The sequence below is a fragment of the Macrosteles quadrilineatus genome, unplaced genomic scaffold, assembly GCF_028750875.1.
Source record: "Macrosteles quadrilineatus isolate MER2022 unplaced genomic scaffold, UCM_ALF_1.0 Scaffold_8__2_contigs__length_117827958, whole genome shotgun sequence".
Lineage (NCBI taxonomy): Eukaryota > Metazoa > Arthropoda > Insecta > Hemiptera > Cicadellidae > Macrosteles > Macrosteles quadrilineatus.
In genome coordinates this window covers 96,721,848-96,774,553 of record NW_026542601.1, presented here as the reverse complement: position 1 = coordinate 96,774,553, position 52,706 = coordinate 96,721,848, and the positions used below count along the sequence as shown (strand labels likewise).

The 52,706-nt window shown below is 34.7% G+C and overlaps 2 protein-coding genes across 4 annotated transcripts in view; both read right to left on the bottom strand.

The window, feature by feature from the left end:
* Positions 1-2,403: 2,403 nt before the first annotated feature.
* On the bottom strand, positions 2,404-38,439 carry LOC129001462 (uncharacterized). Of its 3 annotated transcripts, none has more exons than XM_054428756.1 (25): positions 38,304-38,439; positions 33,325-33,463; positions 31,299-31,376; positions 28,971-29,497; positions 28,157-28,243; positions 27,066-27,260; positions 26,345-26,453; positions 25,960-26,142; positions 24,967-25,139; positions 23,261-23,455; positions 19,978-20,055; positions 19,630-19,761; positions 18,251-18,456; positions 16,954-17,079; positions 15,475-15,609; positions 14,469-14,607; positions 13,395-13,692; positions 12,784-12,893; positions 11,816-11,884; positions 9,339-9,493; positions 8,486-8,644; positions 7,715-7,877; positions 4,998-5,108; positions 4,692-4,882; positions 2,404-3,384 (listed from the first exon to the last, which is right to left on the bottom strand). In XM_054428756.1, exons 2-25 carry the CDS (start codon positions 33,432-33,434, stop codon positions 3,244-3,246), a joined length of 3,870 nt encoding a protein of 1,289 aa, XP_054284731.1. In that variant the 5' UTR covers positions 33,435-33,463; positions 38,304-38,439; the 3' UTR covers positions 2,404-3,243. The 3 variants fall into 3 exon arrangements, with proteins under 3 accessions (XP_054284731.1, XP_054284732.1, XP_054284734.1); XM_054428757.1 differs by having other exon boundaries at positions 23,261-23,437; XM_054428759.1 differs by having other exon boundaries at positions 24,967-25,097.
* A 10,569-nt stretch (positions 38,440-49,008) lies between these two features.
* Positions 49,009-52,706, bottom strand: part of LOC129000941 (Golgi apparatus protein 1-like) — a 24,731-nt gene continuing 21,033 nt past the window's right edge. The window contains exon 17 of the mRNA XM_054428035.1: positions 49,009-50,847. Within this exon, the coding sequence (XP_054284010.1) occupies positions 50,683-50,847 (165 nt within the window). The 3' untranslated portion in view covers positions 49,009-50,682. The remainder of the gene's footprint in view (positions 50,848-52,706) is intronic.

Genomic DNA, 52,706 nt, shown 5'->3' with positions numbered 1-52,706 from the left:
ATGAAAATATGCTAAGGTGGGGTGTTCGGGATTACAGGTTGGAAGCTTTGCAAAGAATGATTTTTAATAACTTTGAAGATGATTGAGAGAGCATTTTGAAACTTTTCTTAAGTATTTGTACAAACTGGTCTGCGAAGTTTCTGCTAGTTCAATCATTGACTTTTGTACTGTTGGTTCTTAAAGAAGACATTCCATTTATGAGGATATATTTGATAATTTTTCTAAATTGCAGCTATTTATCAATTGGAAATAAATAATACTTATAATTTGTCCTTATCCATATATTAAACTAATAAACAATACAAAACAAGAATAGTGAAAAATAAGTTTTTATTTATTGAATACCTATGAACTTGGGGGTTTGTTAAACCAAACAGAATTAGAACAGTGTTCCATTATGTTTGGCGAGGTACGGCCCTTGAGGGAACCATTCCGGCATTTGCCTAAGTGAGGAAAGAAACCGTACAAACTTTCCTCGGAATGGTCGGTCTGATAGTCAGATCTCCCGAATGTGAGATTGCATGATGCCACCTCACTCGGTATGAATACAAAGAGTTCTAACCCTAAATACAATAATACTAGTTACCTAAAATACTTATCTTAGATACATTTCTTAATCTCGTTTTGCTACTTCTTTCTTCATAATCTGCAGCCCTGCATATCTTCATGTTTGTTCTCTTCTGTCACAAATCATTTCTGTTCATCTTGAAGGTTGGTTTAGCGTCTTACTCCAATCAAAAATACTCCGATGCCCCTCCATTTATCAATGTCCCTAGAGTGTTTGTATACTCTCTGCCTCTGCTATTGGTAATCCCTTTGGTTGCTTGACGGCAAACTGATCTTGATTTTATGAAGCCTAGGCTATCTCATCATTTTCATTTGTGATTCACATTTCTGAGGTGTTTCTTACTTAAAGCTGTTTCTATTGCTAATTCTTCCATTCTTCATTGTCAATTGCTATAACATCTTGTGACTTGTAACTCATTTCCTGTTTGAATCATTAAATTTATCAAACAAATCTATTGTTTTAAAATACTGTCTCTCACTTATGTTTCAACAATTCTAATGTAAAAATTAATTTGTTCCTATGGAAACAATTTCCATGTAACCATTGATAAGTGTTTGCTTTTAGAATGTTACCCCAGATCTTATTTTGAAGATTATAATTACTACTAATAGACTCTTTATAGCCAATTTTAGAATGATTATGACAAATGATCTTATTTAAATTGTCTGACAACCAATTAAATGTTTTTTTATCTAAATTAATTATAATATTTGATTTTTAATAAGTATTTTGTGGATTTTATTTCGATTTAATCTTGAACCACAAAAACATTGTTTGTTTTGTTTTCATTTGACCGTTTGTTTCCAGGAATAAGACCTTGAATCAGTGTTGTATATGGCTGGGAAACTTACATTTTTTACTTAAGCATTATCAATAGCTTACATAAAACGTTTCAACTCATTGACGGCACTTCAATGGTGGTTGTGTAAAGTGTTAAGTGACAACTGCAGTGGGGGATTGTAACAGAACAGAGGTTTACGGATTATGCTCAAATCACTTTTCCAATGTGTCTTCTCAGTTCTCAATGCTACGTGCTGCTTGCTGGACCATACAGCCTAGACCAATTGCCCATCTCGTGGGTTCATAGGCCTTAACAATTATTCATAAGTTGGTAGCGCATAATACTCAGTGTTCCGTACGGACAGGACAAGAGCACCTTTGATAGTGAAATTTTCAACCTGAATGTTTAATGGCGAAGTTGAGCTATAGCATTTTAACTATATATCGTTTGGTTAGTTAGGTCAGGTTAACCTAACCTAACTAACCAAACAATATATCGAATTAAACAAACAAATAATCAATATTACTCATTTGGTTGTTTGTGCCATCAGATATGAAAGTATACCCCTCATAGATCTATTACACATGTTTTTTACTTGAAACTGTCAGATACTGTATTTGTTTATATATATAATAGTTTGGCCAGCACGTCTGAAAATATGCAAACCAACTGCTGTTCTTTATATAGGAAGGTTTCAACTGACCACTATAAGATCCCCGTGTGTAGAACGGGCACACAGCTAGTATCTGAATAAAAACATTAGAAACAGTAGTCAACTATTAAGCTATTAATATTACACATTTTTTAGATGGCGAAGCAGTATATGATTATTAGAAGAATCACTGAGGATCCATTTTTATTCAAACTATATTTTTATTTGTAAAATTATAAACTGAAAAATAAAAAATAAGTTTATTTATTATGTATAAAAATATGTGATGATAATATAACCACCTAATATTAAATAGGCCGCGTTATTTTGAGATTTATAAGCGAAGAGGGTAAGTTATCATATAAAAAAAAACAAATAATGTTGAACTATTTATTGGTCAACAACTTTTAAAACTTACTTAGGGAAAAGGTATTATGAAATAGAATTAAATAACATTTTATATACATTTTAAAAAACTAACAGTAACACTAACGTGCAAAATATTCAGTCATTTCTTAAACTTGTAAAAAAAAAACTATTAGGTGTGAACATTTTGGCCGATACGCTAACAATAGAGATGTAAGTTTCAACATTGCCAACTATTCAATTAATTGACTGGAGATCTTTAAATATTTAGGAGTTACCGTCAATAGTTCAAATTCGGAAGATCTGGAGATACAAAGTAAACTAGCAAATGCCAATAAGAGCCTTGGGGCCTGTACAAAACTTTTGTCATCCAAACTTTTACCAAGATGCTCAAAATTAAGAATATACAAGACCCGTTATACAGCCAATGTTACTGTATGGAAGTGAAACATGGGTCCTCTCCAAAAGAAATAAAGGACGTTTGACGGTGTTTGAAAATAAGGTACTTAGTAAAATATTCGGCCCAATTTATGAAGAAGGAGTTTGGCGCATAAGGAAAAATAGAGAGCTGCGTGCCATATATAAAGAGCGTGACGTAATATCGATTATAGAAGCCAAAAGAATTAGGCTAGGTCATGTACTTCGGAGACAGGATGGCACAAGACTGAAGGAGGTTTGTGAGGCCGTACCTACACGAAGACGTCTGTTGGGTAGGCATTAACTAAGATGGTATGAAGACAAAAATGATGTGATTTAATGCAGAAGAGAAATCCGGATGGCGGAGGATAGAGAAGAGTGGAGGCGGCTAATCTAAGAGGCAAAAAATCAACTGAGATTTGTGACGCCCCATCAGTAAGTAAGTAGGTGTGAACAACTTCAGTGCTTGGACATGGTTGTGGACAAATCCACAAAGTCCACTGACGTGTCCAGACGCAATGCTTCTAATGCCTTCCTGTTTATTAGGACCCCAACTGCCCATTCATTGGTGTCCTCTTCCCACAAATCCTCAGCACCAGTCTGGAACAAGGTAGAAAGATTAAGAACTAGGTCTAGGATAGAACACAATAGCAAAGATACAAATACAGGTCAATGCACTTTTACTGTAATAATCCAAAAAGTTTTTTTTGAATGTTTATACATACATTTTTTAAAGATATTTATATAATATTTTGTATAATAGGGGCTGAAATAGAATTAGCAAAGTAAGTTAAAAATTATTAGGTATGCAACTTTACCCTCACAAAAGTCAAAATGTCCCTTCACAAACGTAATAAATACCATCTGTGCCTTGCGGTCAAAACTACCCTAAGCCAAGGTATTACCAACTGAACCTCCCAAAGGGTATCCTGTGTCCCATCAAAATAAATTCAAGGTCAATTAATTCAGGTTTTCCTGGTTGAGAGTTCAAAATTTGCAAAACCTGCCACTTATAACTTATCCCTTTAATTGAATACTGGCACCAAAAATCTAAAAAAAACGTACGGTAATTTAAATGGTAACATAAAGTTAGCATAAGAATTAAACTGACCGATAACTATACAATAACAAAAAATATACACATTTTAACTTGTACAATGCTAGTGTTATTTAATGTTTGCTTTCATATAGAAATAGTAATTCCGACTTTATCTTGGTCTTTGGTTTCGGTTATGGTAATCACAGATATTAGGAAAAGTCAGGGATTTAAAATCTGATATCCTAATCCTTAAAATTTAAACCGACCAAAATCATTACTTGCGATTGCGGAAACATTAGAATTGCAGAAACGTCGTGAGTGTCTCTCAAAATCCTGGCATATCTGTGATAATTTCTTGCGATCATGACAACACTTGTTGTGGTTTCTTACGATCGTGGCACACCGTGATCATATCATTCAATCACAGCGAAATTCATGATGATTTCATTGTGACAACATTCAGTAATATTCCCAGGGTTCATCGTGATAGTTCCTGCTGTGCAATCGCTATTTTCGATGATGCAAAACAAGAAAAATCGCCGATTTCAGGCCTTTTTTTCAGAATATTATCAAAAATTCAAATCACGTACAGCTCACAGATTTTTCCCGGTCCCAATCAAATCAAACCCTTCCTAGGGTATTACCAAATTTGCCTAACATTCCAAACACACACACCTGAATTTCCCTGCTACCTCAGATGTGTTTTGTGTATGTCATGTTTTAAAACTTTATTTATGTATGCAAATAAATAGTAAATGTTAAAAAATACACTATGCGTAAAATTCCTAAGGTGTGCTGTTTACAAATCAAGGCATACATGTAGTTATCAAAGCTTTCTATATAGTAGCCTAGTGATGAATGAACTCACCGCAGACACATCAAGTTTGTCCAGGTCTGGGATGGGCTTAGAGGGGATACAAGACAGTTGGGAGACTCTAGTAGACAACACGCCATAGAGACCTCTGGTACGCAGCAGTCTCTGTCTGGTACTCTCATCTCCCAGGTGGATACTCAGCTGTGCCACACTCACTGATCTTGTGGTCTGTCTCAGTAGGTACTCTAGAAAAACAAGTAGGTTACACTGGGCAAAGCAAGGACGACAGCAAAACTTATGAACCTATAAATATTGATTACAGCAGAAGTTGAGTACTGTATTAATAATATAATAGTTTACCTAGCCGCTGAGCAGTGACTAGAAGGCCAACACGGATGGTAGCCGTCTGGCCAGCTTGTAACACACCCTCCTGGGGACAGATGGACAGACCAGCTGAGGATTTAAAGGTGGCTGCAACATATGATGAGCAAATTAAAATTAGACCTAGATAAAAAAATCAAACACTGTTCAGTGTTCAAAACTATGGATCATTCCATGCCAAAACAACCAATTTCACCATATGAATTGGACATTGACCTTTCAGATTTGGCTGAAATTTTTGTCAGGTATTATTTTACCCAGCATCTTTAGCATAAATATAAAATTTTATTTTGATCTCTTTTGGTTTTTGAGTTTCAAGGGATAAAAAATAAAAAATGCCATTTTTGACAGGATTACAACTTTTATAAAAATTACGCAACTCAAACATCACACGACTTAGAGATCTAAAACTTGTACCATTTTTAAACGTTTTTATTAGCTCGCTTTCTTGTCCAGTACAAATTTTGCAATCAATTTTATACTAACTTCCCGATGAGCTAGAGACTTGAAACTTGAAACATAGCTCACAAATGGAAGACAATGTAATATTATATCATTTAATTTTCATATTTCCCTTGGGCTATGCACCATGGGCTTCCAAATTTTTCATGTTTACATTTTGAAAGAATGTAAATATATCAATTAATTTAAGTCAACTGTAAATACTTAAATTTGACAGTTTGAAGAGCAGAGGTTAAGAGGAACAGGTTATGCTCCCAAGAGATTCTTTATACAAACAAACAGTTCAAAATAAAGATAAAAAATCTGATTGCAGATTTAAAGTTGTTTGTTAATAATGTTAATTGTTATTTATTTAGTATTCTATAAAGTAAACAATAAATTAAATAGATTGATATATTTATAGTTAGTAGGTAGGCCATACATTAAATCTAATACATAATTAGGCCTATATGAAAAGAAACTCAAATAAACCTTAGATTTCCCACATGCCTCTGACTTAATCTGATATAGATGCTTGAAATAGATCCACACACATTAAAAACTAAAAAGTAAAAAATAGTGTATAAATAAAAAACTTTTTTTAAACAAAACGTTTTTAAACGCACTAAAAAGTAGAAAATAATTTAGAAATATGTGGAGAGTATAAATACTTATAAGATTTAAAACAAAAAAGGTGGGGTGCATGCAATTGATAATAATATATTAGTTCAATAGGTGAAGGTATTAGTAAATTATTGATTGCATACATTATTGCTTATTTATGCCCTTGAAGTTGAACCAAAACTTTGTTACAAAATTCTTAAAATTTTAAAAAATTTGCAAAATATTTGTATAAATAACTTCTTGATCAGCATTGTACGTTTTATTAAATTTATGGAAAGTAAATAAAGATACGTCTTATAACACCTAAAACATATATTTACGCTTATACTGTTACTCACAAGACGGTAAATGTACAAAAGATGGTAAGTGGTGATCGATTTCGATTGGACACTCCAATCATCATCAGACCCAATAGGCGAATGACAAGAATCTTGAATGGCGTCCCTACTTATACCCTATTGGCTACCGGAAACACCGGCCAATACATTTTTTTAAGTACAACTGGAATCAAAATTTACTTGTTCATTAATCAACTTATTTCTATTTTTACATTTTTCCTTATAAATATACAATTCTTCACAAACATTCATCACATATCCCTTCTTACAATTCTTCAAAATACATAGATTATCCTCCATTTTTCCTATTAAGTGTTCATTTTGTAACAGGTGTTGTGCGACATTTGATCTTTCCGGTACGGGGACTACAACACAAAGGACTGCTAACAGATTCAATAAATACAGAGTTTCGATAGCCTACAGGACTCAGAACACCATGAGTAAAACACTGCATCCAAAAATAGAAGATTGTAACAGATTCGACGCATCGGGCATCTATAAAATCAATTGTAACGATTGTGATAGCTTCTACATTGGACAGACTGTGAACTTCGTCAACCGCTTCAAAAACCACATATCTGCATGGAGAAATAACAAACCGGAAAGATCAAATGTCACACAACACCTGTTACAAAATGGACACTTAATAGGAAAAATGGAGGATAGTCCATGTATTTTGAAGAATTGTAAGAAGGGATGTGTGATGAATGCTTGGGAAGAATTGTACATTTATAAGGAAAAATGTAAAAATAGAAATAAGTTGATTAATGAACAAGTAAATTTTGATTCCAGTAGTACTTATAAAAATGTATTGGCCAGTGTTTCCGGTAGCCAATAGGGTATAAGTAGGGACGCCATTCAAGATTCTTGTCATTCGCCTATTGGGTCTGATAATGATTGGAGTATCCAATTGAAATTTGAAATCGATCACCACTTACCATCTTTTGTATATTTACCGTCTTGTGAGTAACAGTATAAGCGTAAATATATGTTTTAAGTGTTATAAGACGTATCTTTATTTACTTTCCGTAATATTTTTTATGTAAATTCCCATAGCTTGCCTAATCTTGATTTGTTTACAAAAATTATGAGGTTATAAGTAGTCTAACTGACAACATGCATGCAAAGTCTCACCCTCTACATAAACTGGGCGGAACTAACATATAAACTGTCTTCAGCTGAAGGATGATAAAGGCAGTATTTCAATCTGTGATTACAAATTCATTGATTGCTTAAAACAAAATTGTATTAAGTAATCATTCTTTTGTAATGAGAGTAGCAGAGTACACAAACCTTCAGTGATTCTGAAGAAAGCAGAGCTATCGCCACTGTTTGACAAGGCAATTGAGCTTTCTAGTGACTTTTCATCAAGAAAGAGATACTGACGAGAATCAACCTCAAACACCCCTTGAGATATGTTCACTGTCGGCTTTCCCCCAAAAGCATACAGGGGGAGCTGCAACAAGTACAAAGGACATTTACAGTCAGTTTCCTGGTTTTATATTTGATTTAATCTAACAAATTATGCTAAATTTGACCGAAACATTGGCTCCTTGTTCGTTGAAAATGTTGAGAACCAGTGTACAAACCTATCATCGGTTGGGAGGTTATATCCACAGTGTGTTGTCATGAACCTTAAAGAATAATGGAGTATTGCACTGATCTCTCATCATCTCACAGATGATCTTTATGTCACTGTGGGAGATGACCACAATGTCAACCTACTCATGTATGAGATTATTATGATGTTACCACGACAAGGCTGCAATCAAGAGAGAATCTGGAATTCAAAGTTATGAAGTATCCAGAATCAAAGGTTTTTCAATACCACGTAACAAGTAGAATCAACAGTTGAAAAGATCAAGAGTTGCAAGGACTAACTGTAAAATTACAATTCAATCCAATTACTTTCCCTGACAAAATTCACAACTCGTTCATGGTCCTCACAGACGAGTGGGATCCCCGTTCGAGTTGGTTTAGATTTAGAACTTAAAGGAACATGTGCCCAAAAAGAGTCTAACACCATTTCTCAGTCAGGTCACATAACAAGAGATGAGAACGCACCACATTCTTGTCCACAGCTCTGCAGATTCTACTGATAGTGAGATGTCCCCACAGTGGACCTTGTACTGTAGCCAACACTGCCAACTTGATCTCCCTGTTGTCCATTGGCTGCAGACTTAATTTGATCTCCGACTGCAGGGTTTCTTCATCACTTACAATCTGTAGCATGTTACATTGTTAACACTCACATGATAAACTACACAAGGATCATGAATACACGGAGATCAAAATAAATCAAACTGTCAAAGATGTTGAACAAGGTCAAAGAGCAACAAAGCTATTATTTCTTTATACTAGACAAAAAATAAATTATTGTTCGTAACCACTTCAATGTTGGTTGGCCGTTAATACTTATAGTCACAATCAATCCTACAACTTTTTTTAAGGTTTCAAATAAAGGTTTTACAATCTGAATATACTAAGGGCACAAATCCACATAATTCTATGAAACCCAACTTATGGCGGGTAACAGTTATTGAAGCATTGAAGTAAATGGTACAAAAAAAAAAACAATTTATAATCTCTTACTTTAAAATCAGTTTAAAGTGCAGTCAGAAACCACCATGAACGTGAAAAGTCACCAAAAATGTTGACCAAACATATTTTTTATCTTTCTGCATTAAAAATATAGGCAAACAAATTGTGGTGACTGGTGAGTCAAAAAAATAGTGATCGTAGTTAAAATTATTATTAACTGATATTCAAAAAATGGTCCATTTCGGGACGGTATTTTCTACTCTTAGCCTTGCTTCAAACTCATGCCACTGTATTGCCCTAATGAGTCAATTTTATGATTTGTTGTTACATATTCTATTAAAATATCAGAAGGTAATACAACAACTACTGTCCCCACCTTAAAACACTTGGCATTGTCCATGACAGTCAGTCGCAGCTTCTCACGGTGACGGCCCATGTTCTTGATGCAAAATGTTTTGAACACTTTTTGATGTAAATGACAACCTCCCCACACCAGCTGTTTGTGGCTACAAGCTACCTTCAGCTCACCAACTGTCAAGCAAAACAGACATTTTGTTCAACAGCTTTTTATTGGAAAAACATTTTAAAAAATTAAGAAAAAAACAACGCATGAACCTTAATAAACAAAATGTGCAAGTTATTACATTTTTATTGTTTAACTTACCCTTTTAAATAAACACAACAAAAAGTGTTGTTTATTTCTCTATTGTGACCCCGGAGTTTGCAACCTTAAGGATTAGTAAAGCTAGGCGCACACGAGCGATTATTTTGAGGCGACTATTTCATCGGCCGATCTGTGCATCATGTATTTGAATGGAAGCGCGCACACAGGCGATCGAGAATTGCGCCGATTTTAAAATCTGGGTTTTGCCACAGATTCGTAGGCAAGGCGATTGTCGCCCGAAAATCTGTAACGTACAGATTGTTATCAGTCCACGCACACGGTCGACTAAAAAATCGGCCAGTCGCTTGTTGTTCTCCACAGGAGTAAGTGAACTTCAGTGTGAGTTGTGTTGTTTTCTTTGCTAAAAAAGGCCACAGCTGTTATAATAAAAACTGAAACTTTCAACAGACATTCTATAGTAATTAAAGAACTTTTTACTGTCATCACGTAAAGTGTATAGTTTATAAAACTGTCGATTTTCTTATTTTTTTCTTTGATCTAATTAGAAGAGCACAAACACAGGTTAATTCAATAAAGTCCATTTTAGGATAGTTTAAACTAAAAAAATCCATTTCTCAACTTAAAAATCGCCACGTGTGCGCCTAGACATAAATCAAGGGCGATTTATTTTTGACAGATTTTTTAATCGGCCGATCGAAAAATCGACCGTGTGCGCCAGGCCTAATGAAATGTATAACTAAATGTTCAACAAGGCCAATATACAGGGTGTCCCACGAAGGTGTTTAAACGTTTGATTTTATATTACGTGCCCATTAATGCACCGAACTTTTTTAAACTTTACACAGTTTACAAAGTAGGTTTTAAAAATATTCTGGAAAAATTTCAACTCTAGGGCCGCCATAGAGGCCATTTTGCCTCCATTTTGCCTTTTTTTGCCGCCATTTTGTTTCTACTAAGGTTAGGACCTTAGTAGAAACAAAATGGTGGCATATTGACAAATTTACCAATGTGCTTTCTATAAAAACTACTTTCATGATTTACTATTAGTTATTTATTTATTATTATTATTTATTTGATTTATTTTTAGTTTTCTATTAGGCTATGTTGTAGTTTTTTTTATTTAACACGTTCGCTGCGGGCCATCAAATGGCAGGCGTAGCCCAAGTGTGGCGCAGCCCGCAGCGTCGAACAAACCCGATTGCCGGGTGATTGGCTCTCATATTTCGGTATGACGAATAGCAAATAGCAAGCGGTGATGTCCTGTTTTATAACAAGAGTCGACGTATTTCGCTAAACACTCACAGATAGCAGCACTGCTTGGAACGTAGTCGGTCCCATCGTATTGCCAATTGGAGGGAGAAAGACGGGACAACTAGTTGATTTTTAAATTTTAAGTTTGCCAGACGGGGATTTTATGGGGAAATTTTACTACCAACCTACAACACAACAAAAAGCAAGTCACCCACTACACGCTAACATGGAATAGGTCTGCCTTCGATCGACGCTAGAGCAAAAACGATGATATACGAAAGGTATTGCCGAGCGTATCCGATCGGTTACGGCAGCACCTGAACAGCGCTCGGCCCGTATCCGATCGGATACGCCCGCAGTGAACGTGTTAAAAGTCATATTGCCCTGTAAAGTAACAATAAAAAATTTTATAAACCAAAAATACCTTTTTTAATGTTTTTAAAGTAACGTTTTTCAATATGCCACCATTTTGTTTCTACTAAGGTTAGGGAGTTGAAATTTTTCTAGAATATTTTTAGAACCTACTTTGTAAACTGTGTAAAGTTTCAAAAAGTTCGGTGCATGAATGGGCGCGTAATATAAAATCAAACGTTTAAACCCCTTCGTGGGACACCCTATATAATAACATGTTTTATTCACAAGCGCTTTCGTAAACTAGGTTTCGTGTTTACACTAGACAAAAAGTAAATATTTACTTAATAATTAATTAATTTTAAATAAAGTTAAACTAAGGATTAGAATAGTTACGAGCTTTGACAAACATTGATCAACAAGTGGCTTTTGGAAGGAGTCCTAAACTAAGATGAAATACCAGTGTTGTCATATTTTTAATGGAAGCCAAGTAATTGATTAGGCGTTCATTTATGGATACAGTTAATTTAGCTTACCTGAGGTACACTGCCGCTGGATTTTACTAAACTGAGCTTTATCCCTTGGAAAAAACTTATATACTAATTAATAATACTACTGATACTAACCTGGCGTAGCAAGGCTGCTGCTGCTGCCAGGGGATGTTGGAGAAGCGGCTCTCGAGCTGTGGGGAGTGGCTGAAACATCACACTAGGTTAAACTCTATTTTGAGTCCATGTGAAAGTTGTAGGCCTACATATCATGTACCAAACAATCAAATTCACATTGTAAAATTAACTTAACCACATAATTTTACATTTTTGAATGTTTAACATAAAGGTATTAACATTGATTTTACACACTATTAATGGATGTAAGGCATTAGCCTTGAATTAGTTTTTGAATGAGACAGGTAGCAATTTAAAAGGCAGAAGTTAATGAGTACTAGCTAGTGCTGCCTCTTTCATTCATTCGCCTCTCTGTTCACACTTCACCAAAATTAGTAAGCTGATTTAAGCTTTAGAGGTATTAAAATAATGTCATAACATTTAACTGAACACATACATTAAACATTTACTGTGTAGGCCTAAATATATGACTAGAATTTCAAAATATTTACCAAGTAAAGCGTTAAGCAATTCTAAAAGTTTTGAGGAATAGAGATTCCATTCTATCCACATTACTTACAGCTGGCTGTATAAATATATATATATATAATGTATTGTGATTGGGTTTTGCAAAATTTAAGTATCAGTTGAACATTTGTATCAGGGTACAAAAACCATCCACCTTTCCATCAAAATAAAATTCAGGACAGTTCCAGGTTTTCCACGTTCTAAATTCCAAATTTCCCCGACAAAACTTGCCGATCAAAATAAGTAAAAGTTATTTAGTAATACCTACTAGTACATTAAAAACCCTTTGGAGAATCCCGTTATGTTTTTTTTTCTTTGCGATCGGTGATCATATCTTTCCATCGTAGGGATTTGTAATCTTTCACGATCGCGGCAACATCCATAAAATAAGCATGTTAATCTGCCCTATTCTGTAAATGCCAAAATTTATTTAATATAATATTAAAAATGGTCATACTTACCCAGACTGTTATTTGATGAGTGAGAGGTGCGTCGGTCTTCTTGTAGCTTGATGGTAAAGTGAGACTGCATGTCCGGAGGAAAGACAGTGTGTAGAGTTAGTTCTCCACATCTGATAAAACAAACTAATGTAAAATATAACAAAACTATAGATCAAGGGTTTTAGAAACTAAATACACTTGGTTTTATATGAGTTTATTTACTCAAATACTTGCTTGTAAACGTCAAACATCCAAAACAGAATAATTTTTGTCAGTTTCATTTGATCCCGTTGGAGACGTATTAGAGAAAAAATTTGATTTGATTTGAAGTAATACTCAAAACCTTCAACCAGTAAATAAACAAGTAAAATCACCTAATTCTCGCACTGTTCCAAAGGAAAGATGAAATTTTATCAGTCAAACTATAGTACTGTATGGTCAAGTTTCCATATAAATTAAGGTTTTCAAATTAAAACATACGTTTTTCAATCGTATTTTGAAGGAGGTCGGATCTTTAAGTCTGACTAAAGGTCCTGAGGTGTCTGAGCGAGATAAGAGTCCCTTGTACACTATGAACATAAAATATTGTAAATCAAAATAAACTGTAAAAATATTTAACCAAATTGATTTACCTGAGTGGGTTTCTCGTTTCTGCCGTGTCAACATGCACAACAAAAGTCTGGTTGGACGGGACGGTAAAAGAGGAAGGTTGCACAGTGTAACCAAACGCAGAAGAAGTTCTGAGCACCACTGGCTGATCACTGTTGTTGTACAGAGGCAAGTCCGAGGGTACGGCCAGGGTGGCTGGAGCACCGAAGAAGTAGGGCCTGAGAGTCGCAACCAAAGTCACAGGTGCCACAGGGTTCAGCTGGTACAAGTCAGTAGTGGCCAGAAGAAACTCTACTGTACCCTCTACAGGAATGATGGTATCTGGAAAACACATCAAGATTATTGTAAATGTGTCACAGGAACCATTTCATTTGTTAAAAGAAAAGTTAAAGAAGAACATAACTTTATAACTACGGATTCAGACCACTTTCTAAGGGCAATTAAACTGATGAACCGAGAAATAGTGTTAGCTATGTTGAATCCCATATTCTGAGCTCAGTATCTATTCAACACTTAAAGTACAAAAGAATTCTAAATATCTGCATACCTTTGATAGAAAATAATACTAGGAACATCTTAACTCGCTTGAGATCGAAAGACACATTTGACCACATGAAGCTTTTTACTGTGATTTGAAAACTTAAAAAATATATATTCTGGACATGATCATGTCCATTCACATATCTCGTTTAACATAGCCAGTATAGGGGAAAAAATAAATAGCATTTTAATGGAGCAAACACACAAACTTTCACATTTATAATATTAGTATGATAATATTAAAAAAGAAATGTATCCAAACAAATTTAAAAAAAATTAGAAAGAGTTTTTAATAAATTTAGTAATTAATACTTTGAAGAATTTTTTAGCTCCCTCAGTCGTTGGGATAGTTGACATTATCTTACTAGATTTATAATACAGTATGTATTTATTGTTTTTATAATAGTTCCTTATGTTGTGCTGTTTTAATCCGTGTGATTATTTATTGTACAATGTACATAAAAATTAATAAAGCTATTCGAATTGAAATAATAAATGGAAAATATAGAAAAACAAAACATGACTTAAGATTATGATATTATTCAGTCTCCATTTACCTGCAGGTTCAAGATGGGCAAAGATGGGAGGGATCTCACACAGCACAGGTTGTCTGACTATCTGACCTGGATCCACCATCACTGTCACTGTCTGCTTCTCTCTCCCTCCAAAATGGAACAGAACTTCCTCGTGGGTCACCTACAAAGTCATATATAGGTGACAAATACTAGACCAGGACTTGTTGCTACTAATTCCTCGCCTTAGTTGTTTGCAGAGACAAGCGGCTCTCAACATCAAAAAGCATTTGCTTGAAAGTCAACTCATAGTTTCCAACTCAGGTCTCCTTTAAACTCTTCTTGATAATGTACCTCAATATGACAAATTCCTCGATATACAATTTTTTTTAACACCCTGGAAATCTCCATAAGACACAATGCATATTTTACCTCTACATAACAAACAACCCATATTTACAATTTGGTCTTTACCTAGATAACGAACCCTCCACATTACTGTTTTTTAACACATCACAATTCCTTTGATGAAAATAAAATGGACAGATAGCATCAACATTTGCACTGAAAATTGTCTGCTCTGTTTTAAACTTCTGTCCATGTATGTCGTACTAGATTTCATTAGCTGGGAACTGATGACAACATAATGTATAGTAAACTGTGATTGGTTAATAACCTGATGAGTAACCATGGCGATTTGTTGAATGTATGGATGAAGATAAATCTAAGAAATAATAGAACAAAGAGAAAGAGTAAAAAAATTATTGATTGTTTTCATTATATCTTCTTATGAGTATTTTTCTAAAAATAGATTACCCTAACGTTTGATGTATGAATACAATTTTGAATTCCTAATAATTTCACCCTGAAAACGCCACAAGGCAGTTACTACGAGATCTTCATCACCAAGTCCTAAATTGTTTTGTTCACATTGTCCCACATAGCTAACTGTCAAGAAAGGACTAGCTCTCTAGTTTAGTTAATGGTAGAACTTTACATAGCATTCAAGATTCAACGTGTTAAGATTTTATTTTTAAAATACTACACATACCTTAGTTACCGTAAGCTTCAAGGGTACTGTAGAACGGCCCTCATTCTTCATCACGATTGTATGTTGATATTTGCCGTTATGTTGACATTCAGGGTTTGGTATCATTTCACCTTTGTGTTTGGTCAACAGAGACACCTAGACATAGTTAAGTTATAGTTGTACAGTGGAGTCCCGAAAATCCGAACTTCGGTAATCCGAAAGTCCGCTTAATCCAAAACCAAAAAATATATTTTTTAATTTAAAAAAATTTTGAAAATTTTTTGAATTTTTTTTTTAATTTTTTTCAAAATTTTTTGAATTTTTTTCGAAATTTTTTGAAGTTTTTTGGAAAGTTTTTGATTTTTTTTATTAAACTTTTGACACAGTTAGCTGTACCTCGTCAAAGTATTCTGTAGCGGCTGGGCGAGATAGACTTTTTTGTAGAGTATTTTAGTAAATTAATATTTCACCATTTTTGTTATTACTGTAACATTTTACATTTTCGTCCGCCAAATCACAAATGGATTTTACTAAGTGATAATGCTGCAGCCAATAGGTCTAGCCTTAAGTAATGTGAAAAACAATCCCGGGCTCGTGCCTGCGTCCGAAAAAAAGTAGTAAGAATTAGACAAAAAAATTTCAAAAAATAAAAAAAATTCAAAAAAAAATTCAAAAAAATTTTTAAAAAATTAAAAAAAATATAAAAAAAAACGTTTAATCCGAAATATTCGGTAATCCGAAATGGGCCCGGTCCCAACCATTTCGGACTAACGGGACTCTACTGTAGTTTGCTGAGATAAGATAGAAAATTACACAATCAAGAATTTCATATTAACAGATTCAGCTCGTACTAACATATAAAAGAATGTTAGTACTATACAACATAACACAATCTAGATTATTCCAGGCTTTACTCAGGTTTTGTTTTGACCCTTGCCCTGTCAAAAGATGTCTGGTGATCTTTCCCATTCCCCATGTACTCTTCAACCCTGCAATATGATCTCGCCATTTGCACTTTGTATTTGTTAATGTATAATATTTCCCCTTCTCTTTTTTTGTGACACACCTAAAGGTGAACTGAGAAGTTGAAAAATGTATACACACTGTTCTTGGTGCAACTACCGGTCACGTACGCAACAGCTGGCCAGCCACCAAGATTCTCGTTCGTCTATGGTCTAGACATAGCTTAAGTATAAAAGAAGGTACCAATTCTTACTTCTTTCCAATTTAAAAGTGTATTTTGGGCTCAGTGTGTCATATATCAGCTGATCATATAACATAATATCTGGCCCCCCCCCCCCCCCCGCTATGTTCATCCCCCAAGATGAAATAATATAAAGATGGTATGATAAGCACAAGGTACCAGTACTTATTTTATACATCTGTAGCCAAGTGGCCTGAGCCACTGCTTTTAAAACTAATAACAAGAATTTATTGAAACACAATCTGCAGAAGCATTAATTAATCTGGTTTTTACAAAGCAATAATATAAGTCCTTACCTTTGGAATCTCCGCTATAATTTTCCCAAATACGTTACTGCATTCTCTTGCTTGAGTCAGTGGATTTTTTCTTGTGACTTCAATCTTTATTTTTATAACTCCTCCGATCAAAGCTGCTATATTAATCTGCAACATGTAAGGTTTGATGTAACAAATTAGCTGATATAAATTTCAACTCTGTGCATATCTTACAAAATAATAAATTGCAATAAGCAGCAAACCTAGGTACTTGTTAAACCTAATTTTATTTATATATATTTAATAAAACATCCAATCAGTCAAAGGGAAATTTTCTGAGTCTGCAGGTTAGCTGTGGCGGAGTTGTTTGACTCATTAAATGAAGTTAAAGTTTAAGATTTTATAGTATCACACTATTTAACTAAATGAGATGAATTGTTGTAAACCTAGAAAGTAACCGTCGATTTCCATGGGTTTCGCCTGTTTTTGATAATAAAATAATTAAATATACTTAATCGCAAATAACTCAAAAACCTTTGGGTTTAGAAAAGAATGATAAATACCAAAAATGTGTATTTTTAGATAGACTACATTTTGTATATTTAGCTTTTTCCTGTATCTCTAATAATAAAGTCACTATAGCCAAAAATACAGAAAAATGCCGCCATTTTCCAATATGGCGGCCATAGCACAGCTTCAGTTTTAAGGGACTTTTAGTATGTTCAAAAGGAACGTACATCAAACATCTGTACCAAATTCCTTGCTTGTGCTATTTGTTTATGTTTATGGAATTTTTAGCTTATTTTTACTTTACTATGTAAGGACATTTATCTGGTGTTGGCTAATATTATAATGTTGAAACAATTTTGGTTGATGTGAGGAATACGTCATCAAACCTGCTGAAAGATTGGTGTTTGGTAAAAAGGTAAAATTGTGTTGTCAACATTAGTTCAGCAATTAAGTCAAGATGAATCATCTGTACGAAGGTAAAAATAACAATTAGGTAACGTTGAAAGATGTATTATAAGCTTCACTTGCAAGTTTGTGGTATGTAGATCAATTTATGATGACGACAAATAAGACTTATAAAACATTTATTAGAAATTCGACAAAATTACAAAATTTTTCAATAGGCATCGTCATGTCGATGTTTCGATGTTTCATGTCCCTGAGATAGGCCTGCACATTTAGGACTTTGTTTTATTGTTTACAAGAAAATGTCAACCGTAGGAAAAGCTACACACAAATACTTCTGTGACAAATGACCTCTCACACTGAAAACTCTACAATATATAAGCGCAATTAATAAACTCCAAGGAAAATAGTTTGATATACTTACAGTTAGAGTCTTTCTCTGGCCAGGGTATAGGATCATTTTAGGAACGGGAAAATGAACATAAGCTGCTGAGTCCTTCCTCTGGCCATCCACGTAACATGCCTTGCTGAAACTATACTCCGCCGGGTGAGAGAGTTCGTTGAACACATCAAAGTCCATTGACTGCGGAGTCATCACACATACACAGGCATCTTCATCCCCCTCGAAATCTTTAATAAAAACACTATGTTATGAAATTGACCTGTTAAACATGGTTAGGAAATCATACATATAATACAGCCTAACCTTAAATGCTGGGAGATTATTTCAAGGCAAAATCTTAAATTCTTCTAACAAGCCAGAGCTGGAAAAATCTCACTAAAACATCAATAAAGAGTAGAAAAAGTAATAATTATTACTGTTTATCAGCTACCATTGAAGGTAGCTCAGTGATAGCCTTGGGCGATTAGGGCAGGTGTCCACAGATGACAATCGCAGAAGGGCGTAGTGACCACAATTCTTTTAATTGTAGGTGCGGAAACGCAGCTCCCAGCAAGCACATATGAATCAATGGCAGTTGCGTCTATTGGTGTCCACGGACCCGACGTTTTGTCGGCGGTTGTTGAGAGGTGCGCTAGTGGTACCGACTCGCCGTGCATACCACTGTTCCCTAGCTTTTATGGTAGTTGCAGCCTGTTTCCCTCAGCATCTGAACAGTTTTCCTGTGTTCTGTCCCAGTTTTTGTGTGTGTATATTATAGTTGCTGTTATAATGGTTGAATTTGACACTCTATTACTTACAATGGGATGTGACCAGAACCGCCTGTGAACCTTTTCCAACTACAGATAATCCGACGTGTTAATATAATACTAAAGACAACTAATACATCTTGTTCGTCCATTGTAACTACAGGAGGCACACAGTACACAAAGGCGACTACAGTAGTACATTGCCTGTCTACGAAAGACTGAGGAATCGGTGTGTTGGTGGCAGCGGCAGTAGCAGAGCAGTAGCCACCACATACCACCACCGTAGACACCAGTGAGCGTGATTTGTGGTACGCACTTTTCACATTCCCGGTTGATAGCACCCACACACTACATGCGATAGTAGTCTGTCGACACCCGCCCTAAGCTAGACATTGCTATTTTGAGACTTTTCACGCTTGCCTATGACACTGATTACTGTGAGAGAATTTCACAATCTTAAGATCACCACACAAACCAGAAGGTCATGATGACGGGCCGTTATTGATACGATGAGTTTTTCTACATAAAAAAAACCAATACCGTTTTAAGATTTTAAATAAATGGATTTATGCATTACAAGGTAAGGTTTAAAATTATTCAAATGTGCTGACAATTTTCTATGAAACTCGAATTGTTGTAGCCTAAATAATTTACCAGTAACGTTGCAGACAGACATTGCCCCCGATTCATTCATTGGAGTGTCAAAGTTGGAGTATTGTAGAGCAGAATTGTCTCTTGTGGAAAAGCTAAGGTTCCCTTCAACTCCTTGGCAGAAGCTATTATCCCCTGTTGAAAATCATAACAGCATTTAAAAAATTGCAGAAAATTTTAAAACATATATACCTGCATTGAATCTAAAATACTTTATTAATACCATCCAAATATAAAACTGAATAAATGTTTTGGTGTCATTTATTTGCACTCTCAAGATAAGTATTGTGAGGAAACACTGTACAAATTCTTTATACAAAACAATGTATATGTGATAACAAAAGTACTTACCCTCAACTATAGATGAAATCCTGTTAGGTTTTGGTTTTATAGACTCATTAGGTTTGGTCTGGGCCTTAGTCTGTGAACCTAAAAAATATTGCAATTAATTGACTAACTTTCTTCACTGAAAAATTTTTATGGTACCAACGGCAGGTAATTCAAAAGAGCACTTATTACTATATTTTACCTGTTAAAAACCATATATGTTATTACCTGATCTTTATGTTTTGTTCTGAACATGTCACTTCAGATGGTTACTTCTTTAGACATATTCAGAATATTTCAGAATATTTAGACAGTCTTTAAAATATTTCTTTTATTCTAAACTTAGTACATTCAAACTTGGTAAGCACCAACTCACAAATTGTGAAATAACAGCTATTACAAATAATATCAATTTTAAATAGAAACAATCCAAACAACTTCTATTTAAAATTTCTTGCTTTACAAGTAGAAATCATGTTCACAAATGTTACATCTTAACAAAGACCAAAATTATACATACATGTGTTCAGTTCTTTTATCTAATAATTTTCTTTAGCCTTTACTTAGAACAGCTGATGATTTAAAAAAATGATTGATCCTACTGTACTTAAATAAACAAGATTGATTTCTGTTCTTCTTGAAAACATGACTTTTATTTTCTCTTTCTTAATTTTTTCATTAATTTACTCAAACACTCAACATTATTTAATGGTCCTTCGAGCCGGATATTACTTAAGCGATTTGGAATTACTTTCTTCTACTAAAACTCTTCATACATCAATATTTCCTCATTTTACTCATTGTTTTCTGTGCCTTTGAACTCTGTGAACTGAACTCTTATTTCCATATTGAAACTGTTAACCCACTCATTTACACTTTGTGAATTTTTTACATTTATCTCATCATCTTTGTACAATGGCATCTACAAATAGTGATTTTAAAATTGAAACTTATACACGACTCACATCTTTTATTAAAACTCGTCTCAACGAAATAAGAAACATCGTAGATCAACATGTTGAACAAGAAGAAACATTAACAGTTGTGCAACTCGAAGCCTTAAAGACTCTCATGCAAGAAACCCAGAAGAAGAAAGAAGACTTTGATTCTTATTTTTATCGAATTGTAAGTACATCAAGTGAAGATGATTTGAACATTGAAACTTTAGTTGAAGATGAAGACCAAATCAGTGAACTATTCATCCACATCACCAGCTACATTAAAGTGCTGCTTTCAAAAATTGGTTCTAACCCTTATTTGGCCAAGGTTAATTGCAGTTCAGCTCAACCTCATAAAACTACTGCAGTGCATGTAATCAACCCGAACTCATCAAGTCCAGCTCAACCTCAGAGAACAACTGCAATGAGTGTAACCAAACCGAACTCATCAAGTCCAGCTCAACCTCAGAGAACCACTACAATGAATGTAACCAACCCGAACTCATCAAGTCCAGCTCAATCTCCGAGAACAACTGCAATGAATGTAACCAACTCAAACTCATCAAGTCCAGCTCAACCTCCGAGAACAACTGCAATGAATGTAACCAACCCGAACTCATCAAGTCCAGCTCAACCTCCGAGAACCACTGCAACGAATGTAACCAAACCAAACCCATCAAGTGAGTTTCAAACAAAAGGCATCCAGCTTATACAACCTGAAACAAAACTCATCACGAGGTTGGTGGCAAACACTATGCCTAAGTTCGCAAACTCGAAAATTAGAAATACCACAGTGACAGTGACAAAACCTCAACCCATGAATACAGACACAACAGTGAGCTCAACTACATTGACAAGTGACAGTGCTACTATCCATCCTACCAACTTTGCTGTCATACCAAGTGACCGTGCTGTTATAAACCCTACTGATAAAACTGTCACCCATCCTACTGGCCGGGCTGCTATCCAAACGATAGACAGTGCTGCCGTTAACCCAACCCACAGTGCAACCACTACAGTAAAGACAGTCAAGCAATCCAGTCAAGTGGTTGTATCTTCCGATGGAGCTCTGACCAATAGCTACTCTTCATCACAAACTACAGAGGAAGCGCTCATCCTCCAATCTCAATTTGTTGAATTATTGAAACAAGAGTGCTTTGAATTGAAGAAATGTGTTATGAACTGTCAAGACTTGCTCACTTCTGTTACTCAATCTCATCATAAAACACCAAAGTTCCTTCAAAACTCTGATGCTCAACATTTCAAAGAGCTAGGACTTCGGTGGTCTCCAGCAACTGTTTTTAAGGTGTTTCCCAGCAAAGATGGTATAGGTTGAAAAGAGAAGTAGAAAAATGCAAACAGGTGCTATAGCCGGCCTACAACAAACTTTTGTGTTAAGTAATGTGTTTTGTTCTAAACTAACTGTTGAAGTGAGGACACTTCAAGGCCGGGAGTATGTTCAGTTCTTTTATCTAATAATTTTCTTTAGCCTTTACTTAGAACAGCTGATGATTTAAAAAAATGATTGATCCTACTGTACAAATAAACAAGATTGATTTCTGTTCTTCTTGAAAACATGACTTTTATTTTCTCTTTCTTAATTTTTTCATTAATTTACTCAAACACTCCACAACATATATTATAACCATATGAAGATGATTACAGTAGAGAGTCGAAAATCCGAACGTCAAAAATATGAACAGCTCCTGATGATTTTAAAATATTGAATTAGCGTAGAGACAACAGATGTTTTACAATTTCACGGGCCAAACAGTCGGCAACTGGCAGGGAAGTGTGTGAACGCGCCGAGCCAGTCTGTTTTGTTCATTTCCAATGTATAAGCTCTACATATTTTATTTCAAGAAACGAATTACAGTTATAACAAAAATACCTAAGTACAAAAATCATTATTTTATTTCATTGACTGTATCTTAGAACTGTATTTTTAATACTGTATGCCTAATTATGTGTCTATTAGGCATTTCTAGGCTATGTTTGAAAATCAAACAAATTGGTAATCTGAACTACCTACGGTCCCAATTGGTTCGGATTTTTTACTCTCTACTGTATAACAAATGTATGCACTAGTATAGCCAGAGCAATGGAGCAAGCTGGTCTAGTAGTAGAACGCGGGGCTTCAGAGCTCGAGGTACCGGGTTGAAATCCCGCCAATCACCAATGAATTTTTTCTATGATATAAAATACCGCAATCCTCTAGAATTAGCCTGAAGTAATGTGTAAAACAGTTCCAGGCTAGAATCTAGTGTCCTAAGATGTGAAGGTTGGATATAAAATTACAAGTTTTTGGGTGGGTTGAAAATAAAGTAAAATACACTGTTCTTATGATTATCTGTCCAGTCTTTCCTTACCCATAAGTTGATCAAGCACCTCCTTGTGATTGGCTCCATGTTGTAGCTTCTCCAGCAACTCTCCGATGTATGAAAGGCTCGGTACTGAAGTGTCCGCTTCATCTCCGTGTATGTTGGAGTACTGCTCTACTAGGGAGTGTGGCAGCCAGGGCGTATCTCTCACAGGCTCCTCGTCAACTATGAACGTAGACTTGTCTGTCATTAATACATTATGTTATTCATGTTACATTATGTTGTTCATTTTACATTATGTTGTTCAAATAATTTATAAATAAAAACCTTTTTTTTAAACAAAACGTTTCTAAACGCACTAAAAGTGGAAAATAATTTATAAATATGTGGAGAGTATAAGCACTTGTAAGATTTAAAACGAAAAACGTGGGGTGCATGCAATAGATAATTTACAATTACCTTCACCTATTGAACAAATGTATTATTATTAATTGCATGCACCCCACGTTTTTCGTTTTAAATCTTACAAGTATTTATACTCTCCACATATTTATAAATTATTTTCCACTTTTTAGTGAGTTTAAAAACGTTTTGTTTGAAAAAAAGGTTTTTATTTATAAATTATGTCCTACTTTTTAGTTATAGTGTATAAAGAATCTCTTGGGAGCATAACCTGTACTTCTTAATCTTAACCTCTGCTCGGGTCTGTCTTAGGGGAGGTACGATTGAGGCATTAGTTCAAAAATCCTCCGTGAACAGCGCTGTAGTAGAGAGCATTTTGGGCAATGAAGGTTTACTAATCGCAAAAATAGTTCTGTTCATAAAATAAAATTATAAATGCCTCAAATTCAATTTTATAATTTTTTTTTATAAAATTACTATCATAACCTAACCGAACTAACCAAACTTGCTGATAATGAAAATAATATAAAAAAAGTTTATTAATAGAAAAAATAATTCTGTCCATTAAATAAAACTAGAAATTGCTCAATTAAATTTGTATAATGACTTAATAATAAAATCAAACTGTCATAACCGAACCAAACCAACCAAACTTGCTGATAATTAAAAAACTTAGTCAAAAAGTTAGTGCCACCAGCGGGATTCGAACCCGGGACTCTTAGCATATCATCAAAGCACGCTAACCGTTAGACCACCGAGGCCGATGGCTGCAATCCGTATTGTTATGGTAATGGTGTTCCCTCAGCTAATGATAAGCCCACAGCTATCATCATAAGCTCATCTATACCTCCCCTGAGTAAATACCTGCTCTTCGAACTGTCAAATTTAAGCATAAACAGCTGACTTAAATTAATTGATATATTTACATTCTTTTAAAAAATGCCTGTTTCAGAGGCTTCTTCAGAAGTAGGCCTAGATGGTAGTTCATCTAGGCCTACTTCTGAAGAAGCCTCTGAAAGAGGCGAAATATCAAGTATTATTATGTGTGTGTTTTATGTGTTCTTTGACTCGTCTGCAACCTTTCATCAGGTGAGTTAGCTGTGTCCTCTCCATCCTATATATTTATTTAATTCTTTAAATAATGATTTACACGATTTTCTTGATTGTTATCACTGACAGCATTTTCAACCAAGGGAAGATTAAAAAACAAATGATGAAAATTTTAATGTATATGTACCTCTGTAAATAATTGCAACAATGAAAACGATAATTAAAGGTATACAGGTTGTAAATGTAAATGTGTGCATGTCATAAAGTATTGAACGTATGAATTTGCTGCATTTATTATTTACCGTCAGGGGGAGGCATGATGGGCCTCGGTTTTCCTGTTTTCTCCGGGCTCGTAGAGATCATTCCAAACTGGGGCCTTTGTGAGTCTCCGACACCATCCCCAGTCCCCAGACTTCCCAGTGGTCCACTGCCACTACGCAGAAAACCACTTATTGAAAGCTTCTCTCCCCCAACACTGCAAAAGGATAACTCTTAAACATATCTACTTCACCAGTCTCTAGACTTCCCAGTGGTCCACTACCACTTCGCAGAAAACCACTTATGGACAGTTTCTCACCACCAACACTGCACAAATACAGCTCTTAAACCTATCTACTTCACCAGTCTCTAGACATCCCAGTGGTTCTGCTAACACTGCACAGAAAACGACTGATGGACAGCTTCTTTCCACCAACATTGCAAAAATACAACTCTTAATCCTACCTACTTCACCAGTCTCTTGACATCCCAGTGGTCTAGAGACCTTTCACATAGTTCTCTGCGACCGGTTGGTAGCCAATTAACCTGTTGAAAGTGCATGGGATGTCTAGCTAATGCTCAAAAGATTTTTTTTACAATTATTTGAAAGCAGTAGTTTTGACTATTGATACAACTAGACATTCCATTCCCATGTTAAAGTTGCTGCCAGTTTTTTTAATCAAATTCGTTGTAGTTGATGTGAGCCCCTGACAGATTGCGCTGAACTAAATTACTAATTTCTGTTGAATACACAATGTTTTTTTACCAAGTCAAACTGATTGAACGACATATGAGGTAGCAACTGTTATAACCCATAAACTATGTCAGCAACAAAAAATAAGGTAGAAAATAGAATTTTACACACTAGCACATTCTTTGACTGGCTCACACAACTACATTATTTTTAAGAAAAAAATTGGCAACAGCTGGTCCATATAGATGGGAGGTCTTCTTCTGTATACAATAGTCAATGGCAGTGGTATATATTTGGCAACAAATAACAATATTCTTGGAAAATATCAATGTTAATTCCCTACTTCACAGAGGTGTTAGCGTCTCCATATATCCCCGAGAGAGAGCGTGCACTAGCTATGGAGAACTGTCTCTCATCTCTGTTCAATCTCTGACTCGCATCCTCTGTGAACTGGAAGTCTTCACTGTTCACACTGACGTTGGTGTAGCTTCCAAACGGGTTGGACCCCAAGCTGAATCTTTCTGACCTGAAACGCATGTACAGTTTACATAACGAGCAACTCTTGTTTATAAATAATAAGTGAGTCACTTTAATTTAAATACAGTGGAACTTGGTAATTGAAACTTAAAGAAGCCAGAAAAAAGTCATTCCACAAAAAAAAGAGTAAATAAACACTCAACAACCACTCAACTCTAATGTATTATGTTTTTGTCATAAATTTAACAAACCTCGAGTTTGAAGTAAGCCGAGGACTTGTGCTGTTTGAGTTTATTTCACTCAAAGGCTTCAGTGAACGTCTGGAAGAGGATCTTGACTTGTTGAGGTCAGTCTCTCCGTCTATAACAATTCAAACAAACAATACATTCATAACAATTTGAATAGTGTTTTTTTTCCTTTTGGGAACACTAACAAGAAACAGTAAAGTGGTCTCAAAAGAACCATAACAACTGGGGTAATACAGATAATAGAGATTATTGGATGGTCAACCCTATTTATTTATATAACCAGATCACTGTCTAACCAATCCATCTGCATAGAACAATAGTAGACCTCTCTCTTTTTTACCGTAGGGAAATTTGCTAAAACAATATAATGAATATAAATATCTGCTTCTTGCACTCAGGAATTACTGATAAACTTACGACACTAAAGCTGTTTTAGGGATAGCTCCAATATGGTGTTTGAGGTTTAATAAAACCCCTTTTATTATACTATCCCTCTAAAAAAACAATTGTAGGTACCAGAAACGGTAGTTGATTTGTTTCAAACATTTTTGGGGTTTCAAAATCATCTAATCTTTTAATAATGTATCCATCTGATTTATTACCTGTTTTATTCAGCATAAAAACCCCTGTTTGAAGGTCCTTGAACACCTAAAAAAAATACTGTACAACAGCTTATTGTCTTTGGGCCATATTCACTACACAACTTCAAACCGGTTTCCTATACCTGATTTAGAACTGAGGGAGGACAATCTCTTTGCTGTATTGTTCTTACTATCGCAGTTATCAGATGAGTATCCATGCAGAGTCCAATAATCGCTGCTGATTCGACCACTATGTTGGTTCTCTTTAGATTCGTATTTCGCTGCCAGTTTCTCTCTGTAACGTTCACTTGCTAGTGCACTGATATCCAAGCCATCCTCTGAAAGTAAAACAGCTGTTAGTCCTACTTTCTGTAATTGGAGATTTGTTCTGAGGTTTCTTCAAGTTTGGATAACAATCAGAACTATTCCATTAATGTTATAAAAATACTTATAGGCCTATGTGTGGTATGTTAAAGTCACTTTGTATTTATTAAACAACTGAAAGTATGTTGTAACTACCAGTTAAAATTATCTTGAAATAGGCTATTAATAATCGGTGTAACCCCGTTTGCTGAAATCCATCTTCAGTCCTGTACAGGATGAAAAGATTGTTTAATTTAAAAGAAAAGTCACCGTTGTGCGTAGTAAAAATTTGGCACATTATTTTATCGTCTGTATTGATTGTGATTGTGTGTTAGTTGAATTTGAAAATGCAATTGACATGATTATCCAGAGATGGGCTACAATCAAGGATTTTATAATGCTAATGGCAATGATTTGTACTGAAAGTTCCAATTGCTTGTGAACAATATGAATTAGCCTAATATTTTACAAAATAATAAATTGTTGACATAATTAATGCAACCAAATTGTAAGATTAACAGAACATTCAAAATTCACAGTTTAAAACAAATCAACAATTTTTTTTACACTTTTTACTAGCAAAATATTAAGAAGCCTAGTAATCAAAAGGGTGCTGGTTCTATCCTGAGAAAATTCAGAAGCTTTTTGATTATTCAAAACTAGACTCAGCTGTTCTTGATTTTGGGCTTTTATTTCAATAAATGATCATGGCTAAAGAACTAGCATGCTGATTTTAGCAAGTAAAAAAGCAGTCATTCAACATCCATCTTTGCCTTAAATTACACACTTTGTGTAAGCATTGTTTAAATCTAGTACAAGTATGATATAATAGTTTAATGTAAGGAGGTGAGGGGTCTAGTTGTGCACTCACTGAGCAAGCTTGTATTTAGGTTGAGCTTCTCTGCCAGCCTGATACTTAGGTCCTGGTTGATGTCGACTAGAGGTTCTCTTTGTGCATCTAGAACATCCACATCATGAACTCATTATCTATCAACATCAACTAACGCTAAATTATAAACAACAGCAAGCATAACGTGATTGATGAATGTTTAAGTGGTATGTGTCATACTAACACTCACACTAACAAGGTAGCTATTCTATGTGATTAGGTAGAACTAGGATTATGTGGTTATTGATGATTTTCTTCTAATGGTTGAAAAAAGCCACAATTTTATTCATCCACAGAATTACATTCAGTATAATTTACTGCTCTTCATAACTATGTACATGCAATGTAGACAGTGTAATTTTTTAACATGCAAAATATAAAAATACATGATCCACAATCCCAGCCGATCACTGTGATGGCTAAAGCTATGTTGCGAGGTTAGTGAGCGATACTCACAATATTCCTTCCACAGAAAGTCAAATTTGCTGTTTTTAGAAAATAGCCAAAAAGTAAGTTAAAATACTAAAAACAATTAACTTACTCAGGCTGCATGTTTTTAAGAAATTTACAACATAATATATCAAAATCTCTTCTGTGATTCTATATCTGGAGGAAATATCAGTTCAATCTTTTGTGACTTTTATTGGGTAACTTATCTATTATCATGGGTTTGAATTATCTTATTTTAGTTAGCTAAACTATATCCTTTTTCAAAATAGCTCCCAACGCATACCAAGCAAATTGAGTTTATTATGAGTAACTTATGTAAAACTGCAAAGTACGGTATATAACTCACCACACAGCAACTCTGAAGGTATAACTCCTAATGAGGAATTGGCAGAGCTAGCAATGCTCATCCTCTCATCCCCAATGGAAGTCAGGTCTTTAGTACTTTGGTACTTGGCAGGCAACTTTGCAGGAGTGTCATCCAAATAACTATGGACTTTTCTTGTACTTGGAGTCACAGTAGGTGTACTACATTGTTTTGGTGATTTGATATTTTTATTGTCTGTAACAAGTTCTTTTCCAGGACTAGTTACAGTGTGTTGTGTGCTCAGCAATTTTAAAGATGATTTATTTGCCACATTAGAATCTGAGCTTCTGGGAATATTCCTTTTCTTCGTTTTTGAATCAGTTTGTTTTAAGGTGATTGCTTTGTTGTTCTTGCTCAAATTTGGAACAGTAGGCACTCTAAATATGTTGTTACTGTTAAATCCTTCATCAGTCAGCTTCAACGCCTGTCCAGGATCTGTCTTCATGTGTTTCTCGCTTATTTGCATCAATTCCTGTTTCTGGGTTGCGCTTAAACCACCAGAGGAACTTCTGCAACATAAACGTTTATTTTAAAACATTTTAACAAGATTTTTGCCCCGAGAACCCCTAACTTAGTAGTACGAGTAATTTTTGGGGTTTTAAATGGAAAAAGCCATACCTGGTTGGTCAGTTAATTGAGCACCTACAACACTTATTCAAATTTACATTTCAAAAACTACGTCGTATGGAGGTTGAGATCATGAGAAATTTGTCTTATATAGATGTCTTATCGAGGAATTTGTTTTACCCAGTTTCGTACTAACGAGGTTCGACTGTACAGTCAAATAAACAGTTAAATAAAATAACCGTCAAATAAATAGCTTGTACAGTTTAACAATTTGATGAGTTATAGTTTTATATTAAACTAATTTTGTCATTTATTTAAAAGTAAAGCAGTATTAGTTTTGTTAAATCTCTGATTGGCTGTTCATTGTTTGATCCCATGTATAGATAATCAGAGTGCCTACGTCACAACCGAGCATATAAAAATGGTTGGACCACGTGGCCCGGTTTCAGTTGGTCAGTAGTTGTCATGTATAATGTGAAATTGCTTTGTGCACAAATTACCCTTTATGGTCAAGTCCTAGTTATAATTTTATTATATTTATTATAGTACGGAGGGTGCATCAGTGGTCTTTTATTTAATAATTTTTATTTTTATGTAACTATTATAATTTGGCCCTACAGGCGATTAAAAATATATTTTGTTTTCAGGGTTCAGCTACCAGTGAGGAATGAATAAATAAATTGGAATGAAATCAAGAGAGAGTTTAACTTATTACTTAATTACAAGAGTATTATTTAAAACCTCCATATTATTAAATTACAAATTATCTACAATCTCAATTGAAAAACATTATAAAATTTGCACTGATTTGGAAATACATTCTAAAGTAAAATGGTACAACAGATTAACAGCAATACCCATTGCTTGATTCAACGTAATCCGGAGGTTAACTTCTGAAATGAAATATAAAACAATATACAACAAGTGTTTGAAAAAGTTTCTAATAAGTAGTAAAAACCTTTGAAACTGTTACTTTAAATATAAATGTTGTAAAAACCCCATCCATCTACTGTATCTGTTCAAATAAAGAGGCATAGTTAAATCCTACTAATATTATAAATGAGAAAGTTTGGATGTATGGATGTATGGATGTATGGATGTATGGATGTATGTTTGTGACAAGTGAACGCGAAAAATACTGGTCGGATTGGGCTGAAATTTGGCATGATGATAGCTCACATTCCCGATTAACATATAGGCATATTCTTATTTCAAAAATCCTTTCGGGCTCCGCCCCAGTGGCTCTGGAGTTTCCCATGTTAACCTTATGAGAAATGGAATTATTGAATCTTAACAGCTGTTTCAACTAAACAAGTTGGTTCTGTTCTATGATGTTCAATAGCATTAAAGTTCCAAGGATTACCAACAGGGTGCAGCACTATTATTTCTTTTACATTTATGACAACAGCTAATTTGCAACCAAAAGGTGAGTGAGCGGAGCGAACGAACTTCAACCTGGAGGCGATCGAGTTAGCGTAGCGAACGAGCTAACCTGAAGGCAAGTGAGCGCAGCGAACGAGCTCCAACCTAAAGGTGAGTGAGCGTAGCGAACGAGCTCCAACCTAAAGGTGAGTGAGCGTAGCGAACAAACTTCAACCAGGACGTGATTGAGCCATGCGAACGAGATAATCTTTAAAATTAAGAAGTTAAACGGGGCAAAGCCCGCGGGTTACAGCTAGTATAACATATATTTAAATGTAATAATAATTAATTTGGATAGTGAAAAATAATAAAAACACTTACGGGTTACAAAACGCCTCAACTTCTGCATAAAAGTCTCTTGCTTGTTGGCATAAGTCATCATCTCCAATCAAAGAGCGACTGAAACCAGTTTTTAATTGAGATTACATCATCATATTTGCCTTTAAAAATTGTTAATCAACTTTGTTTATAGTTTATAGTTTTAATAGGTAACTATGTTTATCTAGGCCTATTTTCATTAGGTTGGAACCTAAAAAAATGAAGCATTGGGCACTGAGCACACAGGTTAATCCTCAAGCTTTACAAGCTTTAGGCTACATATAGCTGGAACTGGAAACAAGGACACAACAGCTTTCCAAGGTCAAACTTTTGCCCTATGATTCTTAGAACATGCAATTACTGTAAACGTATTTGATAACTTAGTTATATCTTATTTCAGCGAATTTCCCATATATGGAATAAGCTATTATCGTAGGTCTCGTGGTAATACCTGGACCCGGGACCTATTTACTTACATTTTGTTTTGATGTCACCAGAGGCCAAAAACACCATCCATTAACATTCATTTATATTCATATACCCATTAAATTAAATACAATAATACAAATTAAAAAGAATCTATCTAAATTATTATTACGCTACCTACATGAAACTTTCTGAACAATAAGGCTTTTTTGTTTTAAGATTTAACCCCACATATTATAAAAAAAAAGTAAAAAAGTCTAAAAAGTGAAAAAAAGTGAAAAGTAAAAAAGTGTAAAAAGTCTAGGTTTGACTTAAAACCGAACATTGGACTGGACTGACGCGGTGGTAAGCACTTGTAAAAGAGTGTTTGCCGCTGTGCACACACTGAAGGAGATGCAACGACTTCTACCTTTTCACATTAAACTCTTACTGGTCAAATCACTCGTGTTTCCACACTTCAACTACTGCAACACTGTGGTTAATGATATGACTGTGGTTTTGGCAACAAAATTACAACGAGTACAAAATTATTGTGTTCGATTCTTGTTCAATCTTAGGCGTGATGACCATGTCACACCCTATTACATTAATGAATCAATTTTGAAATTAGAAGACATCAGAAAAATACGAATACTTTTTATTACTCATTCGGCCATCAATCTTGGAATTCCAAATTATCTTGCAAAGAATTTTAAATTTTTGAATGAAAGAGGCGCAAGGGATACCCGCTCTGGCTCGTCCACGCTTCGCATTCCTCATCACAGAACAACTGTTTATAACAAATCATTTTTAGTAACAGCATGCAACCTATGGAACTCCATACCTTTTCACATTAAATCCATAGAAAACCGATCCCGACTGATGGTGACGCTGAAAGGATATTACCTTGACCGGATGGCCGTGGCTTGGCGGGATGGCGTGCGTTAGGCCTAGATGCAACAGAGGGTGTATGTGTGTGTGTGTCAATGTATGTTATGGAAGATTAAATAAATTATGATTATTTTATAACTTGTTTTGTTACAAACTGTGTTGTATTTTTTGTTAATATTTTGTTGTTATCATTAGTTTTTTAGAGGTTAACTGTAAGAAAGGACCATGAGGTCCTAAGCCTCAATAAAGAAGGATTTTCATTTCATTTCATTATGGTACCAAAATGTTCGTCTAGGTGTGTAGATTTGCAAACTGACCTTATACATTTTTGAAAAAGTCCCTTGGGCTCTACCCCAGTGGCTTTTAAAATTCCCATGTTATCCTTATGACAAACGTTTACATTATGATCAGCTGGATAATTTAATTGCCGTTAATATTTTAGTTCCAATTTAAGGAAACATGTGCTACAAACATTTACTGACTTGGTTGAAGTGAAATATTTACTACAATAGAGAGTCGAAAATCTGAATGTCAAAAATCCGAACCGCTCAAAACTGAGGGTTTTAAAATATTGAATTAGCACAGAGACAACAGATGTTTTACAATTTCACAGGCCAAACAGTAGGCGCCTGGCAAGGAAATGAGTGAACGCGAAGTACAAAAATCATTATTTTTATTTCATTCACATAGGGCTGGATTAACGAGATCCTACTGTACATAAGTTATTTTTTACCTTTTGGTCGCAGTGGAGGCAGCTTGAGGCAAAGGTGTGCTCAATATAGTCATATCAGACATTGCACCAGGAACTGAGAACGTTGAACAGTCTGTTTTGTCTTCCTCCATTGCTTGATGAATCAATTAGCCTACCGTACCTAAAAATGTATTTTGAGGTAAGAAATTAAGGATCCAAACTATGTTTAAGGACATATTTTAAAAATACTTAGTGTTTCTATTTCTATTCAACAGGTATTGTTTTTTAACTTAGATGAATAGGGACAACTATTAATGTGACCGTCGTTGGATGTAGCCTAACGTTATTGTTACCTGTGAAGTAGGATTATCCTAACCTACAACAACCCATTATAGTTTACAATATTAGTTTTATTGTTATAAGGGATACAAAAAAGCGGTGGCTCTGGAGCTGGCCTCTGCTGAGAAATGATTCAAGAACAACAATGCAGACTTCAGCTAAATGTCAATAAGACTCAAACCATCATATCTGCACTCTGCTTTTTGGGTAGGACTTTGCCTACTGACAGTGTACCTTGAATAAAAAATCTTGGCTTTGTAATGATAGACGGCTTAATTAACAGCACCATACTGAAGAGATCACAAAAAACTCTAGAGGGCAGTCTCTTTACTTTGCAAACTGAACAGACTGCCTGAATCGTATCTGTTGACCATCTAGTACGGCCTTTTCCATAGCCATTAGTTACGGCATACTGCCTGGGGTCACTCCCCGAACTGTGAGGCAGTGGTGAGGTTGCAGAAGGCAGCCCTGCGTTTCATAACATCGAGTGCCTGGCGTGAACATAGCAGGCCTATCTTCAGAAGCTTAGGCGTTGTTCATTCTATCCTCCTTGGTGCATGTCAAGAAGAACTTAAGTGAGTTCACTACCAGAAGCGATGTCCACCACTACGCTACACGTAGCTGTACCAAGATTTACCTAGATACCACCTAACTAGCACCCAACATGTTGCCCCGCCATGGCATGGAAGCTGTTCAATAAGTGCTGAAGAGCTTGAGAAACCTCAAGACCAGGAAATTTGAGAGAACGATGTTTTGAAAGAACAACTTACTCAGTCGGCCTATTTCTCCATTAAGTAGTTCCTTGAAGACAATTTAAATAGCAAGTAACCGACTCTCCCTCCACTCCACCCGCCAAGTTGTGAGTTGACCTATTTTTGTACATATTTATTATTATTATTTATTAATTACTGGCGCAGTTAATGCAGCTAACCTGGTCAAAAACGAACTTGACATATGGTATCAAGGTATTAAGTAGCCTAGCTTGATTCTTATCTTACTGTAACTCAGGGTCTAAGCTCAAATTAGTCTAAAAATGAAAAATTGTACTTGCAAGCTCAACTTCTTGCAATAACCTGACTAATTACAATGTGGAAGGGATCTGGGGACCAAAATTGGGAGTCCTGTGGAATTGGCAAGAAAAATTGGACTGCACATGCACCACACAAACCCTAAGTTGAGCCTAATTGTGATATAAATACAACAAAATGGGCAGACATTATATCAGTAGGCTGTATAGAGCCTACCTAAGTTAAGTTGACTAAGACTACGTCAACCTAAGTTAAGTAGGCCTATGTCTATTTTTATTGTTAGGCTATAGCTTATATTGCTTTTGTTGACTTAAAATTTTTATAGGCTAATAACTTAGCCCTACCTAGTTCAGTTACAATCAATGATTGTAGCTTAAAGGTACAATAGGAGGGATCCTATATATTAGGCCTAACTCTCAATGTTGTCTGTGAATAAGAATAGCCACAGGAAGGATTCTTGGCCCTCTGCCCTTCATCATTCACATAAATGCCATGTACCTGAATGGAAAGACCCTTCTTTTTGACATTGACTCAACCCGAAAGACGAAAATTGAAAAGGCAGTACAAAGCGCCATGCGGCGCTGCTTTGCCTCGCCTTGCAAAGATACAGGCTGAGTAAAACACAGGAAATCTTTTCCAATTGCAGCCATAAAACTGTCTCAACTCTCGCTGACGTGAAAAACGTCCCAAAATCAAATTTCAAGAATCACATCAAACATGAGCTCTTAGAATGGTCAGTAAATATATGTTACCCCCTGAAAGATTTTCCACTATTCACGGGAAAGAAATAGCCAAAAGGCTAAGTATCTAACACAGTCAATCCCACAAGGTGGGTCAAAGACGAAGACATCCGGAAGTAGGGGAAGTATCAAGAAGGTAAACCAATATGATGGTAAGAAATAATAGTTACAGTAACTTAGTCAGAGCTCAGTGTAGACTATAGTTAGGGATGTTGCGATACTATCAATACTTAGTAGGTATCGATACTTTTATTGCGATATCGCTTTATATCGCTCAACACAGTAGGCTATATCTAGCCTACTGCTGGTATCGTATCGGTATCGGTTGTTCCGATATTTACTTGGTATCGATACCAAGAGGCCAGTATCGTATCGTAAGTATCGGAAGGAAATATCTGAGTCAAACGGCCCAGCTCGTGCCTTCTGAGCGGTTATTTTCCAAGGCTGGAGCAACAGTGACCCAAAAAAGAAACAGTGTTTCACCCAAATATTTAGTATTTTTGTCTAGCTTGAAGTAAAACTTGAGGGTTTAGTAGCAAAGAATTATTTTCATTACCGTACAACCCAATGTTAGCATTTATAGCAACGTTGTGTTAAGCAAATAAATAGGTACTTTCCTGTTAGCCTAAAGGGAACATTTATTAACTTATTATCGATGATTTTTTCGATACCTTATCAATATTTTTGTTTTCCTTTACAATCCATTACAAATTGACAACTGGTCTTATTTAGGCTAAAATATAACTTAATCTATTATATGGATTAAGAAATGAAACTGTTCTAAGCTAACCTAACATAACCAACCAAACTTGCTGGACCATTTAAAAATTCTGTTTGATAACAGAAAAGGTAAGTTAAACGGAATTTTTAAATGTTACAGCAAGTTTGGTTAGTTAGGCCTATGTTAGGGCCTAGTTTTTAAGTTTAGAACAGTTTTTTTCCAATATTTTTTAAAATTATTGTTTGTTGATATTGAACATTATTTAATCATCGTTAACGATCTGTCTTCAGCATCTGGATCTAGCGAATTGGTTCAGTATGCTGATGATACGACTCTCTGTTGCAGTGCCAACAATCTTCCAAATCTAGAAATCAAAACTTTTGTAGATCTAAATTCATGTGTTCAATTTTTTGAAAACATCAATTTGAAAATAAATTCTCAAAAAACAAATTTCATCCGTTTTTACAGGCACGGTGAACCAAGTGAGACTGTAACGGTCATGATTGATGACTCACAAATTGAACAAGTAAATTCTTTTAGGTTTCTGGGCATCACCATTGACCGGGGGCTCACTTGGAGTAACCACCTTGACAACGTCTGCACGAGGGTATCTTCAGGCTGTTTTGCCTTAAGAGTCCTCTCAAAATTTTGTCCAGAAAATGTCTTGCTAATGGCCTACTTTGGCCTTATTTACCCCCATCTTTCTTATGGAATTGCAATTTGGGGTGGATGTGCAGAAGCGGACTTCCACAGGTTGTTCCGTCTTCAAAAGAGAGCACTCAGAATAGTGGCTAAACTACAGGTGAGAGAGTCTTGTAGGACCGTCTTCAGGGAGCTAGGCCTGCTTACTCTTGCCTCTCTGTACATCTTGGAAGCTGCCACGTTTTCCAAATTTAAATGCAGCCTAACACAAGGCCAGGACATTCACTCCTATTCAACTAGAGGCAGAGAACAATATAGGTTGGCCCAAAACAGGTCCCGTGCAGCCTCAAGCTTGCCCTCTCAGACGGGGGTGAGATTTTTGAATAGTCTTCCTGAACAGATAAGGAAAGAAAGGAACGAAAAACGGTTCAAACGGATTTTGAAAAGATATCTGATTAATAAAGAATATTACACTGTGGGTGAGTTTTTTGACACAAATGAGTAGATGGTGTTCGGCTGCTCTGAGGTTTTCAATCAATCAAATGACAAGTTCTGTGTAATTTTTTAATCATTTGTATTATTAATTGTTTTATGATGTTGTATTTATTTGTCTTGCCGCTTGTTATGCCTGTATTAAATGTTGACGGATGCCATGCAATTTTATATTTGTTTCACGGCAATAAAGATATTATTATTATTATTATTATCGTAGTTGTCAGCTGAACAACAGATTCAATTCGTTAATATCTAAAGTTAAGTAGGCCTATAGAGAAAAAAATCATCGATAATAATGAATGTTCCCTTTAACAGGAAAGTAACTTACCAGCAATAAGGCTAAAATGAAACCATGGACTATTTAACATAAAATAAAACTAATGAAGATGACATAATAAACTAATAAAAATTTTATCTAGGCCTATTAAAAAGATAAAATTGAAAACAAATGTTGGCTGTGTTTGGTTATTTGTTAGCCTATCAACTTAATTACATAATTAGGCCTAGGTAGTTCTTAGCAGCTTGAATCCTATATTGGCTGTACTGTACTGGAGCGAGTAAACTTTAATCGAAGCTCAGTGAATCAGAATATGACGTAACTGGTATCGATACCAATGGATACGATCCTACTGAACCAGTAACTTACTTATCGATACTATTTTGCGATGCGGTATTGATACCAAATATCGGAAAGACAGTGGTTGGCCTATCGCAACAACCCTAACTATAGTACCCCAGGCCTAATTATCAGGCTCTAGTCCTACAGTCAAAATTGTTTTTTTTTTTTTTTAGTTGTAGGTTTAAGTTAACTTAACTCCTAAACTCCTAGCCTACCTATATACTTTAACTTAACATTGCCCAGGCCTTACATTATCCTTATACCTATGAAACATGTTAAGTTTTTCGCAGTTTTCATGATAAAACATGAATTTATTAGGCCTAGTGCTTGTTTAAACATAAATGCCGGTTTTAACAGTTACATTGAAATTTGAAACACGAACAAATAGTCTACCCTATTTGTGTAGGATCTAAGTTAAGTTATAACTGAATGCTTACTCTTATTCAGAAGCGACAACACCAGTACAATAAATACAACACAAAAACTAGTTTAACTTAGAAGTTTATAACGGGTTATTAGTTAAAACAATTATATTCACTTTGCCACCAAATGGAAAACGATTCAACTTCAACAATCAACGATTCAACCCTGCCTGCCATGCCACCGAAATCTTAATCTTCACTTCAATCTTCACTTCACAGCACAATCACAAATCACCAATTTTCAAATTCTGTTTTGTTTCATTTTTTGTTGTTGTGATTATAAAAAAGGCCTTCATAGTTCATCGTCAGTCTAATCATTTGAGCCATGGAACCCCGTTGTAACCACGTAGTAACGAATCGACAAGACGATTACCTAATGTAGTGTATAATAAAAGGTTCGGCTTGCAAACTTGAAATACAGTATATCGAAACTCGAAACCACGAGAAGGAATATTCAAAGAGAAAATAGTAGTTCTTTTTCTGTTCTAATATTTGTGGATGAAATTTGCCATAAGTTACACGTTTGTTTTAGCGAATTTCCCTATAGGGAAGTAGCTATTCCGTAGGTGGCACGGTAAGACTTAGGCCCGGGACCGATTTACTTTTTTATTTTGATAATAGATTTATATATGACTATGACATCATTGTCGAAACTAGTGGTTGTTTAATCAAATGAGTTAAAAAAAATGGTACTTAGTTTTTAACAATGCATTTGTATATCAAAATAGTAGCCCAATCACTACAGTTTTCATAATATAAATAAACGTCCGCCGTGAACGCGATAACTTGAGTAGGTACCGTAATTTTTGTCCGATTTTGATGAAATTTTGGTTGAAGGTGTTTAAGGCGGGATAAACTTGAATGAGTATGGGAACGGTGTTTTACGGGGGTTTTATGGGGTAAAAAATTATTTTTCTCAATTTTCACCCTCAAAACCCCTAAATTTCCTAATATCTCTCTAGATATTTTAAAGAGATTAAAAAAACAAATAATTTAGTATATCAAAGTGTTTTTGTACGGTTATTGGTAACGGAGAAAATTCAAAAAATTGTAAATTTAAAATTCCCATGTTATTTATGGAGAATATTGTAAAATGTTGATGTAGTTTGGTTGTTTTTGGATATATTTTGATCAAACTTGGCAAATTTATTTATTGTCTATACTAAGCTATTAATATTTTACTAAAAAATGCATGGTATTAGTTTCCTTGTAGCGGCAAACCTAGGTACTCTTTAAACCTAATGTTATTTAAATAAATTGAATTGAAAATCAATTCAGACAAATGTAAATTCGCTTAGTCGGCAGGTTTGCTGCGGCGGAGGTATTTATTTTTAGACCCCAAAGTGAAAAATAAAACCATTAGAACGAAGATATACTAACCAACACGAGTAGTATGTTAAATAAATATGCCTCTATGGACCACATATTTGTCACATATTTGTGTTGAAATATTGATCTTGATCAAAAATAGAAAACTCTACTTGCCTACTTGAGTTAATTTTCCACTAAGACAATAAATCATTTCATTTCATTTCAAACTAGTTTACCTGTTGCTCGAATTCGAGTAGTAGTTATATTTATCGATGGTTCCGCCACGGACACCAACCTTCGGCTTTGTCTTTCGGCCTTGACGACGCTCCGACGTGACCACCGAAATGGAGGTGGAGAAAAAACGTGTGAAGAACAAGTCTCGTACGTCGTTCGGATAAGGATTCCATATACTGCTGCTTCTCGCCACCAGTTTCCTATGTATATCACAAGTGGGAAATTGAAGAACAATATTTTTCCATTGAGCGTTTACGGTATTAGTATAGTCATCAAACCGAATCATTCCTAACGTACCTAAAACCGAATTGAAAAGATATTTTTACATAATAGCCTACATTTTTAATCTTTAAATACGTATGACATTCTTAATTTGCAAAATAACGTAAACAGAACAAAGTATATACGGGGTTTATATGATTTATATAACGAGCAGTATGTACAACAATTAGAAATAAATGGTATCAGCATTCTGACACATCCTTTCTCCCATAAGCTTGTCAACAACCTTTTATCATAAACGGTGAGAGTAAATATTTTATATTTTATTTTTAAATAAAAGAAATGAAAAAACGCCTGGAGATACCATGAATTTGTACCTACATACCAAATTTCATCAAAATCGGACTACAGGTGTGGTCTGTAGCTCTGTACACACGCAGACACACAGTGGTTTTCAAAAGTTCGAAACCCACTTTTTTGGGTTCAGGGGGACTCAAAATTGATATATCCATTCAAAAATCAAACTCGAAATTTTTAACGAAAACGATACTTTCTCCATTACTATGTATAGGGAGAGAAAATAAAAAAATAAAACTAAGGTAAAAACTCATGTAACAACAATCATCATGAAACTTAAAACCTAAAGGATACTGTAAGTAACTGAACAATAAAACATTTGAAAGTTTATTGCAAAATCACGGTGTCATGGTTCTTAGTAAACTTGTAGAGATTTTGTTATTTGATTTGCCTTGACACATTCTTTGAGTTTTCTAGCCTTTGCTCACAATTTTCTCCATTTGTCCAACACCTCCCTGCTCTTGCTTTTCGTAGTTTTCTTCTATACAATTTCAGCACTAATATTTTCCTTTTGTTATGGACAGAGACTCGTGCACTCCATTTATTGATGTGAAGTGATGAAACAGAAAAACAAAATTATATTGTAATTTTTTTTAATTAAAGCAATATGTAAACTTGTTTTTAATTTCAATATAGGCATACTATGGAATCAGTTTCGTTTGGAAAAATATAATTTACTCAAATTAGCTAGTTTTACTGTATTCTTAATAAAAAAAGCCACTTATACTGTAGCTTTGTTTCTCTATTATAAAGGAAATGTCACAGCATTTTTTTCTCTGTGGTTATAGTATCAAATTACAAAAGCAATAAATTCCATATAAAATGTTCAGTTCAATTACTATTATTTCAAATTTGGTAAAAAATGAGTAAACATCTAAAACTAAATACACAAGATTCAGTACTGTAACATATCTCAATATTTTCCCCGACTACTAAGGATTACTACAGTATACAGTAAGTAAATCTCATTAAAGTTTTTTTTAACGTTAAAGATTTTCTTTAAAATTTTATTTGAACATTTGAACATTTTTATAGTCAGAGTCTTAATATTAACTAGTGAACCTGTGCGGCTCAATGCCCCGCAAAATAACATATGAATTTAGAAAACAAAATCATCGTGTTTTATATTAAATCGACGTTGAAAATTAAAGCCTTAGAAGGGAAGCAGTGTAGCCATTTTCTAGCTGTATGTGTGTTATATTTAGTAATTTAATAAGTGTTCTAGTTCAAGTAGCCTATGTTATAGGGCAGTTATTTTTTAAAGATATTTAAAAACACATTTAACCAAACATTTTATCACATCAAACCAATAGGCCTATGCAGCATATTTTGAGGGTCATAAAATTCTGCTTGAAGAAAACGCTCTTAAAAATAAACACTAAAAAACAACATTTTTATCACAAAAGCACTTTCTTGAATACAACGATTTTTGTCTTAAAAGTTACCTTCAGGAATATTACCCTGGTCAGAATTTTCTTAATGAATATGCATATCCTATTAAAAGATGTAGCCTTACTTAAAACAACATATAGGTAATATAGTTGCTCAACACTGAAATTGGTCTGGGTAAGAACAGCGCTGCTCTTTAATTAAAGGGCTTGTGCTGCAAATGCCAAAGATAATAGAAATTAGCATCAAACGGGCATATTTTTATCCTCAAAATCTAAATATGTCCCCACTCACTTATTCCAGTTAGACTTAACATTCTATTAAGTTGTTAACCGTTCTGATCACATGACGCCTTGTGCCATTAATGATGAGGCTCTTCTTTATGTAGGCCTATTCCTTATCAATAAAACCACTGCCCCCTTTTATTAGTCTTATCTGTGTCTGACAATCCACTGACCTAATTAAAACTCAGTAGGATTTTCTAGATGGGTGTCTCCGCCTTTGTCTGTTTTCGAGGACCCACTCTTTTCCCCATTGGCATACTGACAATTAATTAGGCCTACTTAACTTGTCAAGTTCATGTAGTAATTAATTAATACTGTTAGTTTATAAAGAAAATTAAATAAAAGTTACTTGGCTTGGTGCTTTCATAACTGCAAACTCAAAATACACCCACAAGTAAAAAAGAATCAAGTTATTGGTAAAAAAAACTATGTTTGTGTAGCAACATTATTCACATGAAGTAGACGATTTGTTTGATTTATCGATCAGCTGTTTTGTTTCAAATGAATTAATAATGTCAAAGATTTGTGATTTTAAATACATAAATTATTATAGTAAAGTTTTCTAAATCATTGTAACTTATTCTCAACTAAATTTTACTATTCCCAGCATTAAAATAAAGTAGTAAGATCCATTATGAGTAAACTTTAAGGTACACAATCCTTGATTGAAATGTAGTATACATTAACAGTCATAATACACGGCAATTATTATGTAGTGGACTTTGACTATTTTCAAGTAACGAACATATGTTTCTGTAAATAAAAATTATCTCTTATGTTATCCTCTACTTGATATGAGCACACTCTGTAGAGTCTTTGTTCAAACAACTCAAATCTTGCTCAACATAGTATATTTTAAATGTGCACAAATGACAGTTTTATCTTTGTGGTCTAAACTGAGATGATTTCTAATAATATTATTGGGTAATTTGCATCGACAATCATTTTAAAAGATTTCCAAATCAGCTTTCAAACAGTTTGTAAAACATCTATGATCCGTATACATATAAAACTACTGAAAGTATGACAATCAAGTTCTTAGATCTCATTATTGAACATGAACTCTCATCAATATAGATTTGATATTATTTTTGTTATTCTTTATCCAACTGGAGGTTAAGGCCTCATCAGAATTGTCTGAAATCCTCTTTGGTAAGTGAGAGGATAATAATATGCCAACTTGAATACCTTTACACGTGAGGGTGGAAGGGAAACGGACAGAGGAGCAACTGTCAACCCCACGTCCGAAGAATTCGCAAGGGTAGGATCGAGACGCTCCTCGGTTCGACTAGTGCGAGTATAACTATAATCTCCTATTTATTACGAGGGTAGAAAAATACATGACTGGTTCATAAACTCCATAAGTCACGTGCACGTCCACAGACTACACCACTGATTCTGGCATTTCCCCTTAACTTAATAGATACCAAAATAACATTTTGTCAACAAGTACACTCCCAGTGCTGCTTACTAACTTTCTTTATAACGGTTTAAATTTGAATTGTAATATACAAGATGAACCTTCAGTTGAATCTTTAACCCCATTCTGATTGTAACCAAGATAAATTAAATATGCTTCCAAAATAGTTGACAGTTACACTGCCCGTCTATTTTAACCATTTTCATTTAATGAAATTACGATTGGTAGCAATAATAGTACAATACTTCATACTGTACTACACAATGAGGCTTTTAGGATATCATACTCATAAGAAACCTACACTAGATCACAGACATTGTCTGTGACTAGATATTATTAAGAATTTTACTCACTTTTCACCCTGAGTTGAATATGTTCATACTGCATCGCCATAAATAAGATGTAGGTAATGCATTGTTTCCATGGTTTTAAATTATTTGTACAAATTTTAAAATATTAACAGTTTAGTTGAATTACCTAGTGGCATAGTGACTTCAACAGAATTTACTTTCTTTGTTTTACTTTGCTTAAAATCTTTTCCCCGGACCTATCCTCTCGCTTGTAAGTGGGCGGCATATTGGAGAATCCATGCCCCCAAATAATTAACGTTTTCTAGGGAATGAGAAAAATAATAGTAAAATCGAATTTTCTTGAACTGGCTATTGAAAACGGTCCTCCTGAAAATAATCTAACTTGTATCGCTCTGGTTTATCGCTTATCATCATCTTTAAGATTATCTACAGTTCAACATCGTTAGGATACTACAGACTAATTATACCGTACTTTAACAATATATGGACCGATCAACTAAAACCCACGTTTGATAGTATCAGTCTATAGATGACCACACAACTAATCGTCAAGTAAACAATACTAAACCCATTCTGTTTGCTTACGTTAAACAATCGAGGTGTGGACAAACGTTAACTATGACGTTTCATAGAATAATTGAATAAACATGACCGAGAGAGTTTCATATATCGATTAGCATTTAAATTACCGACATAGCGGTTGTCTGAGTCTAAATTACATGGTTGTGATCTCCTAATAGCCATACAACACCGTGTCTGATTACATTCAAAGAACTTACCACGTTTGCTGGAAGTTCATGTCTCGTTCATTGTCCTAAACTCTGGAACATCCGGAGACCACATACATGAGGACCACTAATGAGATGACGTCATCATAACGTCTGTCTGGGGTAAGGTTAATAATTCCACCTGCAGCAGCACCCGCGGGAGTTAAATCCAGAACCATTCCATGAGTTAAAAGCCAGTAAAACTCTTGAGTGAACGAATCTCGAAATGATTTTCGTTACTAAGCAATATTGAGAGCAAACATTGTTACTTTACAAACAACGATTTCAAAGAGATGTACGTTGTCTTGGTGTGGTATACGATTTTATGTCTACCCCTCATTGATGGTGAAAAGGGTTCAGATACTAGTGACTCCTGAACCTATTATAAATTAAACCTAATAACCAACCTAATAAAACAAACCTATTATAATTGTATGTGTGTTTTGATGCACGTTTCAGTATGTTCAAGTGTACCTACTGATGTCGGGCAAACGTTTTCTGCAAATTTTGGGTTAATTCAACATAAGTTACGCTTCTAATAATTATTGAGAAGCTTGGTTTGAAACCATATTATTTAAGGTCTAATATTTCCTGGTTTAATAGTCTTTACACGAACTATACACAACCCAGACACTGCGATTACTGCGAACAGAAACATACCTTAAAATTGCCTCCGCTCAACCGCATGACTATCTGATAGGAAGGTACATAAATTATCCAAGATATCTTTGTGTTCATTAATATTATCATGTTTGTAACGCAGCATGGATTTCATACACGGTCTTCAAATATTTTATATGGGTACTAATTTCAATTTCACAACTTGGTTACACCAAGTGCTAGTCGCAAGTATACATGTAGTTTGTTTCATTTACCCATCCAATTCTTAAACAGAGTAGGAAAAGGAGCACGAGAAAAGAAACATTAGATTTCAAAAATCGGATAAAAATCCGAAACAACGCACTGTAGAAAGATAGGATTTCCTCTGAAAGAAAACCCTCTACGAGATCGTTTATTTCCTTTAATCTTCACTGAATCCAAAACCACAACTGCGGCGGAAACAAAGTTTGAAGTTCACACGATTCTCGTATCAGCGATGAATAGCCTAGTCAATCTAGGTAAAAAATCATGGAAACCCGGAAATGCGAGATATAAAGCTGAATTTTGGCACAGATGTTCTTTATGATATCCTTGACCATTTCCTAAAAGTCCGCTACCGTGCCCTGTGTGCTTCTTCCGGTATAAAGAAAAAAGGGGGAGGGGGTGAATCTTATATATTAAAAAAAACTTGGTTTTTCTTTTCCGAGTTCGTTTGGCTCTTCTACCCGACCGATTTTCATGATTGAGGTCTCAAATTGAAGGTATGCACGAACAGATTTGCCATCAAGCATATTTATCTATAAACCCACTCAGCATATACGTAAACAAAATTTGCTCCCCATGTATTTCTTATGGGAGTTAAATTTGGTTTATCCGAGTTCGTTTGGCTCTTCTACCCGATCGATTTTCATGATCGAGGTCTCAAATTGAAGGCATGCATGCCAAGTTTTCACATAAAGCATCGGCAAATATTTACCTACTGTACTACTCGACCGAAACACATGATGTGATTTATTTTCAAACTCTTCAAATTAAGATGTACCTTCACCAGTTATAATTTTACAATCCTATATATATATTAATCTAAGAACCTTCAGTAAAATACTGGCTTTCTTAAGCTATTAGTTATTCAAATCGGACAAGTTTCAAGCAAACGCAAGGTGAACAACCAACATAAAAATTATTTTTCATAAGGTTTTACTATGTGTAAAAATCAATAGCTCCAGTATTGTTAATGTTTTTCTATATGTTTTAGTCTTTAATTAATCAGAAAATTATAGGATTTAATTTGAGCTATTGATTGTTTGAATCATTTAAGCTCAAGATACTGTATTAATCAATCAAAAATCATAAATTTGATTATCCTGCAACGAGACCTTCTCTGGAGGAACAATTCCCACCACCGCGCAGTGATGAACACTTCCGAATCGTACAGAGCATAGCTGAACCGTCGCTATTGCTGTCAAAACGCCCGGGTCCTCATAATAGGCCAAACATTAAATTGTTACGTTCCAGTTTCCAAGGTGAAGGAGATTGTAAATAGATCTATGTAAATAAATCTAAATATTTTTGTTGAATTATTTGTAGAAGAAATAAGTTTTGAAGATCTCCAGTAATTTAACATTCATTGGGCATAAATTACTATTTTTGTTCATGGCTCTATATAGGCCTACCTGTATATTTGGAATGGCATATTTTTTTTTCTTTCTATATTTTTATTATAAAGAAGGAAATAACGAGAAATTGCTCCGATGCTCCGTTCCGATTTTAATTCCGCTGTACCGTTTCCAGAGGGTCGCCGGAATTTGATCCCCCTGGGCAAAGCTGACGTCACTATGACGTAGTAACCTGAGTGGCCAAAAGTTTGTTCGCGGCCGGAATTTTACCCCCGAGGATTTGGAAGTATAATGAAAATAGTCAGAGCGTGATTAATTAGATTAGCGATAAAAACCGGAATTTTACCCCCTGTCCATATAACTAGCGTTTAGGAACTGAAGATGTACGGGCCGGAATTTTACCCCCGGAATTTTACCCCCCGGAATTTTACCCCCTGGCTGATTTTAGAAATTGAATGATTGATTTTCTTATTTCTGTTTTTAATTAATTGTTAACATTTCATTATTTAGTAGCCTATCTTTATTTATTGATTTTGTAATCTCAACTAAGTAAACAGAATTCGCTGTTTTATTTTGATCATATTAACCAACAGTTGGCTTCAAAGATCGTATCCTGACACTCGAATCTCAAAATTAATATTAAAACCCTGTTCGATTAGTTAATGTTACATATAAGTTAAGATAGGCTACTTAATAATAAAATGTTTACCATTAAATTAAAACTGAATGACGATAATTAATCATTCTCACTAATTTATATCTGGCCAGGGGGTAAAATTCCGGGGGTAAAAATCCGGGGGGTAAAATTCCGGGGGTAAAAATCCGGGGGGTAAAATTCCGGGGGTAAAATTCCGGGGGGTAAAAATCCGGGCCATACATTCTAAGTTTTTATAATTTGATGTGTTCTGATTAAACTCACAACCGTGAAAATATATGTTTAATTCCGCGTTTAATCCATCGAGCTGATGTCGCGAAACTCAAAAGTTCGCGGCCGGAATTTTACCCCCTGGTTTGTGACGTCACGTTTGCCCAGGGGGTAAAATTCCAGGGGGATAAAAATCCGCTACCCCTTTCCAGACAGACGATACACGGTGTTCTAAAGGACCTCGCCTATTTTCGGTATGATTCGGAAGCGTTCGACTCGGCCTGGCACGGTTGGGGGGGGGGGAGGGGGGTGGTCTCGTCACGTGACCTTTTTATCATGGACGCCTTTTAGATGGAAAATATGGATATAGCCTACTACTATTACTATACATCTAAAGAACAAACTTATTGACTTTTATGGCTCCAATATAATTATTACTGATCTACCCATTTAAACTAGGTGGCGTTCGCAGACGCATCCACAAAATTGAGCGGAGTCATCAAGGGTTCATATTATATTGTTTTTGTCATACTGCAGTAAAAACAGTCGTCATTGGTGCATGCGTTGCGGGTCTAAAGTAGCATTTTTACTCTTTAGGGAATAAAATTTGTTTTTAGCCTCTATGGAGTAAAACTCAGCTGTTGTCATCTCAGTTGTAAATTTCTATTGTAAACGATTGAATACGTATCGAAATATGTAACGATTCGTGCTTTATAATAATTTTAACCTACAGTCTACAGTCTCTTTCTATAGCATTTTAGCATTGCAGATACATTAATCCATTCCCACACTCAATACTGCCCACCTTTACTACTTCCTTCACCACCCCCTACGTCGTGGACCTGTATCCCTCTCTCTTTATTATCAATTTTCATGTAACTTTAAAGTAAAACTATATTTTGATTTTATTTTGACTTTTTGCCATAGGTTAGACTTGAGTTTGCTGATGAGAGTAAAGAGCTCATTCTTACTTTGCCATAACATAAGAGTGGGCACTTCATGTCCTGTAATAAAATATGAAAAATGTTTTGAAGGAAGTTCAATGTCTGATAAGCCTTGAAATTATTCACTTATTGATTGATTGAAGAATAACTACAATTAACCTTATCAAGGAGTGCAGATATTGAGAATATATAAGTTAATAACATTCAGATATGAAAAGAAATTCCATAATTTATATAGTATGATTTATTTATACAAATTTAAAATTCAGTCATTTCAAAGAAACAAAAACAGGTAAACTGTTCACAAAACATCATGTAAATTTCACTTAATCAAAATCAGTTATTATAAAGCTTTTCTTGGTTTCTAAAGGTAACAATAACAACAAAATATTCAAATTTACTGTGCAGTTAGTTTATTGCTTATCTATATAATACACATAGCAACGATTATAGTTATAGCCTTACTTACATGTAATATCACTTGTATACATAAATTATAAAAATAGTACTATATTTTTAACATTTTATTTACAAATATAGCAGGAATACATAAATTCTCAAAGACAACATCAATGTTGTTGAATGTAAAACATAATATATTAAACAAGTAGGCTATATAAATACAAAGGAGGCATAAATTGAATTACACTAATTTCCTACATAATAAACCATATAGGGTCAAATCATAGAAATTATAATGATTTTCCATCAGTTTGCACAATATAGGGCAGTGGATTGATTGTTACGACTCAAATTTTGTAAAAAAAAATGGTTATTAGAAAATAAAAAAACCCAGTTAAAAAATGAATCTTGTTTAGGATCTCTATATTTTTAATCATTATTATTAATAGCTATATACTAGATATTGAAACAAGAATAGAGTTGCACATAGCGACCAAGTTATTCCAGTTCTAGATTCAAAAGAGGACAAAATTCAACTTGCCACTAAGAGTATTCTCATGTTAAAATGCTTATTATTTATACATTTTTCAATAGTGTGACTCATTACTGGGTATGTTAAATATAAGAAGATAAATATTGATCAATACATCTATAGGCCTATTAATCGATCTTTCAAGGATTTTTGAAAGGATAGCAGGCTTTCACGAATGGAAAATTTAACAAAAACCCTTAAGACTAGGCGTTTGTGTTCACATCCTATTCCTCTATTTAATCTTTCTGCTAGGCGCCACAAAGCTGCCGTGTAAGATTGTAAAAAGGTTGCTATATTCAACAATATTGTTTTTATCAGTGGTTACAATTTACAACTGGAAAAAAACATTCACTTGTTGATACTTAAGATTATAACCTATCCTATCTATATGTGCCAACTTTATTAATAGGACTATAAATTTATTTTCAAGATTCAATGCTGTCTTCACCTATTGGGACAAAATTAATCTTGGATAGAAAATCAGCAGATAAATCGATCATAAAACTTTTCTCGTACTAATTCTTCATTCGTTGTTGCATTTAAATATTCAACATAGTGTCAGTCACATTAGTTTACTAACTCATCAACGTTCTTGAAAAATGAAAAGCTTGTCATGTCAGTAACGATGCTACGGTGCATCTCAATCTCGTCCTTATATTATACTTGGCTAAAGAACTGCCTACATCAGAGCAAAATTATGGCAGCAACAAGCATGGTCAATTCAGGTACATATTTTTTTTGGTTTTATAAAAAAGTTGTGCAATAATAGTCATTAGTCATGAATGATACAAATAAATTCAATATGTCATTAATACCAAATCTACACTAACAGTTAATCAATATGTATAGTAAATATAATGAAAAAGCTACAATAAAATACACAAGTTTAAACGCCATAGTATACCTTAATCTTAATAATTAGTTTGATTCTGTTCAAAAGCTAACATATATATATAATCATTTCTATACAATAAACCATCTGTTAGACCTCTATGAGTACATCTCCTGAACTAATAAGATAACTATGTACATTAAAATAAAACTTTACCTAAAATCTGCAAAATAAATTACAGAATTTGGTCATATTTTTAGGACATGGTCACCATTCCAAGAAACAGACATGGTGGACATTTTAGGACATCACTTGTTCTTCATTATTGTTCTTCTTGTAACTCTTCCAAAGAACATTCCTATGATGAAGACCATCCCCACAAAAGTGAGCGTCACTAGGATAAAGTAGCGTCTCGATGGTGAATTTGACACTTGCACAATCAAATCACCAACGTTTTGAGGCTGAGCACCAATCTGGAAGCAAACCTTACGTGAGAAATCTTAATAGTCCAGTCAAAAAAAAGTTTAACCTCCAGAAAGATCCGAAAGTTTTGAATCTTTGCACACTTATTTCTAGGTACCTAGGGAAGATTATGCCAAGTCCCCATAAATATGAGTTGAGCTCTAGCGGCTATTAGTGAAAACAAGGCACTTTTTTTGTTTTTAGCTACATCTCGATAACCATTGGTCGGAGTTAAAAGTGACTGTATACCAAATGAAAGACATTTTCAACAAAAATGACATTTGTTAAAATAAATAAATATAAAAACTCAACTATACAACATATACACAATAAAAAAGCTATATCTAAAAGCCTTAGCTTGCTATGCTGCAAATCAAGACTGTATAACTGTATAAGACTGAGTTTTCCTCAGGGCGCATTTGTTTTTTATAGACAAATATCTCACAAGCATCTTTCTATGAACCAATTATAAATTTTTTTCATCTCACACCTCCCCCACAAAACCCCTATTAATCATTTGAAGCCTAAAGAGTCTCGTAGCATGGAGCCGGGCTCCGTGAGTCACCATTGGTGCTGTTGTGTTGGTTTTGTTAGCTATATATTTTTATAAACATGTAAAGTAAGAGTTTTTCTTGATTTCATGTTAAAATTTTATTGATTATACATGGATTTATTTGTTTTTGAATTAATTAATATGTATAAAAAACATTATTTGCCTAATGTTTCAACACCCAGAAAAAAAACTCTGTGTGTCACCGATTGTGGTTTAAAATCATTAACACCCATGAATCGGTGTCGTGTTGCGAGTGCCGGGTGGGGCGAGCGCCGTGGCTAATTTAGTAGTGCGAGCGCCGAAGCCATAAATCCTGTAAGGGTCTGCTCAATGAAGTGACGAGGTTAATACATGCCTCTGTGGTAGGGCTTGTCCCACTCCTCGCGGTGGTCACTTCGGGTCCCCCGCGGCACATGTCCAAGTTCAGAGAGCCAGCTGTTATGTTAGGTTTGGTTTGAGTTAGGTTTGGTTTGGTTTGGTTAGGTTAGGTTAGGTTAATAGCAAACTTTTATGCTATTATGATTAGGTATAAGAACGCTCTAAAACACTAAGTTAATAAAAGGTTTCAAAATCTCGCATATACGGATACAATTATCAAAAACATGGATAATTTGACGATTATAAGTGTACAGTACAGTTGATTATTGCTGTCTAAACTGTCACAACATAGCGGGTAGCCCGCGCGGCGCTCGCCCCACCCGGCGCTCGGCCCACACGGCGCTCGCACCACGTAACCCATGAATCACCATGAAGGGTTAAAAAAATCGCTATATTAAATCAAGGAATAAGTTATACTGAGGTTCGTGATATCAAGGTTGGACTGTATAATGAAAGGACTATTATTATTACTTTTTATGAGAACATCCTAGGACATTGAGGGTAAACTAGTGTGACTAAGATGCAAATTGAAATTTGCTTGCGTTTTGAGGGTTCAGTTCTAAACCAGGGCAAGTGGCAAATAGAAATAATCTTGACAAAACAACACTTTAAACTCTATAACATAGGCTGCATTATTACATTTTCTTGAAGTGAAATCATCCTAACTTAGATATTGTTTTTGTAATGTTACTGTAATACTATTGATATTATTATTGTAATATTATTGAGAAGTAATCTGGAAGGCAAAACACAAAATGAAATTTTTTTTGTATTTAAATATTATCTTAACAAGGAGAAACAACGTTTCAACCTAGGTTCTGATTAGATGCAACTACTAGGCCCACTTACTAACAGGTTATTTGTCGGGAGTTGTGAGTACAAACATAGAACCAATTGAAGTATTTTACATGATTGAAAGTGTGTTTCTTTCTTTGATTG

Bases quoted from the DNA above. Each gene is read 5' to 3' on its own strand.
- LOC129001462 (XM_054428756.1), bottom strand. From the start codon at position 33,434: ATGGAGGAAGACAAAACAGACTGTTCAACGTTCTCAGTTCCTGGTGCA. The intron at 19,762-19,977 runs GTAAGTACTTTT...GATTTTCAACAG, and splicing joins GATTTCATCTATAGTTGAGG to GGGATAATAGCTTCTGCCAA. The intron at 7,878-8,485 runs GTGCGTTCTCAT...TACTTGTTGCAG, and splicing joins GAGCTGTGGACAAGAATGTG to CTCCCCCTGTATGCTTTTGG.